Source organism: Empidonax traillii, unplaced genomic scaffold (assembly GCF_003031625.1).
Source record: "Empidonax traillii isolate 1590-97213 ecotype Southwest subspecies unplaced genomic scaffold, ASM303162v1 scaffold1391:size172105, whole genome shotgun sequence".
Lineage (NCBI taxonomy): Eukaryota > Metazoa > Chordata > Aves > Passeriformes > Tyrannidae > Empidonax > Empidonax traillii.
The window spans coordinates 52,568-119,222 of NW_020956584.1; the positions used below are offsets into that span (position 1 = coordinate 52,568).

Genomic DNA, 66,655 nt, shown 5'->3' on the forward strand with positions numbered 1-66,655 from the left:
TTGTGATCTGTCTTGTAGGTGCAGTAAGACTGCCCACTGGCCTACATTTGGGAGTTTCTTGGTTTGCATTCCTTCACCTGCATTCCCAGCTCTGATAAATGGGCAGGTTATCTGTTGATCTGCTGTATTGCTTGGCAGGGGAGAGCTCATTCCCTTTTTCCACAAAAGCATGCCACATAGAGAGTGCTCACTCAAACTACATACACAGCAAGAGTTTACCCATAAAACTTCATCACTAATAAAACAAATATAGTTCTTATATTTTCCTTTTTCTTTTTTTCTGTACATTACATCAGACTTTGTGGGCTAAATGGCCTGGCTGCTGAGGGAAAATTACAGAATCTTATCACATGGGACTTGAAGATTACAAAACATTTGCTATCTGTTAAAGTAACAGAAATAAACAGATGGGGAAGAGGTTAAAACCCTGTCTCAATATCAGCTTTAGATTTGTTTTTAAGCTCTTGAAATGTCAAACAGAAATTACTCACTCATGAGACTACTATCATATTAAAAAAACCCCAAAACCAAAAACCCCACAAAAAATAAAAACAAAAAACCAAACCAAACCAAAAAAACAATAACAAAACAAAACAACAACAAACCAACCAAGCACTATTTCTAGCCGACATGCTTCATGCAGTCTACATCTTGTAACAAAACCCTTAATTTATGAATAATTACAAAGCTACATAAGACCAGATATTAAAAAATGCAAGAGCAGGTGTTTGGAATCTAGCCAGGTATCAAGAAAGATCTCAAACTATGAAAGATCCTGACAGAAATTTCCTATCTCCTGTATTACAGACACAAGGTTCTTCATTACTCAGTACCATCCTATTGTCTAGGACACACTTCCTTCTATCTAGATAACAAGGTATTGGATTTGTGAGAGAAAATTGTGTGCATCGACAGCTGGATTTTGCCTTGATGGATCCCTCCTCTAGTGCACTGCAACTATGTGACCTATCCCACCATGTCTCCTATCCCACCGTGTCTTCATTACCCCAATGAGGTGACAGCCCTGTAACTACTTTAGGACATTTAACTTCTGCTTGTTCCCCACGCTGCATTCATCAGAGCCCAGGCCTTTCAGCCCAAGCATGCTCATTCCTCAGAAGAGACAAGACAGCTTTTACCCTGCAAATGCTCTGCAGGCACCTTCTTCTTCACAAGTGTAAGCTCAAGATTCCACAGCAGCTCTCTTTTGTTGATTGTTTTGCCACTTCAATTCCTACCACTTGGGTTCTTGCCTTGCCTACTCTCTCCCTGACTTCCTTAGCTGATTTCAGAGAAAGAAATCCCCCCCCCCCCCCCCCCCCCCCCCCCATAGTTTCTAGTTTTAATTTCTGCCTAACAACTTGGCCAGCTTGTTGTCAAAGATGTTTTTCCCCATTCAGTCAGCTGGGCCCTGCTGCCAACACGAGCTATTCAACTAGTTGTAAACCTGCAGGATCCGAGTCATCCTCAGACCCTTCCCCTCAGTGGCAGAATCAAGAACACCACCACCATCCCCAAACACTTGATCACTGCCCCACTGCCCTTCAGTCGTGCCTGAAGGTCACCGCTGCCCTGGCAGTATTTTTGGCACATGTGGAAGAGTGGCAGTGCATAGTAGGTAGGGTATGAGGTGAGCCTTGGTAGCTTCTCCACAGCATCACAGATTTGGGCACTCAGCAAGCAACAAACCTCCCTAAAAGACAAATGAGGTCAGCAGATAGAGATATTTGTCTCCTGTACTAGGGAGTCTCCAACCATGATCACTGGACACTTCCTTCTAGTTGTCCCAGGTGGTTCAGGGTCAGCCATTGGAGATGCACCATTTGATGACACTCCCAGGTCCTCATCAGATATAAGGTCACTGAACCTATTCTGCAGCTGCAAGTGATAAGGCAGAGCTGGAGCCATTCTCCCAGTGTGAGAAGTCACCATTTCCCAGCCTTTGCCATGATGGGAAATATCCACCTTCCAAATTCAAAGGCATAAGCTCTTCCCACCAACCCACTACAATTGAAGGTTGAGGTTTGTGAAGCTGCAGGGTCTCAGAGAAGCACCATTTAATTGCTTCCTCATTCCTTCAGATCCTCCTCTCCCAGCTCTTTCACTTGGAGGCACAGCTCATCAGCAATTTCACAGCTCTGGGTAGACCAGAGGACCAAATTCCCCAGGCCCAGGCACTACAGGCTGCCTCAGACTTGGGAATCTGCAGCCTCCTTTTAAAGCTCTGTCTGGGTCCAGAAGTCCAACAGCGAAGAGACAGTGACTCCAAACCTTGAATTTGGATGTAAACCAGGCCTTGATTCCTTGCTCTTAAGTTTTCTTTTAAAAATGTCAGATAAAGAGGCATGAGGACATTTGCTAGAATCATAGATAATAAATGACAATAAATATGTTAAATCATAAAAACCAGGGAAAAATAACTTTCACTGAAATTGTACATCTGATTTTCTTAAAAATAATTAAAGCAAAAAGAAAAAAAATAATTTACTTCTTCCTCCCCCCCAACTAGACTATTTGTTTTCTTTTATCACATGATTAACAATGGATAATTTCAAATTAAATGAGGTAAATTCGCTACAGGCAAATTCAATTACATGATGTTGAGACTTCTGCAAATAACTTCCTGGCTCATGTAGAAGGCATTCAGAAAAATCCAAGCACCTATCACTAGGCACACCTGCTCCTGCCAATAGGGTACACAGTAACCTCTTGCTTACTACTTATCAGGACCGTACCAGTCATGTTTGTTCGGTTCTTACATCAGCAAATATAAATATCAACACGAATAAATATATATTTACAAGCAGATAAATGTTACTGTGCTACACCTGTGTAAATCCAGGTAATGACTCCTATAAAGCAGTAGCTCTTGCCTATGTATGTCAGGTCCAATTTTTTCCTGTTATATGTAAAGGCCAAAGGGAAAACTTGTGAACCTTTTTTCTAAATAATTAATTTGTATGTGGTTTGAAGAAGAATTTTTCGGCTTTCAAGCTCAGAAATGCCCAAATCACTTTGCACAATTGCATATAAAATATGGTTAGCGCTGTTACTGTGCTGTCAAATTTGACAGCCATTCTGTGCTCAGCAATATATCAAGCACCATCCAAATGCAACTATACAAATGTCACCTCTGCCTGTGGAACTTTATAAATGAAGCAATATTAATCAATTAAGGGACAGTGGAGTGGATGCAGAAGCAGCCAAGTCTACCTGAGGATTACAATAGGGAGTTCTGGGTGGGTAATCAAGTTTAAACTGCAGAACTGCCAAGGCACACGGATTCTCTGTATGATAAAGCGGATTTCCGGTCACACACTGAGGGAAATGGAGAAACTTTTGCTCCTGGACAGACAAGAGAAAATTTTGCTCTTACACCATTTATCTATTAGATGCTACTGTACCCTCTACCAAATCTTTTTACTTCTGCTCACACATATTTCTGTGACTAGGTATGTGGCAGATCATCTACACCTTCCCACTGTGAATTTCTGAAGATTGCATTTTCACATGAAATATCATGACATGGAAGGATACCCCTCTCCTAGGCTGTTTGGTAAGGGACAGTCCTGTCCAAGCCTTTCAAGCAGAAATTAAGACCCTCCAAACACGTGTGAATATAAAGGCTCACTAAGTACCATTCTAATTACCTATTTATCCAGTACCCAATAGACCAGAAGAGTAAAAATACATCTTGCCCCATTACATTTTATGTACCCGCTATGCTTAACGAAAGGATTTTCTTTCCAAATTACTTCTCTTGTCATACTACTCCTGCAGTATTAGGGGTTTCCTTTCACAGAGAAGAAGCAAGTACGTAGTATAATATTCTCCTTAGAGGGGATGCTTTTCAGAGGGGGCAGCGCATACCAAATTAGTTTCTTTCCACCCTTGCCTTCACACAGCGTACAGGATTATAAATTGTGTACTGCTCTAAAGGTGTCAGTGTTTTGTCATAAACTAGCCCCAAGGAAACAAGATAACAGGCCACCACTTATAACTGTTATTATTCAGAATGGCTGCCATCCTCCTTATCCTTGAAGGGGCCAAACCTCAACGTGGTCAGTATTTCCTCAAAGTTGTTGTCACATATAGATGCGTAGATTATCTTTGGCAGCATAAGCTGCTCTCAGGAGAAATGGCTGCAGCTCTGTGGTACCCACTCAATCTACACAAGGCTCTACACTGTAAAGATTGCAAAACTACATGTAGAAGGTGACAGAAACAGAGCACTAAAGAAGGTAGCTGCTTAATCAAGGTTTGCCTTTGGCATTGATAAAGCAGCCAGTCACTCAGACTGAGAGATTTTAAATGTGAATAAAACAACTATAGACACATATCTAGTTTTCTGTAGCACAGGCTGGTACAGAGGATGTGTCTGTTTGTGCTGGTGAATGGTTATTAGGGGTACCCTGAGAGACACAAGTCCTGTCATTAGCTCTTGTCAGCCAAATAATCAGTAAAGCCAGATCCAGTTCCAGTGCTCTCCCTTCCTCTCCTAGTGTCCTCATCTTTGGACTGGCACAAATAATTTTCTTCCTGCCTGGCAGACCAGTGCTTACCACTCCTGTTTAGGAAGTATAAAGGACCAGTGCTGGGAGTAGTAGGAAATAATAATGGAAGTGGAGAATAGTAGAGATTGAACAATAGCTCCCTACCCTAAAATAGAAGTCACTTTGTTGTGCAACTCAAGGAAAGGCAGAAAACCAGATCTTGCAAATCAGTCGTACCGCTTTAGGCCCTGCAGGAAAAACTCATCTTAAAACAGAAACAGCCGCTGCATCCCATGATTTCAGTCATGGAATCCAGCCTAAGGTCTGTAGGAGATCTCTAGGTCTGAACCTTCTACAGAATGCTCTTTACCATTTCTGAGTGCTTTGAAAGATTCTCTGCCTTGGGCTAGAAACATCAATGTTTTTCCTAATCTCTAGCCTCTTAGTGATAACTGATGTTTACTAACTAAGAGTAACGATTCTGTTTCAGGAACTGCTTTTGTTATACTTAAAGGAGAATACAGAGATAATTGCTTGGAGGCATGCAACAAATCACAGCAACTTCATATAATTCCTAAAATGTTTTGAGTTTTGGAGATGCTGGTATTTTAAGCAATATTTAAGGAATCAAAATACTCTGCTAAGCCACAGAAAGAGATTCTTTTAGGGATTAGACTTTCCCAGTAATAGACTGAAGGCCAGCAACACTTCTTTAAAAGTAACTGCTTCAAAATAGTTGGAGCAATTGATAGACAAGGAGAGATCTTGGTACTTCCTCTAAGGGAAAGTCACACCGAACTAGAGGCCAGTCAGCTTCACCTCAACACCTGGGAGAGTGACAAAGCAACTAATCTGGAAGCCATCTTAAGGCACATGAAGGACAAGGAAATCATCAGGAGTAGTCAGCATTGATTTACCGGGGGTAAATCCTGGGTGACAAAGCCAAGTGCAGTCTGTTTTGCCTGTGATAATAACTGGTGAGTGATCTCTCCTTGTTCTTATGTCTATCCATGAGCCTTTCACTCTATTTTCTCTCCCCTGTCCAGTTGAGGAGGGGAGTGATAGAGAGGCTTTGGTGGGCACCTGGCATCCAGCCAGGGTCAACCTACCACAAGTTCTTATTTCAGATAGACACCAGTTTGCTCTGAAAGCTCTCCTGTAAGTTCAGCAATTACCCCAAGGAAATACTGCCATAAGATGTCATTTTTCCCACATCTGCTCTGCTTCAGAGGATTCAATTTTTGTCCTTTAAGCAAAATCTACAAAAATATCCTATAAATTTCTCTAGATATTGTAGGTAGAAGATGAGATAAACTTGGCTGTTAGACCATCTGAGGAAAAAACCCCATATGAAACTTGCATGAATATCACAATCTGGTATTAACATCATCACCAAATGCAGATGCTAAATAGTGACTCACTGACTCCTAGCAATATGTAAACATACTCTATCTACCTATTGCGTAGTTAAAGTCCTGGAACTCAGTTAAGAGTAAACATTTTAAATTTGATTCAATTCCTTCATATAAAAGTGATCCTTAAGATTATTAATCTACTCACAATCCTGGTTTCCAGAGATACTAAAGTGCCTGTTGACTCTCTTAGATTTAAAACAATAATACTTAAAGCACATGGAAAAAAAATATATATAAAAAAACCCACCAAACCAAAACGAAAATAAACAAAACAGAACAAAACATAAATACTCACCCCCCCAAAATGTTTTTTTGAATAAAACACTTTCCCAAAAAATCCTATTATTTAGTTTCCTCCTCATGGCCTAGAATTTATCAATTAAACTTCTTAGCATGCTAGATTTAAATTGAACCAGAAAGATTATGGGGTTTAGACCTTGCTGTTAACGTGCTTCTAAAGCAGAGCATATATACTTCTGAATAAATTAAAGCAAAAAATATAAAAATTAAGGAAAATAGATACTAAAGTTTCAATAATCAAAATAGACTAAATCAATCCCATAGCTGAAGTCAGTTTGGTACACTGCATCTACATAAATGACCTTTGCATTTTATTAGTACTGAGACAGAAAACAGTCCCAGATCTGAAACAAATTCCATCAGATCTCCACGGCCAGCATCACGTTTATACTTTGGTATAAAAAAAAACACTGGCATCGCCCAAAGCTTACCTGTCATTCCCAGTTTGCTGCATGACACAACCAGCCACTCAGGGTGCACCCACTCCCACCAAACACTCCTTGAATCACTTTCAGCAAATGCCCCCTGACAGTATGGGGTTCAGGGAGCTTTGGCAGATTGAGCACAGACACTGTGGATCACAGAGTGATCACTGACTGCAAAAGAGGCATCTGGGGGACACACAGAAGGCTGCGGCTGCAGAGAGGTTTCAGAGCATGGATTCCTTGACCTCCTGACAGAGAGCCCCACTCATCCTTCAGTAATCAGGAACTTCTTCCAGTGACTGCAGAAGGAAACTCAGGTATAGAAATCTGTCTTCTGACAAAATATAAATCCTCCTGATGTAGCAGGAGGTAGATTTTAACACTTACAGTATCCCAGCTCATCAGGCTCTCTCAGGTACTTGCAATAAGTGACATGTCACAAAACATAGTACCTAACAAGCCATGTCAGCCTATCTCCATACTTAATTTTTTTCAAAGTACAAGAGACAGTACACATTTTGTCGATTTGCCTGCAATTTAACGTGTACTTTATATTATTTTGCCTTTAAAGAGGGCAAATGAGCAGTGGAGGAGAAAAATACCCCCTCCTTCCTTTTGTCAAGTGCCTCTTGCATAAGGCGCAAGGAGAGGCGCCATTTCCCCGAGAACAGCTGGGCATGCGTAGGGAAGAGAAGGGTTTTTTTTGGAAGGAGGTGGGAAGAGGAGCTCAGCTGCGCTCAATAGAAAGTGGGGCAGCCTGTAGGGTACCGTGAATGGTGCAGTAGGGAAGGGAGAGGAGCAGGAGTCCCCTCCTAGACGTTAGAGTCCTGAGAACTCACAGGGAACTATGTGCAGGGGGCTGAGGCCACGGAGGGTTCCTGAGGGGAAATGTGCCCAAAGTTGAAAGGCTGTGCTATAAGGATGCTGTGGATGGAGAGTTGTGTTTACAGTCTTCTCCCTTTTCTTTTTGCTTTTAATTAAAAGCATTCTGATTCTTAGCGTTGTAAATGGTAATTTTTCTAGTCTGTTTTTCAGGAAAACTTAACTTAATTGAGAAAGTTGCTTTAAGACCTTCACATAGTCTGGCTCACCACAGTGCGATTTTGAAGGGTCAGGTGCAGCTCTTTTTGGTTCAATTCTTGAGTCCGAGAGGAGAAAACAGTCTAATTGCTAAATACACCACTTTGTTGAGGAGTACATGTAGTGCAGGGAGCTCGATGTGAGCTGCTGTGCAGGCTCAGGGTTGAGCTCTGGGTGGCAGAAACACCAGGCAAGGGGCCGTGAACTGCTGACCCTTTACATGACAAAAGGCACGGGGACCTGTGGCCCAGCCAGGGGACCGCACACTCAGAGACACAGCGGGAGTTGATGACTCTGCCGAAAGACCCCGAGCTTTGGCGCACAGACTGTGAGGGTATAAAAGCCCGGAGATCCCTTTGTTCGCGGTCCCTCCTCGGAAACACGAGCTCCAGCTGCTTTTGTGTTGCTGCACCACGATTAACTTATTTTAAGGATCCAGACGTCTGGGACTCTGCTGTGGGAAACTCAGTGCTGAGGCGGTAAGGAAACCTTGTCTGACTGTGAGTGTGGGGTGTGCAGGGAGTGAAAGCGGGACACCCATCGGGTCGCTGGAGCCGCCCGATGTGAGGGGCCCCGGTCACAGCTCACGTGGTGGGACTGAGACTGTCAGAGTGGGTCCTGGATGGCTGAACGGGAGAGTTTCCATAACAACCCTATGAGTCTCAAAAAATTGCTATAGGATGGGGAATTTTACAGGCAGTGTTTGCAATGACACTAATTTCAAACGTCGTTTCAAGTAAGGCTACACTACCAGGAAGTTGAGGCGCTTTTTTCCCCTAAAAGAAGCCTACGAATTGGCTAGAATGGGCAGAGATCTTGGGCCATGGTGTTTGGCTTGTTTTCTAGAAAAGTACCGAAAAATTCTGTGAATCACTATATCCCAAGAACTGATTCTGTTTTTTATCACTTTAGGTGTTTGGCGTAGTTCTGAGTTGCTAGACGTGACTTTTGGCTAACAGTTTCAATTTGCATGGTAGCTGGGTGTGTTGCTTTCAACACAGCTGAACCGATCAGCTAATCACTTTCAGGAGAGCCTGCCCTGAAGGCATTTCATCTTGCGTTTATGGGTTAAAATAGCTTGAGCTCGCCAGATGGTTTCTTAATCAGGCATCCCCTTCACGCCTACACGAACCTACATTGCTGTTGAAACTTTGAGAGTCATCTTCAAGACTTGAGTCTGTCTGAATATTCCAGAACAGCCAGAACAGCACATTCAGGATAGGTTTTCATGGCTTGTAAGTAAGCCTGTAACAAGTGATCTATGTTTAGTATAATATTCAGTAGCATGGGAGGTTCAAATGGGAGAGTTAGCTAGCCACTGGAGAGAGAGAGAGACCCTTTAGCTATGTATTTCACTCCATACCAAACACAAACAAGCTACTACCGCTATAATTACAGGATTGGGTTTGGGGTTTTTTTTGTGTGTGTGTGTTTGGTTTTTTTATTCTAACGAATTTTTTTTTTTATTCCACTGTTCTGTGTTTGTATATGCATGTGTTTTTGAGCTACGAACAATGTTATTGCATGGTAGGCTTTAGTACTTCAGGCCAATCTAAGTCGGTCAGTGTCACACATGAAAAAGTCACAGATGTGACCAAACAAAAGTCCTGGTTTGTCACATTAGAAAGGATAGAATCACATCTCAGCAGCTTACTATTTTTGAATGCTTCTGCCTGTTTATGGATGGATGTCCATAGAATTTCAGTGTCAGAGAGACAGGGAAGAATTTCAGCATTTTTTCAACTTTTTAAGTAGAAACCTGTTAAAAATTGAGGAATCGAAAGAGTGTAGAGGCCTATGTTTAGATTTTGACTCCAGGGCACTGTGAATTGAGTTTATCTGATCTCCTCTCAGGTGGATGTCATATAGCTTAAAAGCTGCTCAGAAGTTTCTTTCTTTCTCCAAGGTAAGGATATCAATTAAGCATGGTACCATATATAAGATCACAAGTCCCAGATGCTTATGCTGTCATTCTGCTTTTGTATTGCTACATGAGATACAGTGAGAACAGAACAGTGGGTGATCATACAAACGTTGCCTGGTTCAATGAGGTATTCCACTCATCAGTCTTTAGCCATGAGTCTCAAGGTGTGTTACTGGTCCTTATGTGGATCATCGCTGCTGTAAGATCCAGAACGAGTTACCTTGATGATCTTTTGTGTCTCCCAGGTCTACAGAAGACAGCTGGGGAAACCGTTATGTTTGTTTGTTTGTTTTAATCCATAATATGGATATTTTAGATGCTGATACTTAACAGTACATACTTTAGTAATAATGAGAGTTTCTTGTCCTTCACTCCTTGTCAGTAGCCATGAGTGAACATTTCCTATGGCAGAACCAATAGCCTGACTGCTCTAAATCCAGATGCTTCAAAATGGGCTGAATACTTGAAAAGACAGTATGAAAACAGATTAGTTGCATCATCACTAAAAATAATCAATCAGAAACCCAGAGTCAACTTTCATCTGTGTATTCTTATATTGGATTCCATTAAAGAATATTGTTGTAAATATTTCAAAGCCTCAAATGCTCAAGATGATGTGGTGATGTGCTCATCCTGATGTGGTGAATCATGTTTATATCATTGTTGAGCTTGAGGTTTGCTGACAAGAATTTTGATCAAGGTCATTTAACTGCCTTCTGCAGGTCTTTTAGGATTTAATTTAGCAAGTAGACAGTATTAAAGTGCTAAATCTTGAACAACACATGCAATATTATTTTAACATCTTGCTAAAAAACAATGGTGAGAATTATAACCTTAGTGATGCAACTCAGTGTAGCAATACAGACAGCAGTCGTGTCCTAAGAGTTGTGCTACTTTTTATCTGTGAAATTGGAAAGAACTTTCATTTAGGGAATGGCATTACAGGCAATAAATGTGGTTATTGGTAATTATCAGCAATCCAGTGGTTTCCCTGTCTGACTTACCCTTAGGAAAGCAATTGCAGATGAATGATCATATAAATTATTGATGTCCTCGGCCCAGATTGTGAAGAGAATGGCCAAGATTATTATCTTGTTTGATCCAAGATAAAAGTTCTTTGAAAGTGAGAATCCATTGTGGTGGCTTATCTCAGGCTGGTAACTAAGTACCACAAAGCTGCTTGCTCACTCCCTCGTGGTTGAGGTAACAATAGTTTAATAATTGAAACAAAGTAAAACATAATGATATTAATTATAACCCCCTTAATGTTACATTATAATAATATTATAATTAATAATAAAACCCAAGGGGAAAACCCAGACAAACAAGTGATGCACAATACAATTCTCACCATCCAGTGACCAATGCTCACCCCATCCTCAAACAGTGGTTGGACCCATCCATCTAACTCCCCTCAGTTTATACCCTGAGCATGATGTTCTGTGGGGTGGAACATCCCTTTGGCCAGTTCAGGTCAGCTGTCCTCCCAGCTTCTTGTGCACCTCCTCATTTGCAGAGCGTGAGAAACTGAAAAGTCCTTGATGGAGGGTAAGCAGTACTTAGTGACATCCAAAACACTGGTTTGTTATCAACATTGTTCTCATACTAAATCCAAAACACTGTACTGTACCAGCTGCTAAGAAGAAAACGGACTCTATCTCAGCCAAAACCAGGTCACCCATGATACAGGTTGCCTCAGCTGAGTTCCTTGGTGTATCACGGAATTGCCACAGGAAGTTGTAGAAAACAGTAGAAAGCCTCTCTCCCATGAAACCAGTCACTCCACTGTTCTTGGATGTGAGGAGAAATTCGGAAGATACAGTTAGTGTGGCAAAACCAGCGTGTTTTCCCAGTCACTAATGTCCTTTAGCTGAGTAGTATTTTAGTGTAACAATTTGTGGCTTGCAGCCTTCTGCAGAAAATCTGCCTCTGTTTGTCAGTATAGGCTGTAATACGTAAGTCTTCTCAGGTAGCACCTAGTGGCTACAAACAGTTCTTTCTGTTGTCTCTCATTGCTTATAAGGATATAAGGCTACTAAATAACTTACAAAAAAGTCACGACCTTTTTATTGCTTGACAGAAATAGACTATAACAAACTGCACACAGAGTTTTTGTTATAAGGGAAATGGCTGTCAAAGGACAATGCTGCAGAGCAGCTTCTCAGCAGTCCATTACAAGTATATCAAATATGTCCTTTGTTGCCTATGCTTCCTTTCCATACAGTTTCAAATCCAGAACCAGCCCTTCAGCAGACTCTCTTGTCTGAATTCAGTAATCTTAAAAGTCTATTGAAAGCTCTGGAAAGAGGCTGTAGTCCTCAGCAATGCTCTTCTAGCAAACTGGCAGGCTTTTCCATAAGCTAACGTTATATTTCAGTAAGCTTACCTGAGAGCCATAATGCTCCTTGCTTGGCACACAGTGTGTGCAAGGCATTGACCTCAACCTTCCTTTTACATTTAATGGTGTTTAATAAACACCAGCTCTTTAAACAAGAGCTCCTCTGCGTGCATCTTCCTCACCCTGGTGAAGAATAAGAGATTGAACCAGTAGCTGGCAGATATGTAGTCTTGTTTTGCGATGCATTACTGGAAGAAAGCAAAATCAGAGGTGTGATACAGAAGAAGATAGGTGTAGCAGTGGTAATTAGTAGGAATGCAATATGATATTTGAAAGTCGATTTGTCTTGATCCTCAAAAGAATGGTGTGTGGAAAGCCCCCCTTTCTATATGCAGCCTGGCAGAAGCCTCTGAGAATTAAACTTCTTTGCACCTGTATTTGCAATTCTTGCAGGAGAAGAATGGATAACATAAAGAAGGTCCTTCCATTCTTTTCTGACTCTATATGAAACATCTGACATTGCAATGTCTGCATCTTATTGAAAAATCCAGAGGCTGACAAACCTAGAGTAACCAGAAACATTCACTTCCTCAGTGAAGGCAAGGAATACATGACATTTCCTGCACATTTATGTAGGCACCACTCATAGTTGTAGCAATTGGTCGGGGGGTTGTAGCAATTGGTGAGAGTGCATGTAGGCATCATGAACTCTAGCTTTTTGGGTAAGATCAATGAAACACTGTTAAATTGAATCTTACCTGGAAATATGTGGAAGATAGATAAAGATGAAAATAGCTAGCACTCCACTTTGCTTTTTTTTTTTTTTTTTTTTTTTTTTTTTTTTTTTTTTTTTTTTTTTTTTTTTTTTTTTTTTTTTTTTTTTTTTTTTTTTTTTTTTTTTTTTTTTTTTTTAATTGTCTTTACATTCTGGTACTTCATGAATATTCCACTGCTTTTGAGACTTGGAAAATAATGCCTTTAAAGGAAATGCAAGTTTTATCACAGACTTCAGCTACAGCCAGAATTCATGGGTGCATTAGTTTTATTTGATTAAAAATATGTAAACACAGGAGTAATTCAGCCTGCCAGATTCCCCACAGGCAATTTCAGCTTCTCATATCCTCAACAAGCAAGTATTCTGCTGGTACTCGGCTGAGAAATTAAGATAAGCACATGATATACAGCCCAGCAGTCACAGGCCTTGGAACAACTGTAACGTTAACTCAAGTGGAATTACTGACATCATACCAGAAATACAGCAGGGAGACGAAACCTGCCCCTGCCGTTTTTAACCCGTGCTTTGGGCCTCTTTAAGCATTTTGTTTGGTCAAACCTTTCAGTTCTGTTGAGAGCTGTCAGCCCTACAGCAGCTCAGTTCTTTGGACTTACTAGAAAACATCAAAAGAACATCAAAGTGTGTAAAGGTATATGCATATGTATGAACATATGTGTGTCTATATATACATCTGTATGTGTGTGCATACTGTATGTATATACACTTATACATAGTAAGTATCAGCAGGTGGAAATACTGTAGAGTCTTGTTATAGTGTTTAAGTCAACCAAGTTATTTGGATAAGGTCTTGGATGCATTTAGCAATATGTAATCTAATTTCTTAGAAAGTATCAGCATTTGGCACCTCAGAAAATACATTTGTCAAATGTCTTGCTTATATTGCATTGTAATATGTGACATATATGCATATTTTCTTATTACTCCATCCAAGTGTTCATAACTGAACAATGAGAAACTAGAGATTTCAAGTCATCATTAATGAAATGGAACATGTACCTGAAAGGAAAGAAAGTCTAGAATAAAAAAAGGTGGGGAACAACAGTACTAATTGAGCTATTACTTTGATGAAGAGCACAAGGGATTAGCAGTACTCACAAGTGTAAGGACTAAAATTAAGCCTGAATCCTACCTAAGCTCTCTAAAGTATTTCTTTATATTTGTCATGTACATTTGCATATGAGACACCTACCATCTGACCCAAGGGGAGAAAATCCATGCTTGATAGTAAAGATACAACTACATGGCACAATGCAGCAAGTCAGTGCTATACTGTGCTCAGTTTAAAAACTGAGAAGTGCAACTGCCAAACTGAAACTCCCAAATAAAGGCAATTTAACATTTAGTTATCATTTTCCAACTGACTCTTCATACTTTTTATGTTTAATCTTCCTTAGGAACATCACAGTATTAAAATTACGTGGGCACTTAATTACACAGAACTTTCAAAGAGTGGCTGGGGGTTTTTTCTCATGCGAAAAACTGTTTTTACTGTAACAGTTATAACTGTAACTGATAACAGCATATAGATTTGGTTACATTTAAGCAAAGAGCTGTCAGGACAGAATCTGTAGCGTGTAAAATTGAGGACAAAAAATTCAAGTCTCTGGGAGAAAATATAGTGCTGACATCTTTACATTAAAATAAACACAAAATGGTTGCCAGACTCTCCATACAGTGAGTCCTTAATGTATTAAATAATCCGGTGATGGAGAGAGACATGACAGAAGCACAGCTGCCTGGCCTAGGAAATTAAGCAGCTGTAAATAATTGTTGCAAGCTGCAGCTGCCATTCATGTATTTGTAACAGTCAAAAGTAAAGATACACAAAAGCGATGCAAGTTGTTTGTTCTTGCTGCAAGGGAATGCTTGATTTCTAGCTGTGCATTCTTCTGATGATTCTCCATACATAGAGCTCTATGCCCGTGGGAAAAACAGCCATACTGTCCTTTGCTCTTGAAACTGTATACATAGAAACCACCTTCATTAATCCCTCCACACTTTTTACACCCTTAACTATGTTTCATTCTACCAATAACTTAATATCCTTAGAACTGGAAAGATGTTTCCAAATTTCAGAACAAGATATAAGTCATGCTTTTCAAATATGTTCTATCACGATTCAGAAGTCCAAGAGTTTGGAACTTTGGCAAAGTGGCTATAGTGACTATTTCTTCTTTTCTTTCTTTCTTTTTTCTTTTTTTTTTTTTTTTTTAATTAAAGTCCAAGTCAACCAAAATGCATGAAAAAGGATCAGAATGTATCAAGTAAAGGGTAAACAAAACTATGTGCTTGACCATATTATCTTAGCAGATATGTTGTATCAGCATCAATTGGAGACTATCTCTTCTAAAATACATACGTATTAAAGGACAAGTTAAACATAGACTGCAACTAACTTCCTGTTCCCAGCTCTTAATATTTGTGTAAATACAGGTCCTGTTTTACTTCCTTACCAGTAAAGGTCAAAGCTTGTACTTAATGAATTCCTGGTTCACACAAGGTATTTGCTTTTCATTCTATATCTGGTAACAAAATCTATCTGATTATTCAATTAACAGAGCTGTGCTGTAACAAGTAGCAAATAATTTTATTTTTTCTAAATCCGGTTTGAACGTTAATTACAAACTACAGATTTAGCTCTGCTGTGTGGCAATTATGGGTATAGCAATTAGGAGAACTTAGGCTGTTTCCTGTTCATATGACTTAATGAACTGAGTTGTAACTAAGCTAGAAACACTTGAACCACAGCTGCTTTCATGTGTAATGCTTTCCATTCCTTTTCTGTATGGTATGGAGTCAAAGTGCATGTTACCCGGGAGAACTGCTGATGTATAATTCAGGATATTTCTAAATTTCCCTTAGAAAAGGAATAGTGTTTAGCCTAAAAGCTGGAAAAAAAAAAATCTGACCTGCACTTTCACAAATTTTGGCTCATCGTATAGATGTTCTTCATGTTAATGTAACCCTGAGGAAGAAAATACGTTAGGAATTAAATTAAAAGCAAATTTGTATCAACATTTTCTATTTCAGTAAAAAAAAAAAAAAAAAAAGGAGTACTCAAAATTTGGATTTAGTTCAGCATAAAGTCTAATCTGTCTCTAGACTCTATATGAGGTCATCATGAATAGTTAAGAAATAGCAAGAAGGAATAATTTTTTTCTCTCTACTAGAAGCAAATGAAAATGACAGAATCAATGTCTTCCTCTACAGATTACTTAATCACTAGAAGATAAATTCGGTCTTCAAAGTTACTGCACAGATTTTGTTCACGATTATTCTGTTTGATGGAAATTTTACTTTAAAAATCACACACAAGTATCAGGGGAGTCAGACGTGAATAAAGGAAACATTCCTTTTATGTTCTCTCTTTCCATAATTATATTATTCTGTTCTTTTCTGTCAGCACTGTAGCTAAAATGACCAGAATTCAGGATTTTATCCGAGTTTATCTTCAGGGCAGCAGATATGCTTAAGAGAACTGTGGGAGTGGCAGGCTTTCTCAACCTCTCATGTTGGCAGGATATAAAGAGTGAACTACACCAGCTGAGGTCCCCAGAGCTATAGTGTCTGAGATATTCATCAAAGTGAGTACCAGAGGCATAAAGCCAACACAGGGAGGTCTCAGGCCATTGTCCCCAACAAATTATAATTACAAGTTAAATACCAATCAGTGAAGTCTTTACCGCTTTTAGAGACGTGAGTTTTAAATTATTTTCTACATTTTTTTTTTTAACAGCTATCTGGGAAAGATTTTACTTTACAGCCATTTAAGTACAAAAGTACTTTTGGAACAGTGTAAGAGTGCAACTTCTGGAACAGTAAAAGAGTGCTGTTAGTTAATTCTTAGTTTGTATTCACTTTCATCTATACACACTGTAAAACAAGAAATTAAATATTCCATAACACCCATAGGCACTGTATCTGCACGTTGCAACCAAGCATAATTTACAATGTTAAATGAAATTTTACATTTAAATATCTGTAGCCAGATGCCCAAGGACAGCAGAGCTGTCTCCAAGTGAATGGCAGCCCTAACAGTCTACTCAATAGCAGTTTTTTTTCTGGTTGTGTGTGAGGTGTGTCATGTATTTCAAAGGTACCAAGAAAGAAAGTTTTCTTGATTTTGGTGACCAAAAGGAAAGTAGAAAATGTGGATTTCTACTAAAAACATAAGGTGGGTTATTTAATGTCTGATGGAACAATCACACTGGGCTTCTTTTAGGTCCTGTTTGGGGAAGGAGTTTTAAATGAACAAAAAGCATGAAGGCAGGCAGGTAGAAAGGCACACAGAATGAACAAAAATATCAGGGCATTCTAAGAGTGGGACATAGGCTGATGAGGATAAGGGCATAAGCTAGTTATGATTTTTTTGTGAATACTTCTCAGCCAAAAGTTTCTTGTTTACCACATTTGGAATATTTTCTGAATACGTGTTTATTTTATCATCAGTTTCTTTGGAAAGCATTTTGGCAGCAGGGGCAGCCAGCTGGCTGTGTGCTGCCTGCCCCTTTGCCTGCCAGCTACTCACACAACTACACAGGAGCCCCTGGTGTGTGCCGTAAGCTTAGCCTAGGGATGCACCAGTGTATATGATCCTTTGCTCCCTGGCTACGTTACCTGAAAGATAAAGATGACAAACAGGAAGAAAAAATGGACTCTTGTTTTCTTGTGTTTAGCATATTAATTCCAGTTACGTTGTTCTTTTGGTTTATTTTCAAATAGTGGAATGGTAATGGAATTACCTCGTGCACCAGTGTTTCCCCAATGATTTGACCAGTCGTTAAATCCCTCTTTTCCTTCTGGGCATACATTCATAATACTGAATTTTGGGGGCTTTATTTAAGTAGCTTTATATAGAATACCTAATACTGACTACTTGCCTCTCTTTCTTTAGTTTTTCCACTTTAAACTATTTGTTGTGACAACAGAAGACTAGGACATAAAGTATTCAGTATGTGAAGGAATATTGCCTTTTAACTCTTTTCCACTATAGTGGCAAAATCATAAATAATCCACTTTTGTTTTTCCACAGTAGCACAGAGAAAAGGTTACTCAGTTCTTTTTGTGGTTTACCATGTCCAGAAAAAATTTTAATCATTCATTGTTTAAAGCTGTATTCAGTCTGTAGCTAAACTGTGTTTATATTAATAATTTGCAAATTTTGTATGAAATGCAATCAGCTTATATTCAGTTGTCCATATAGGAATTTAGTGTTTCTGCATTACACAGCAGAAGTATCATTGTTCAGTCAAAATCTTGAGTGATATGCATCTGCTTCCAGTCTGGTCAAACACAAATCTATTTAGGGAAAAGGAAATATTTCCGAGTATCTTCCCCATTTGTGACTACTGTACAATCTTTCATTTTCCACTATGTGGTCTTACCAAGATTTAAAAATGAATTAGATACTGGACAAAAAATTGTTGTAATTAATGCAAAATTTTTAAGGGGTGTTTTCGGACAGTTTACTGGATAAAAATTGGCCTGAAACCTACTTAATGTGGAAATCCTATTTTCCAATTTAATGTTTGAAGGATTTTAAGCCTCATTCCAAGTCTGTGTTCATACCAGATAAGTTCTAATATGCATATAGTTAAGGTATGCTAATAGAAAATAGTGTTATCTTGAGACAGTCTAGACCAAAAAAAAAACCCTACAAGTTTCCCTGGAATGTCAAACTCTTCTACTGAAATTTTACAGCTCGTTGGATTGCAGACAGAAAGTGAGATTGCCCTGCCAGTCACAGTGAATATCTCTGTCATAAAGAATAAAAATAACCCAGTTGTTTTCAAGAGCCTTATTTTATGTAATTCTGATACAACATTTCTAAGACATTAAATGTTCTATTCATTATACTTAAATGATTCTATAATGAATGTTCTAAAATGTTTGTTTGAAGACCAGGCATCTAAAATAATTTGAAAGTTAAAGTACATGTGATTTCAATGGTATCATGTTAAACCAATACATCTTACAATTATTTAAAATTTGAATGAGACAGAAAATCAGATTTCAGAGGTCAAAGAAAAAAAAACCCCACCAGAACAGCTGCTGTGTCAGATTGCTATCGTGCTGTAGCCTCTATATTTGCATTCCAGAAAGAGCAATGGAAGCTTCCAGGCACAAGCTTCAAAAGTTGGCAATTGCCAGTACACCCACAGGACTTATGGCTAATCAAATGCTGTATTTTAGTGTGACTCTTTAGTAAGATATGTAGCTATTTATCCAAAAAGTATGCAAGACTGCTAAAATAATACACAATGAGTATATTACTGGAAATGGAACATTTTCATAACAATCTTCATAAAAGTACCAAAATATTTTATAATTAATATACCTAAAATTTCCAAGGTTAATTAAACTGTGCAAGGTAGTCTGTTACTTAGTTTAAGTGTTATGACTCTCCCAATTTGTATAATTTCTGGCTTTACATAAATTCCTTTGACGTTTCAAAATTTTTCAGAAGTATATGTAATGCTGGAAAGTAAATTATACATTAAATTTCAGTAAGTTTACTGGAAAGTAACGTATCCTTCATATACTGTGACTGCAATACTGTATATGGCCACAATAATCCCTGCTCTCCTGTACAGCTGATGATGTTACTAAACCAGTTACAATTCTTAAATGGGAAAACAAACCCATATTAACTAGAGGCATAATTTTCTCACTGCAGTTGGACAGACAATTTTTCAAAAAGCTCTTCCACATAAAATAGTTATCTGTGTACTGAGAGTTCAGTCACTTCTCATAGTCCTGCAGCAAATGCTTTTTTCTTTCTCACTTAAACAGAGTTACAGATGGATGCTTTTGATTAACTGTGTTCACATCATCATATTATAGCAAGATACTTGCTGAATCATAAGTATGTAAGCTGATTCAGTGAAATTCCTTCTACGATAGTTGAAGGTAATACCTTTATCTTGACTTCTCAGACAGAACGAGTGTCAGCTAAGAATGTTGCTACAGACATGGGGAACTGAAAACAACAACAGTTTCCATAAGTATTTGTAATAACTTTTGCCAGTACTTGCATTTCGTGAGATTTTTGTAAGCTTTATAAAATGAAGACATAGAAGTTTCTGGTAAACATAAAGGCTATGAAGGCATGGTAATGGGAGAGGAAAATTAACTATTAGGTGGTATATAAAGGCTTTGGTGCCTTCTCATGTGTTCCTGATGATCTCAGTTCTGTGGTGTCTCAGTTTGGTAATGATGCTCACAAGTGCCCAGCTCTTAAATGAGCAAGCCATGAAATGCTCTTGATGTCAACTGCTCTAATTAATTACTGCTTCACAGAAAGATTATGTAAATATGTAAAAAAAAAAATCATATTTCACAACAGTGATGAATTTTTTTCATCTTTTGCGTTAGAGAAGGGTGAATTTCTGTATGACACCATCAAGTTTGAGTTGTTAAGGGAGCACCATAATCCCTTATCTTCACAAAGAAGATATTTCCTAGAAGCATAAAAAATGAAATTCTATTTTGGATTAATAAGAACTGAGAGCTAATTTGCTAGAAATTAATGTGGTATGTACAGTTGTGAAATTCTAATAACTATATATTTATTAGAGTATCTGTTTTGTTGTTGAGGCTGTTTTGAGAACCTAATATTTTTTTTTACTTTGATCGAGATTTTCAGAAGTGATTTTGTGTCATTTGGTTTGACTTTTTCATATGGCAGATGCAGATAATTTTCAACAAATTTTGGAATTTAACATTACAGTTCTATTATCAACAGCCATGTACTTTATCCTTCAGTTGCTGGGCAGAGGAGTAAGGAATAGAGAAGGAAAAAAACCAACCACACACACACACATACACACACAAGCAAAACAAAAAACAAAACAAAATCCCAAACCAAAAAAGTCAAACCAAAACAAAAAAAACCCAAGCAAACCAAAAAGGCAGAGCTTCATGTCAATTACAATTTAATGTTTTCATTTTAATTACAGCCAAGTTGAGCTGGGGCTGAAATTATGTTAAATGATATTCACTGTGTGTCCTGTGTTGCTTCCCACCACTCAGAAGGGGTAACTCTGAGAACTTCCCTTCCCTGGAGGGAAGGTGATGGGCTATCCGAGTTTAACAGAACTGGAATTGATCTTCTGGGATGTTGGTGGGAAGGCGGAGATTACCTTGTGAAGATTGCCAAAGTACCACAACTCAATAGCCATTCCCATTTTGGAGCACAGATTGCCCTCTGCCCTTGGCAGTGCTAAGGTGGCAAGGCAACAGCTTACTTAGCTCCCTTGTAAACTCAGGAAATGAGCTGTACCATGGACAGACCTTCTTACCGAGGCAAACTTTATCATTTGGTTTATAAAGTCACACAAGGGTGAGATGAACACAATCACTCCGGAGTGTGAATAAAAGCTAATGAAAGAAGAGGTCATAAAAAAATCTGAGATCTGTATCTCTGTTCATTAATTTCTTACCATCTTTTATGCACACAGTCTTTTCAGCAGTTCCACAGCTCCTGCACTTCATTCTTCCACTTTGTGTACTGGTCCAATATTATTCCTTAACTTATCAGCTGGTGATCATAATTTGTGTATTATTTGTCTTTTCGCTTTTGGGTATAATACCAAATTTGTTCAGTAAATACAGTTAAAAGTGTTTGAGCTCTTACAAATAGAAGCCACTATAAAAACCTTGTAAGAATGATAATGAACTGGAGGAGTTTGTGTTTTCTTTTTTTCTTCTTCTTTTTCTGAGTGGCTTTTAGGTGTGTTGAACTTGATCAAAAGGAGATCCTGTTTGGCGGGTACTCTGCTGTTGCAGTTTCTGAGAGCTATGGGAATGAGGGAGGGCATTGCAATTCTATATATAAAGCATCCAAGCTTGAAGAGGGCAGCCTAGAAAGTGGTAGCAGTGACACTACCTGTTTGGAACGGAGGGGAGCTCTTGAAAAAACCTCTCCAGTCCTGCCATGCAACATGTTCCCAACAGTAATACTGCTCATCTTCTGCAGTTTTCTGCAGTCTGCTGGTAAGTCCAGGTGCCTGCCTTCCTCTTGGTGTATGGTTTGAAGGAGAGTACACATGTATTGAAGTGAAGGGGGTGAGTGACTCCACTGCAGTATTACAGTACATAAGCTTCAGGTTTTGCTCTCCTTTCCCATGACCAGCTGAACTCAGTTTACACCTTTTCTTCTCCTTCACTTCACCTTAAAACACAACTGGTTGTTTAATAAATACATCACTGAAATAGAGCTATTTGTTCTTAACTTTTTTCCTTTTTTTTTTTTTTTTTTTTTTTTTTTTTTTTTTTTTTTTTTTTTTTTTTTTAGAAACGTGGTTACTAATTTGTTGTATCTGTCCCTAAAACTCATTCTCTAGATACAGGGAATAATTTTTTAATGGGCATTCATTGTGTTTCCAAGTTGCCAAATGTCTTCATCTTTCAGATGCTCGGTGTCCTAGCGATGTCACTGTGGAAACTGTGTATCTTCGGTGTCGAGTGATGATCAAAACAACTTTGCTTTATTATGCCAGCTTCAAAAAGTATTAAGTGTGAGCTATGTGATGTCATTACTTTTTTTGAGGAACAGTGTGGCAAAAAGAATCCTGTGCTGGGAATCAAGCAAATGGTTCTAGTCTAAAAATTTTACGTGACTCTTTAATGTATTCCTCTCTGTATTGCTTAATATAATTCCTTAGTCTTTTAAAGGACTCTGTCTTGCTTTTTTGATCCAACCCATCTGAATAGCAGATGAATGTGTAATTTCTAAAAAAGATTTGACAAGTATGTTCATTGACTCTCTAGCTACTCTGCTTTCTTGCTCATTCTTCTTCCTGTGTTGGTTTTGGGTTTTTTAAATGAACTTTTTGAGAGTGTACCTTTTTTACTATGGTTTGGCATCACTTAAGATGGTTAATTTTTTTTCTCTTTTGTATATTCTTTTTAATTATCAATTATTAGTTATAATTTCAGGAACAGGTCTCAGACTGCTAAAAGGCATACTTCATTTGCTTTAATTTGAACAAAGTTAAATTTATTTCTTCTGTATTGTGTTTACTACGGTTAATGAACCATATAGTTCAAATTGCATGGGGACATTCATTACTCTTAAATCAGTGACTAAACTGTAGCACTAAAATAATTAAAATATAAGCAACTCAACCCTATTGTAGACTCTCAGAGCCAATTTCTAACCTCAGCTGTATTGTTATAAATCAGGTGTAACCCCATTCACTATATTAACACCATTGTAACCAATATCAAGTTAAGTACCTGAACATGGGTCCTAACCCCAAATGTCGATGCCTGCAAGATCTTAATCTACGTTATTTCCTATGTTAGATGAGTAGATGCATTAATATAAATACTAATATTTGCAATCAAATAGAAAATTACTGTAGACACACAGCCACAAGATTTATGTATAAACCTGGCAATTACCAATAGGGCCTTGTCTACAAAGGACTAAGTTGAATTTACACATAAACCCCTAGAAGTAGGATCCAGAAAATTCTTACAGAGCAGTCTTCTCCTTTGGGATATATCAGTATTTCAGGGCCTTGAGATGCCAAGCAAGGTTGGAGACTATGAGAACAAATGGAGATCATTCTGTCAAGTAAGATTTTGAAATCAGACCATTTTTGGGTGGTGATCTCTATGTTCTAAAACTAGACAACATGCAGGATGCTCATTTTTTGAACTCTAGATCCAAATCTTGTCTCCTCAGAATGAATCAAATCAAAGCCAATACTTCAGTTCTTCTTTTCATGTGTCTGCATCCAAATTCTGTACCTCAAACCTGTCTCTAGCTAGAAATGTAAATATTCATTTTAAGACCATATATTTGATTATTTGATGTGAAGTCTGATGGAAATTGGAAGATCCACTTCCTCTTTTTCTTGATAACTCAAGAAAAATCAGTAAACAAACATTAGCCTGAGTTAAAAAAAAAAAAATCTAAGGAAGCCTAAAGCCCAATTAAAACTGTTAGTTCTAGCCATCTAGAGATTCACTGATTAAATTGAGGATTCATACCTTTAGTTTTTTCAGTAGACAAAAACTGTGCATTGGTCCTTATGAGATATTTATGCACAGTCATGATAATTTTTCTTAATTAGATACCTTGATTTATGTTGTTCAGACATCTAAGTTTGCAAGAGACAAAGGGAGATAATAATTTCATATAGAAATCATCATGAACATGTGCAACTGATTACTAGTATTACAGCTCTGGCTCTAGCAGTACCCTCACTGTTAAATTTAATTTTAGGCTTATATGATTTATTTTAAAGCTCTTGTCCTTTCCAGAACATCTGGCATTTTGACATTTGTATTTGTCCCAAATTAGAAGATAAAACTGAACCCTTTTCAAAACAGGAATCCTAAATTATTTCTGTTTGGAAGTACAAAAAAATATTTCATTTCAGTGTTTTTTTTCATTCATTTAGCTGATGTGAAAAACTTTGTTTGAAGTTATTACAACATAAAATTGTATTTTCACATAGGCATGTCTCATAGAAACTGTAGTATAGAAACAACATTATTTATTTCTTTATAGTAAGTCATGTTCCCTGACTGGATTGTATTGCTGACCTGAGCTAGCCACGCTGACCACACAGAAATTGCACTTAGAAAGATACAATTCTCATGGAAGCTGGCCAGCTGGATTAGAGTAGGAATTGAAAGTAAACCCTTCCTTTATCCAAGAAAAGTGGAACTGATTAAATTCTATTGAGCTAATTCAAAATTAAGTATTTCATGTTAAAGCAAAGTCATCCCATTTCTCAAAGGAAAACAGAATACTTGCAGTAATAATAAAATGTCAATAAGATTGCAGTACTTTAGAAATCTCATTTAATACTAGGACAGCCTTTTAAATGAAAAATTCGTAAAGGATTGAGGGATACAACTACTGCATGGGGCCATAGCGCTTGCTGCATCTGTACCATCTGCTATTTTGTGTACTTGTGAATGGCTAATAACATTGCCAGGAAGATTTTACTGATCTCAGTTAGGCGTGAGAAAGAGAATGCAAATGCTGGGAATAATTACTGTACTGTAATTAGTGTAATACTTTGATCTGGCAGGATACAGACTGATTGGCAGATAGTCAGCAAATGGCTCTGTGTTTGTTTTATTAGTTGTTCTTTGAGAAAAACCTGAAAGTGGATTTCATATCCTTAGTTATTTTCCTTAGTTATTTTCAATACAACTCTTTCACACCTCCATGTTAACCTAGGATGATCTTATGTTCAAATTTAATCTAAATACCAAACCTGAAGTATATCTTATATTTTGTTTGCTATGTTTAGGTACTTGAATTTGAAGAGCTAGCAAATAAGCTTTGTAAACCACCCAACCTGTCCTGATCTAAAATATTTGTCCATTAATTATCAGACATTTCGTTTTACATCAAGCTCTCCAGGTAGATCTGACTCTAAGTAATATTTTAGGCATTTATTCAATTCCTGCAAATCAAATATCCTTGGAAGGCAGCACTCTCTTAAATCCCATAAATGTAGTATTTGAAGTTTAGGATTAAACTGTAGCTATTGGAGAACAGTTAAACCAACAGCAATAGACTATTGAACAAAGGAAGGTATCAAAAACCAGGGGTTCGAAAATGGCAGCAGTAACTGTAGGCATGGAGAGTGTTAACCTGATAGCCACAAACTGACTCTGTTACCTTTTGTGGTGTACTCGCTGTGATGCATGGCTCTCCAGGAACCTGGAAGAAACATGTTGTGTTCTGGAAATGCCTGGTGAGTTGCAGGCCAACCGTGGAGGTTGTGATAAAGTGCTGGCAAAATTTCAAACAATTATTGGCCAGTGCTGACCAGTTCTAGAGGAAAAGGCAGTGTGAGTAGGATCTACTTCTGATGAGTGGTGTCAGCTTTGGAAATTGAAGGGCTGATCATGCAGTGAGTACAGCAGCTTGCAACTCAGCAGCTAATGAGGTTGTTTTGTGCCCTTTTCTTTCTTTCTTGTGGAAACGTTCTTGTTTATTTTATCAAGAAGTTATTCTATTATCTTTATTATGATTATAACTTCAATTTAGAAAAGATATGTTGAGTTTTATTTTTTGTTGGTAGAGCACTGTCCCATTGGAATTAACACAATCTCTAGGGAGAAGGGTAGAGGAAATGCAGAAGGATAGAAGGAATACATCTCTCTAAATGCCTTGGCATTTGCACTGCAGATAGTCACCTAAGGTTTCTTTTACATCAATGGAGAGAAATAGAAGTTTTGTGTATAATTCATTTGTTCCATACTAGCCACGTTTTGCAAGTCAAATTGTACTCAGTAAATTTGCACTTACTTTTACAGCCTGTGAAAGGAGCCCAGACAGCTGAGTGAAATTAATGCCATTTAAAGCTATTAGAACATTTAGGGTGAGAGCACTTCTGTCACTGAACTTACATTCTTGATTTATTTCCCTTCTGTTTATTCTTTGTATACTATTCCACCAGTGTAGTATTTTAGCTCTTAAAACCTCAGATTAGTTTAACCAGATAGCATCTTTTTACCATAAGTATTGTTTCAGACAAGAATTGAGGTGTAGACTGATGGGGAAGTTGGAGATATCTGGATCTCAGATCCAAAGCAAAGGCATATGCTGAAATTCTTAATTCCCAAATTCCTTTCAGTGCCTTAATTTAGCCTCACATAAAAAACAGAACCTCACCTGTTTTCTTTCAGTCCTTGAGATACCACATAATAAATATTACCTCCCATTCAGCAGCACAGCATGGAACTGGCTTAGAGAGGCTGTTACAGCTGGTGAGCTCCCTGGAGGCTTTCAGTCACTGCAGTGTCTAAGGAAGCAGCAGAACCCTGCAGAGCTAGAGTGTATATATAGATATGTATTGAGCCTTGTCCTGGTTTCTGTGATTAAAAAAACCTTCTGCCACAGCATTTCCTGTGTTGCAAAAGATCCTAAACATATAATAGCGAATTATATGGTTTCTATGGGATATTTTCTGCTGCTATCTAAGAAATACCAGACATTACAAACCGTAAAAATGAGTATCACATTCCTGAAGCACCCCAGGTCCTTATTCTTGCATCTTGCTTTGGTTGTTACCATGCAGCTCTGGACTCTCTGAAAGCCCACTCCATGCACAGGCAGTGCATACAGGGGTCCCTGCTTGTAGATTGGCTGCAGTGGCCCTTTTCCATGTCTCTTATTCCATTTGCACTTTGGTGGGAAGCAAGGTAGAAAGGTGAAAGAGCCTTTGGGTATGTGTGAAAACGCGGTGCAGCTGTGCACATGCAGTAGGTCTGTGTTTGAGATGGAAGAGGGACTGTACAGCACTCCTCACTTGCTAAACGTTCCTTGGCTTGTCCTAACCAAAGCAGGTTTTGCAAGGAGATGTCCAGAAGAGAGCACGTAACAGCTTTCATCCTTCTGCCTTAACATGAGGAGCAAAAGCAGCAATTAGGCCTGGGGATTTCCCACTCTTCAACTCCAGATCCCAAGATTCTTGTGAAGAACACATGGGGCAATACTTTTCCCACACTGTCCCAGTTTTGGCTGTACCCTCCACTACTTCTACCCAGATGGTGGAACAAGAATTCAAACAAATGAGCAAAGATTTATCCCTCTTTTTTTTTTTTTTTTTTTTTTTTTTTTTTTTTTTTTTTTTTTTTTTTTTTTTTTTTTTTTTTTTTTTTTTTTTTTTTTTTAATCAAAAACAGTAACAGAGGATTTTATTATGAAGTACAGGAATTCATACATTGCATAGGATTTTTGGCAGATTTTCCACTATAATTTCCATTCAGTTTTGTGTGGCAGCACACAATTTGTATATGCTCACCCTGCTTTGACTTTAGCGTGCTTAAAAATAAATTTTTAAATATTCAAGCAAATATTCAACTTCACTTTACTCAGAGGATAACTTCATTGTGTTGCCTTGTTCCTTTCACAGCTTTTGAAGGAAATTACTGGCCAAACATTTTTCTCCAAAAACAGAAAGAATCTCTGCAAAGAAGTAAGTGCCTGACTTGGTATTTAATGTTCACATTCAACTATGAGTGACAACTCATATCAACATCAATTCTATATTGCAGAAGACACTGTAAAAAACACATAATAAAAATCAGTCTTGGCCTCAAGGAGCATTAGTTTTAGAAATTCTGAATGAAGATTTTGCATGTAAAGAGATGGTAAAATGTGTTGTCTCATTCGTAAGTTTAAAGTAAATGGAAAGGGCTTTAGTGTGCCATGCTGAGGTTTTGATGCCTAAGGATGGAAACTGTGAGCAATTTAGTAGCCTTCCACATTTAAAAGTTTGCTATTGGGGTCATTTGTGTGATAAGTTTGATTTTCATTCCTACGTATTACTGCATAGTACTACCTAAAAATTTAGGATATGGATTCTTTTGATATTGCAAAATCCAGGAAGTGAAATAAAGCTCATTCTCCATATGAATTAGACCTATGAAAATGATATTTAAAGATTTCAGGTTAAAGCAAATTTATATGCAAATGAACAATCAGAGTATGGAATACTTCTTTGTCACCTTTACAGCCAGCAGCCAGTGGGGGGTGAGGGTATGGACAGATCTCTGCTTCAACATGGAGCTGTAGCTACTACTGCCACAATTTTGGTAGTTTACCCGTGGTTTTCCCTTAACTCCAAAGAATGGCTTGTGTGCATGCATCCGAATCTGTACACAAAATTAACTCCAGCCACCTACTTACTGTGAATTTGTGCTAGTCCTTCTGAATCTGAGAAATACAAATAGTAAGATACTACTACTAACTTAATCTGTGTAAAAATGTCTTCAGTGCTAAAACACAGGATAATTGGTACATTATAGTTTTAAAGTACTAAAGATGTTAGCTGTCAGAAGTGCCGTTAAAAAGGCAGATACCATTAAAATGCTAACTCATGGTGAATGTTGACAGCAGTGATTGTGGCATTTTCTGCTACAAAGAAATTTTGGTTCTGTCCAAAAGGAGGCTGGAACACGTACTTGGAAACCAGAGCTCAAGGGAGGGATAAAGAAGAAAAATCCCAACAGCCTCACAAAATTCTCTGAACTGAAAATAATTGGAGACTGAGACAGTATCTGTGGAAATATGTATGCTTGACTTAATGGTAGTCTTCCCTTGGGCAATCTGCTAATGATCACTGCTGGTAATCAAACACAGAGCTGCATCAGCCCTTGGTCAGAACCAATACAACTTTTTACACGTCCTTTTCTGAAGAAATGTGAGACACTGACTTCTAAATTTAAGCTTCATTCAACAAATATTTAGTTTTCTATGTCCACGAGCAGAAATAATAAATGTCATCATGCTGTCATGATATACTATATTTTGCATGATATGATGTTCCTCTGCTAAGAAGGGACACAGAGAGCATAAACATCACATTTTCACAAGATGCTTTTTAAATAAGGATGGATATCAGTCCTAGTATTCTGAACATTGTTTCTATCATATTCTATTTACAGAAAATCTTACTAGTAATCTTTAATGTTTGGCATTAAAATACCATGCTTTACTTCTGCATACCCTTAAAAAACAACTCTTGTGTACTCCAAAACTTGTTGCATATCAGTGGTTGGCAACGAAATTCTTCTAGTTAGTCTGGGGAAAATGCAGAGGTGTAAAACAAAACCAATTATATTAGATGCAAATTTATTATAATGAAAAACATGTCTTTACACAGAATAGGCTGAGAGTGGCTTGAGTTAGGTGAATTCTCAATCAGCATAAGCATGGAAATCTACATGAAATTCACCCTAAAAGTAAAAATAGTTGAAGGCTTGTGATCAGACAAAAATTCCCAAATATTCAGCAACTTATCTCTGTCAGCTGTCTGTTCTTACAGCAAAAGGAACAACAGAGCATGGATATGACAGATTAAAAGAAAATTCCATTATATGAATTAATAAGAGAAGTGAACACAAAAGACAAACATATAATCTAGTTTTAAACTTCCTTGAGTTATTGACACTCCCATTTGTTATTTTTCTTTGATAAGATTTAAATAAAAACAAATACACTGAACACACTCCTGTATTTAAAGAAAGGGGCACCTATTGCACTCTGACTGTTGTGCAACCCCAGATAATCTATCCTTGGCACACTCTGGGGTTTGGTGGCCAGTATCACTTAAACATAGAATAAACCAGCTGGACTTGGGCATGAAGGACCAATGGTAACAATTAGATGATTCCTATTTTCCAGTCAGACCTTCAGAACAGAACAGAAGTTTGGAAGAGGAATACTTTTTGCCAACAGGTAACAGCTCATTGGGAAACAGTATTTTCTACATGACCTGGATGAAACCAGTAGCATTCTGTAATAATTTGATCACTCCTTTGGAGTTAAAAAAAAAAATCTTTTGGCTTTAAAACAATGAATATAAATTGTAGGTAAACCTTGCTAAATTTAGCTGATACTTTGTGGCTCTGAGTTATATTCTAAGATACCTGACACCATAAGCAAAAATATGACATAGGACACCATAAGCAAAAATAAAAAATGAAAATTAACAATCTGAGTCTGGAAATATAAAACCAAGGACGTGATTTTAGTTACTTCAGTAGAACTATCAGCTTCAAAGGGACTGTTCAAATGCTGTAAGTAGGTACAGAACTTTTTACAACAAGCGCTGGAGTTGTGTCTCTTTTTTTTAGGGTTCATTTCCACCTCCAAAAATCTGTCTATTCCAATGAAAAGTTCAGATTACTTCTTAAAAATGAAAACTGATTAAAATGTTCCTTGTATTTATAAAGCTGGTAGAAAGTTTGTCATACAAATACAGAGCCAAAAAAGTGGGGATTGACAATTTGGACATCTAATGATTGACTGTGCAATTACTTATGATACAGTAATGCCATAGGTAGTTTGGTAAATGCTGTGTCTGAGATGTTAAAAGTATCTCCAATAGCAAGTTGTCACCTTTGCAAACAAATCAAACAGACTGAAATAAGAAAGTAAATCTTTATATTACTCATGAAGGAGTTGGGATAGATAAAATTCTGAGATTCCAAAAAAAAAAAAAAAAAAACCAAAAAACCAAAACAAACAAACAAACACCACCAAAAATAGAAGACTAGAATGTTGTTTACAGAATTAATCTGAGTGGAAACTTAATAGCTTCTGCTACTATGTTTATTTGAAATGCCAGTCAGAATGAGCAAATATGCTTTTAGGAGACCTAAATCTGTTTTTCTCTCTCTTTTATAGTTTTGAGCAAGGATTCCTGTTCTACGTGGGGTGGAGGGCATTTTTCAACCTTTGATAAATACCAGTATGACTTCACTGGGACTTGCAACTATATCTTTGCAACTGTATGTGATGAAACCAGCCCGGACTTCAACATTCAGTTCCGCCGTGGGATGGACAAAAAAATCGCAAGGATCATTATTGAGCTTGGACCTTCTGTTGTCGTTGTTGAGAAAGGCAGCATTTCTGTCAGGAGCGTTGGGTAAGATTCTGGGATGAATAGGAAAAAAGTGTTTAGAGAAGGCAAGGAATTATATAGCAGTTACAGTAGATGACTATTTTGCTTTAAAAATTAATTAACAAATCACTGAAGTTAACACACCTAAGTGGGCTCTGTTCCTGTTGCTTCCCATCAAGCATTCGCACTCTCTAGATGAGTATTGCATTTGCACTTATTTGAATCAAGCTTAGAGTACATTTGTGTAGGCAAAGGGATAAACTAATCTCCTCAGACCAAAACAGTTCTCAAACTGTAACTACAGTTTCCTAGATACTACCAATCTGCTTAGCCTTATCTCTACTACAAGCCCAGATGAAACAGCTTATACCCCTTAGTAGATACGAGTTGAAATCCCTGTGTTTAGAGTTCATTTGACTGAAATAACTCTGAACACTCTGTGCTAAAGGTAACACATATGTGGGATATAAGAGAAACTTTGAACTCTGCAACCCACAGAGAAATACTGGGTATGTTCATTCCTCTAGACAAATTGCTCCCATACAAGGAAATTTCTCCAGGGAAGTTTTCAGCATTCTTATCAGATAGGCAATGTTGAATTTTTATCTCTGAGTAGGTGCAGATACAGGAAATAATTGACTGTGGATTTTCTGTATCTTATTATACTTACCTGGGCACAGTAACTATCACAACAAAAGTACGATTTGCACTATACCTTAATTTAGCAGACTGTATTTAGAAAAGCTTCCTTTTTTTAGATTGTTTTCCAGAAAAACTAAATCTATGGGCCTATTTCAGTGATCTGCATTTTAAATTTTTGACCTACAGTCACAAGAACCAAATGCCATGAGCTGGTCTAATGTTGCACATAGCCATGCTTCAGGTGGAAGGCTGCTTTGGTCTTTCAGCCCCTTCTCGTGATTGTACCAGTGAGCACTTAGCAAAATGTATTTCTTCTTTAATGTTGTTAGTTTGTAGCATTAAAATTACTCTGCAAGGATGAAAACCTAATTCTGCTACAACATTTACATAAAATGTGTTTCTTTAATCTTGTCAGTTTTCAGTCACAGCAGTAATTCCTTTGTTAATGGGCTGTAGTACGTGGAGTCTGTTCAGGATAATCAACAATAGTTGTACCACAAAACTTTACTGTTAGAAGTTCTTGAGAAATACAACTATACCCTGATAAAAACAAACCAAGTGAAGAAGCTAAGTCCTGTGTAGACATTTTCACTAGTATAATCCCTATGCAACCATCTTCTGATGATTCTTCTATGAAACTGCTGGTAGATATTTTCAATCAACAGAAATTTTAACATATCTTAAAATGTCACAGCTACAAAGGAAAAATGTTCTGTTTCAAATTGCCACAAGTACTCAGACTGTACGTGTTTCATATAAAAAAACTCAAAAAACAAACAACTGATTCCTGCATATTATTGATATGAGAGGGTCAGTTTGTCTTCTTGCCTTATTACAGAATTATTCAGTTGCCTTACACCAGCAATGGAATTCAAATAGCGCCTTATGGGCACAACATCCGCCTGGTCGCCAAGCTGATGGAGATGGAACTAGTTGTCATGTGGAACAATGATGACTATCTCATGGTTAGTAAAATGTTCTCATAAAGCAGAAAAGTAATACTACCACTTTAGTCTCCAGAGCAATAGAAAATGGAGTAATTTTTTCTGAAAACAGATTTTCTTCCTGTAACCTTCAGTTTCTTAAGAGAAGAAACCTGAAATTCATGCTCTGTCAACAAAGATATGAGCAAGGATACAGCATCATTTCCTTTTTTTACTTTCTTTTCTGATTCCTTAAAATATTATACCCCCCTCCTTAGTTCTCTGGAAGCATCTTCAAATCTTATTCTTTTATTAAATAAATAAATAAATAGATAAATCAATCAACCAATCACTATTTGCCTATTGGGAAAAGACATTGCTACTTGCAGAACTTTTCCTCCAAACAAGTCATTGAAATTAATGAGCAGAATCACCTTAAGCTGTATCCTTGAACTGAATTTGTTTGAGTAAGTTAATGCTGTATAGATAATTTCACTCAGGGTGATCCTTTTAAATGTTTCATTCCATTTTAATTTAGGTTTTGGCTGAAAAAAAGTACATGGGCAAAGTCTGTGGAATGTGTGGAAATTATGATGGTTATGAATTGAACGAATTTGTGCGTGAAGGTAAGATACAAGGACATTTCACGTGGAAGGAAAACTGGTTAAAGTGAGTCAAGGTGAAAGATTAATACTGAAATAGTGTTGCTCTGACCGCTTACTCAGTTTCAGAACTGAGTAAAGCAGTTCCAGAGGTTACCAACATACCTGTTTTATGATTATGATACACACTATTGTCTGCTATGAGCATAATAGTGTGGGTTCCTCAGACAAGTGATAAGAACTCTCTTATATTTTAGAAACAGGTGGTAACGGTCACACTCTCCCAAATTTCACAAAGACTAAGCTCATAGCAAGGCACAGTGAGGGAAATAATTACTATAAGCAGAAGCAATAATGAGGCAATGATGAGAAGAATATAGTGAACAAGAACATTAATGAGCAGTGTGTCTCAATGATTGTAGATCTTTATAACAAAATGGTGCTGAGGAATTGACAACTGTACTCTGTCTGGTTTAGGGGGTTCACTTTTGAATCACTCTAAATCTGGTCTGTTGATCTATTGCCCATTAGTAGTTGTAGCTTGTTACTCAAGCTCTTGGAATGTATCTTCCATCTTGGTTTAATCTTAAAGGCACTCCATATAACAAGACCACTCCACAACAGGAAGAAAACAAAAGGGGATGTTTGAAATATTTGCTTTAGAAGCACACTGCTAATCTGAACTGTAGTGCTAGTGTGGAGACATTGAATTGCACAGTAAACTAACCTTAGATCAACACAGACAGATGCAGTTTTCCATACACTTCACAGAAATGAGTTCTAAAAATTATATAATAATTTTTGGGTTGTGGTGAGTTTAACCCCATATATAGGGGAAGATATAAGAATGGGGGATAAGGAGAGGAGGTGTGAATTAACAGCTGGCAAAAGATAACACAGCTGGCAGAAAACCTGTAGCAGCATGTAAGGTAGCAGATGTGATAGATTGGGAAATAACTTGAAGAAATGGTCACAATAATAAAGAATGCTCTATTTAATAGACTCCAGGTAAAGGGCAAAAGAGGCAGTTGTTGTCATTGGGAAAATTCATTTGTAGAACATTCCACAGTCAAAGAGTAGACTTTGAGTTTTGCTACATCACAGTAACAAGTAAACAAATCAATGTGGGCTGTTTCCTGACAAATTATAACCCTTCAATTTACAGGTAAATTGCTGGACACATACAAATTTGCTGCATTACAAAAAATGGATGATCCATCAGAGATCTGCCTGTCTGAGGAGATACCAATTTCCACCATTCCTCACAAAAAATATGTAAGAAAGATCTTCTGGGCTTCTCTGTAGTGTGATTCTTAACAGAGGGGGAAAGATAGGTAGAAATCAACAACAGAGAGGCAATGATTTCATAAAACTGACTTCCATGAAAAAAAAACATAAAGTCAACATTTGCGTAGCCTGAAACGAGAAAGACAATGAGTTCTTTCCTTTAAAATACATTTTAATAAAAGCCCATGGGCATTTTTGAGGCTGGATTTATATCACTCGTAAAAACCAACCAGCATTTTTCTCACACCTTTCTGAATTTTCGTCCAGGTCATCGCAGGAAATTCAGGGAAATCAGTGAAGCTTTAATAACTTTTTAGAGACTTGACATTATAAGATGTACAGACTTGAAGACATTCACTATGCCTAAAACATGTTGTCAGATAACAGCACTGATAACAGGGAAAACCACTTTGAACTGCTATCACTTACAGTTCTAGATGAAAAGAAAGTCAGCGTGCCTGAGAGTCTTTAAGACCTTATGCTGCAGTAGCCAATGTGACAAGGAACAACTTTCCTTCTCTTTTTATTTAGGCCCTGATCTGCTCTCAGCTGCTTAATTTGGTGTCCCCAACCTGCAGCGTGCCAAAGGATGGGTTTGTCACTCGTTGCCAGCTGGATATGCAGGACTGCAGTGAGCCAGGACAAAACACCTGTGCTTGCTCTACACTGTCAGAATATTCAAGGCAATGTGCTATGTCCCACCAAATGGTGTTCAACTGGAGAACTGAAAACTTCTGTTGTAAGTTCAAGTGGTTTATTCGTGAGAGGCTGTGCTCAGCTTTTCTGTGTCTTAAATACAGGGATAATGATAAATAACTGGAATATAAAACAACTGATAAAAAAAGTCTCTACTGTCTTGAATCGAATGTATTTTCTTAAGAGAACAACAGTAGTCTTTGATAAAATAGTAATAAGGAGTGCAAGGAAACCTCAAAGGAGAAGAGGGCAGCTTGAAACATAGCTCTTATGTCTAAATCAGTGACAATAAAACAGAGGAACACCCACCAATTGAACACTGTTTAATTTTTCAAACTTGCAACAGGAGGTTGTTCTCTTTAAAAATTTTAACACTTCCTCTGTTTGTTGCAGCTGTGGGAAAATGTTCTGCGAACCAAATCTATGAGGAATGTGGTTCTCCATGTATTAAAACCTGTTCCAACCCAGAGTACAGCTGTTCCAGTCACTGTACCTACGGTTGCTTTTGTCCAGAAGGTATCATTTCATCATATTCTAAATGAATGACACAAATATTTTTTTTTTGCATATATCCACTCAAGTGGAATGGACTGCTTAATAATGAACTAGCCATGCATTTCGGGGCATTGTGCTGCTAGAACTGCTACTTCTCATGTAACATAATATAACTGGAGTCTTGATTAATTACAATCCTTAAAGATGCTTGGTCACTATGTGCAAGAACAGAGGTATGAAATCGTTTTCCTCACAAAACCATGATTTGTTATGGGATAATGATGTGCTGCCTGCTCAAAGTTCTCTACTATATTATACATTGAGTAAGCTTAATTAATTTCTTATCCCAAATGGGTATCTAGCCCTTAAGGGCATCAGCAAGAGGTAGGACACCTCAGATGATTTCTGCAATATTATGAGCATTCCGTAAGTTCCCTTTGAAATAGATCAAGATGAACTTCCTTCAAATATTGTAATTATTACTGTCATGTGCATTGTTTCTTGAAATTTCAGAACTGAAATATCCTCCAGTGGGGGCATTTACATCAGTATCATCACCACTTTATAGCAGTCAAAAGTAATGTGTTGTGAGTTACACATTTAAAACTAGACGTAGTACTCTAGGAAATATAATGTTTTTGTTCTTCAAAATTCCCAAGTTAATTTAGAGTGTCATAGGAAAAAAAAAAAAAAAAAAGGAAAACATAAAAATAATATTATAGCTTACAGTTTTTTCAAATTAGGTTCAAATTTCAAAATAAGACAATTGTCTGCACTTTCATACTAGAAAGCAGTCAGACACTGTGAAGAGTCAATTTTATTTTAATTAGGAGAAATGTTCCTGTATATTGTATATTTAAGTATGGGCACTCACTGTGGAAGAGTAGCACACTCAAGCTAATCTCAGAAAGTGCTCAAGCTTTAGTGCTAAGTAAGGATGTGGGAAAGTATTTTGTTTCTCCTTGGCAGGAACTGTTCTGGATGATATCTCCAAGAACCGAACGTGTGTTCACATTAGCCAGTGTCCATGTACACTGAATGGGAAAACATACGCTCCTGGGGAGACAATGAAAGCAACATGTAGGACCTGGTGAGTAGCAACGGGTATTTTTATGAGAGATCACCAAGTTATTGGAAAATTTAGCCTAACTTTTCAGAGGGCAGCTGCAAATGTGTCATACCATCTCTGAGGCCACCTTCTTTCAGTACCACATATCCTACATTTGTGATTGAAGTCAGACATGTCTCGTTTCATGATTGATCCGTACAAACAAAAATACTCCTTCAGACCACACAAAACAGTAGTATTTATATCTCCTCTTTGAAAGTCCAGGTAAACTTAGTACAAAACAAATATCCAGTGTTTACGATTTCTCTTTGGAAATCTCAGTGTTTCTGATCACCAGATCAGTGCTGAAAACTAAATTTCTGTTTTGCAACAGAAAATAATACGAGAATATTTTTTAAAATTCGAATCATTTTTTTCGGTGTCATGTGTCTTGTTATCATAATTCTAATACAGAATTTAAAGGAAAAATAATGGGATTTGATCCTCAGAAATGCAACAATGAACACACTTTTCATGATTCAGCAACATTTACTGACAATCCATACAAGAGTTCAACAACTCTGAATTGAGATGAACATCCTCAACTGATACACATAGATAAAGAAAATCAAAACATAGAAAGTATAAGGGAAAAAGTGGTACAAATGACATATTCCATTACTAGGAAGTAGCTGAGTTTTTAGGTCTAAAGAAAATTCCAAAGTACTGAAAATGAAAGTTCAGAATGTAAATGTATGTTACTCTCTGTTCACTAACCAATTTTGCATGTTGATCAGCTACAGAGAAACCTCCAGACAGGAGGATATCAAATCCTCAGCTGGTAAACAGGGCCTTAGTACGAGAATAACCTTACACAGAATTTCTTGTTTTCCACAGTAAATGTATGATGGGCCAATGGAACTGCAAAGATTTGCCCTGTCCTGGAAGGTGTTCACTGGAAGGAGGCTCCTTTGTTACCACGTTTGATTCTAGGTCATATAGATTCCATGGGGTTTGCACTTACATTCTCATGAAGGTAACTTCCTGCAGTTTAAAACCACCAAATATCAAATGGTATCTTAGTCTGTCTTGTTTCCTATTGAAACACAAACTGAGGTCTTCCTAAGATATACATTGATTCTACAAATCAGCATTATTCTGACACAGACTTCTCTTTTCACTGTTTCCCTCCAGAGTTCCAGCCTGCCACACAATGGAACCCTAATGGCTGTGTATGAAAAGACTGGTTATTCTCATTCTGAGACGTCACTTAGTGCTATAATTTACCTGTCCTCAAAGGTAGGTATTCCCTCCACAGGTTCCATCCAGCATTTCAGTAACCAGATAAGCAAAACAGGTTCCTAAAGTCATTGCTAGTAGCCTGAGGTGGAAAATTATGGGGAAATAGATACTCAAGATATGTTCCTGCTCATGCACACACAGTAAAGATCTCAGTTACTACATCAACTCAGGAAGTTAGAGTATTTTCAAAGTTAAAAGTAAAAGCAGTACATATTAATATGTGACAAAATGCTTGAATCAGTTTTTTCCTATTAATTGACAATATAGTTGTTTATGTTAGCATATAAATACCATCAGTACAGATAATTACACCTGCTTCCATGTCCTCTTCTTACAGGACAAAATTGTGATTTCTCAGAATGATCCCCTCACAGATGATGATGAACTTAAGCGGCTGCCTTACAGATCAGGTAAAAAAAGGGGAATGTAAGTTATTCCCAAATTCCATTAAATGTCTGGTTTATACAACCTAGCATCCTTTGCAATTTTCAGTTGCTGATACCAGAGGTTTTAGAGGAAGGTTAAAGTCTTTCCTATTGGATCTGTTCCTCTGTGGAGAGTTGTGTGTGAGAGAAGAGTTGTAGACAGAATTCTAGAACACTTATATATGCATTAAAATCATCACCAAAATATTTATTTCTAAATGTCCTTGTTCTTTTAGGAGACATCACTGTTTTCAGACAGTCCTCAATGTACATTCAAATGCATACAACCTTCGGGCTGGAACTTTTAGTTCAAACATCACCTGTGTTCCAGGCCTATGTGAAAGCTGGATCACAATTCAAAGGCAGAACTTTAGGTAAGTAATCGAGACACTGTGTGAAGGAGAAAATGTAGGAAGTATAATTTTGAAAACTTAGTACTTGTCCTTTAAGAAATACGTTGTCTTCTCTGGATTTGAAATAAAAACACCTGCATTGGAAATCAAATGTGCCAAGAAAATCTTTTTTTTTTTTTTTTTGCTAATAACTTTAAAAAAATTAAAGAAATTAAATGGGCCACATTTTTCATGCGTAATACGAGATACTGTTCTTTACATGTTTTATGTGTGCCTTTTTCAATATGTGTTTTGCTCCAGAGTGAAGGAGCAACAAATAAGTCTGTGTGATCTCTACATCTTGGAGCACATGGTTCTTTGAATGTAGTGCACTATCACTGTAAACACAATGAGCCTAAGACTCTAAAAGCTTCTCAGCAGATAAGCACCAGATGGAGAAGTTTATGTTTATTGCACAGTGACATTAGCCACACAGGCATATTTTGCATTCTGATTATGGGGAATTACAGAGAGGCTTTAGCTTTTACAGAAGTCTAAATGCATATTCTTTGTCATTACGGATTTTACATGCATAAGAAAACATGCAGTTGCAAAAGTGTTTCATGGCCTTTCTCTTTTATATCATTTCAAACTGCTTGTTGCTAAAAACAAGACAAAAACTTCTTTGTGAATTTGTCATTGAATAGAAGTCAACACTCTTAAGTTGAGGAGGCAAAAGACCAGTGACTAAATGTGTACAGAATCAAGATTCTCTGGGTACTTGACCTATAGTATTCACTGACACTCTGCATAGAGCTTTTGAATCAATTGTATCACTATTACAGAATTAAATATAGGCCTCTGTGTACACTTTCTTTAATCATAATCCATCTTTTGCATTTCTAATATTATTAGGTTTATGTGGCAATTACAATGGAGACACTACAGATGACTTCATGACTAGCATGGATATCACTGAAGGGACAGCCTCCCTGTTTGTAGATTCCTGGAGGGCAGGAAACTGCCATCCTGCTTTAGAGAGAGATACCGATCCTTGTGCTTTGAGTCAACTAAACAGTAAGTAGATGATCCTGTTGTAACTGATCTTTCCAGCTGTCTTTGTCTGACACTTTCATAAACTCATGCCAGGGAAATGAGAGAGTTTGATAGAAACAGAAACTGAGACAATTGATTGTCACAAATTTTGTCACCAACGAGACATTTCTAATTTCTAGAGATCTGGGATTGAGATGATGAATAAGAATGAGAGGGTTTTGGTGATCTATACAGTAAAATTGCAATGTCCATGGACGTCTTAGGCTCACGTTAAAGTACTGTGATTGAAATCCAGACTTTGCCTTCCCAAGTTTCTATTGTTATTGGTCATTAAAAAAAAAAAAAAAATAATTAAAAAAGCCCTACTGAGCTGTTAGTACAAAAACAGAGTATGGAAGCTAACAAGTTAAGACGTCCTGTTGTTCAATCTGTCATTGCCAAAAATTCACCTGGACTAATGCATAATTTTTTTTCTTTTTTTTTTTCCTGTTTTTCCCCCTAACTTTCTATTTTTAATGTTCATGATTTATTCTCATCAGAAATATCTGCTGAGACTCATTGCTCCATTCTTACCAAGAAGGGTACGGTGTTCGAGAAATGCCATGCTGTGGTCAACCCTATTCCTTTCTACAAGGTAGGAATTTATGACAGACATTGTACAGAGGGAGTCCAAATATAAACCAGATTGTGCTCGTAGACAGTATCCCATACATTGAATCTGCAATGCGTAGGAGCCAAGGAGCAGGTGTGGTTTTGAAAATTATGTCTCCTCCACACTGAAAGTCTGTTTGTTCAAAGGCACCAGTCCCATCCCTGTGACTCAGAAGGTATTTTTGCTCATATGGCAGTTGTCCATGGCAACTTTAGCTATTCAAAGTATTGATTTTACCGTGGGCATAATTTAGTTCATTTTATTTGCCAATCTACACAAAAGATTTTGAAAATTAAAAATGAGAATAAACGAAGCGAGTGAACAAAGGCATTTTTTAGATATTAAGTATATTTTATTTACATCAGCAAAGCAATTACTCAGATATTTTCCATTGGTTTTAGTTATTCAATTCTGTGTATTTTATCTGAGTTAACTCTGCAATTCAGCATAGAATCACAGAGGTTGGAAAAGATCTTTGAGATCATAACACTGCCAAATCCATCACTAAACCATGTCCCTAAGTGCCACATCCACACATCTTTTAAGTACCTCCAGGGTTTAGCACTTCCAGATGTCTGCTCCCCAGTAACAAAGTATTCTCCATGTATTGGGTTTCAGAGATGTGTCTACCAGGCCTGTAACTATGAAGAGACCTTTCCTTACATTTGTTCTGCTCTGGGATCATATGCACGAGCGTGCAGTTCCATGGGTTTAATCCTTGAGAACTGGAGAAGCAGCATGGACAATTGTAGTAAGTAACTGAACCAGCTCTTAAAGAGTCTGCCATCAGATGAATGCATGCATACAGATCTGCCTGTTTCTGTTTAGAGTATTCCTGTGTTTGATCCACCTGAGACAGAATTGAGTAAGAACAAGAATGTATTTTAAAACAAATTGTCAGTGTTCAGAAAAAAGAACTACGTATTGCTCAAGGAGGTCAACAGCCTATGGTATAAAATGGTATAAAAAAACGTTTTCCCGGGAGCTGCTGGCATCACAGATGTGTCAAAACATAACAAAAAAATCCCCCAAAGTGGCAATGCAATATTTGAAACAGTGTCCAAATCATCTTAAGAGTAATGAGGAAAATAGTGAACAGAAAGAAGAGAAAAGCAGAAATGGGATAAGAGATACCCAACTTTTGAATATCCTTCTAGTCTCTTTCAGAGAAGGATTGTGATTTTAGAGTATATGAAGAAGATTATTCATATGCTTTAAGGTGAGCATGTGGATGCTTCCAGGATTTGATAATTAAGTGATGGAACAGACAGATAAATAAAGTTATACTGTACTGTAAAATGAGAAGGAACTAGGAAAAACTCTTGAGTGCAGATTTGATTTTGTTTTTATGCAACTTAGGTACAGGTTTCACAGTTATTGATATTTCTGCAAAGCTTCTCTTTGCATTATTTTATTCCAAGATACACGAAGAGGCAGATACATAGTTAACCTTCCTGAAAGTTCCAAACAACTCAACCTTCATGAAACTGCCAAACAGCCACATGGTTGGTGTTAAGCACTGGTCTGCAACACCTTTTGCTAGAGCTCCATATCTGTAGGAAGAGAACCTGCTGGAAGCATTAAGCATTGAAACTGTTGACACAAAATAAGCAGCACGTGATGAGCACAGTTACCTTTCACAAGGAAGCGGATCAGTAAATGAAGTTTAACATACACTCTTGTTTTACAGCCATTACTTGCACTGGCAATCAAACATTCAGCTACAACACTCAGGCATGTGACAGGACATGCTTGTCACTCTCCAACCGAGCCCTGGAATGCCACCCAACTGATATTCCTATTGAAGGCTGCCAGTGTCCTGAAGGACTGTACTTGAACCACAAGAACGAGTGTGTTCGTAAATCTCATTGTCCCTGCTATTTAGAAGACAGAAAATACATCCTGCCTGACCAGTCAACAATAACTGGTGGGATCACCTGGTAAGTGTGTCAAGTTTAAAGCTTAACAACCTGGAAATGGAGTTGAGGGGTCTTCATGTGTCTCTGCTGGGGGTTAAGGTCAGTAAGCAGCTAAGCACCACACAGGCTGCTCACTCCACTGCAGCCAGATATGGAAAAAAATCAGAAAGGAAAAATCAAGGAAGTTTATGGGTTGAGATATAGACAGTTTAATAAATTTCTTTATTATTAAAACGCAAAAAAGCTTTTTTAATAAGTGAAGACAATGTGCAATCAAAGCCAAGTAAGAAGTTAGTTCAGGACTTCCCCTCAGCAGGCAGCTGCTTAAGACATTTCCAGGAAAGCATGAATTTGTCATCCATAATGCTTTCTTGGGAAGACAAGTGCTGGATCTCCAAAAATCCTTTCTTCCTCCTTCTTTACCTGAGCTTTTATTGCTGAGTTTGATGTAGTATAGTATGGAATATCTCTTTGGTCAGTTTGGGTCAACTGTCCTGGCTGTTCAGCTGTAGCTAGAACAGCATTGTGTTATCAACACTGTTTTGGTCACAAATCCAAAATATAGCAGTGTTGATCTGCTACAAAGAAAATTAACTCCATTCCAGCCCAAACCAGTTTAGACTGCTTTATTTTTAATAGGAAAAATTTATTTTTCAAGATGTCTCTTTCGCTTTTTCCTAAACCACAAATATCCTTAAATGAACAAAAAGCATTTTACTTATTTTAAGCTTGAAAATGTTACAGAGAAAAATAGAAAATATTAGGTTAGGTCTGATTATTCCTAGTAGAAGAATTTGTCAACAGCACTTGGACAGCTATATACAAACTTCAAGAATGACTTGATGGACCATCATAATAGTGATGATTGCCTACTAGTGATAATAGTGAGAATAGCCTACCATACACTTCCAAAACTAATGTTACTGTAATAAAAAAAGTAAAGAGAAAAGTTGACTCATGTTCCATTTCAAAGGATGGGAAGGAGCTAGTAACATAAATATTTATAATAAAGTTATTTTGCAAAAAAATAAAAATTTCTTTCTTGGGAGAGATTTGCATTGAATTGTTTTTCTTTCTCCCTAGCTACTGTGTTAATGGAAGGCTAAGTTGCACAGGCAAACCTCAAAATCCTGCAGGTATGGGTCTAATATGGTTTACTTAGAAGCATGTTTTTTTCCCCTATGTTGTAAAATTACTACTTCACGATCTTTTCAATGTTTGTTTTTGTTCCTTCTCCCTAGAAAGCTGCAAAGCTCCTAAGAAATACATATCGTGTTCCGACAGTTTAGAAAACAAGTATGGAGCTGCATGTGCCCCTACGTGTCAGATGCTGGCTACTGGCATTGAATGTGTGAGTTTCACAGAGCTGGCATGTTTATCCTCTTGCGAGAGGTAGAATGTTCTAGTTGTTGCTTGGAACTTTATTACATTCCCTCTAATGAGATAAGAGGAGATATTTCATCGAGCATGAGACAGTTAAACATCAGGCTTCTTTCCCCAGACTGCGAACACAAAAAAATGTACATACATTTAAGAAGTGATTAAAGGAATTATATTGCATGAATTAATGAATCAAACTATATTAAATGAATAGAATAAAAGTCCATTAAGGATTCTTAACTACATGGCTGTCACCTTTGACTCAGGTACTCCATAAGCTGCATGTTATGCTTCTTTTTCTGTTTTTGCTCAACTCTCTGCTGCTGCCAGTCACAGAATGCAGGAGACCTGGGCCAGCGGAACATCTGGGCTGTTCTGATGGGGTTTTCTTATAATTTTATGTTAAGCAAACAGACTAATTGGAAGAATTGTAATAAGCTTCCTTGATATAAAGAAACTTCTCTTTGTACACTTTCTGAAAAAAGACCAGTAGTAAAGGAAGATCAATTTTTAGATCTTCAGGTTTAATATCCCACACCACAACTATATCTTACAACTTCAGTGAAACTGCTTCATTTGACTAGCACATTAGTACAAGGAACATCACAAAACTAAGATCAAGTCAAAACAGATTTTAGCACAGGTTCACTCTCGACACCATTCACATCCAGGGTAAAAATACATTTCACGGTTCTTTTCATTTTGCAATCTCTTGACCTTTACCAGATACCGACTAAATGTGAATCAGGCTGTGTCTGTGCTGATGGCTTGTATGAAAATCTCGATGGCAAATGTGTCCCAGCTGAGGAGTGTCCATGTGAATATGGTGGCCTTTCGTATGGAAGAGGTGAACAAATCCAAACTGAATGTGAGATCTGGTAAGAATCACGTACTTTTTCATCGCAGAACCTCTGTCTCACTAAACTGTACAACCACATAAAAAAAAGAGTTTAGTTGACAGGAGAGTAGGAAATGGCAACAGCTGAATGGAAGAAACACCGTGGCAAAGTACAGGGATTAAACAGAGAAAATCTTAATATTTGTATAACATATGTATAGATAAAAGAGTCATGGTACCAGCTTCAGGGATAATTTCTGCCTTATGCATATTCAGGAATAAGGGCATCCAGTAGGGCCTGTAACTGTAAACTACATAAAGTCAATGATTATTCACAACTCCACATAAATAAATATGAGGGCATAGTTTTTCTTCTTTTCTGTAGATAAAAGCAAATTCCCCCTCAAATATTGTTTCCATCTTCTCAGCAGCATTCTCAAAGTACTTTATTCCATTTTCAGTTACTAATCTAGTATTAAAAAAACACCACCACTCCCCAAACTACACAGAACAGTGACTTCTGTTCTCATTAGGAGCAAAAATAAATGGGTTTTATATACTATTACCTTCAGGAAAATAAAAAGGCAAAAATAATTTACGGTTTCTTCTTTATCATGAATTCATTTTCTAGGCAGTCCATTTTAATTAGGGTCCTTTATATTAACTGTAACTTGGTCTCAGTGTACATAAATCAATTAAATTAACATCTTCTTTATAAAAGTGGATGTATATAAAAAGAAGCAGATTAAGGTGGCATTTCTTTGAAGTCTGAGTATGGTTTCTCTTCTCACTCCCAGCACTTGCACAAAAGGCAAATGGAAGTGTGTTCAGAAATCAAGGTGTTCCTCAACGTGTAACCTGTACGGAGAAGGCCACATCACCACTTTTGATGGACAGCGCTTTGTGTTTGATGGCAACTGTGAATACATATTAGCTACGGTAACCTGCTTCCTACTGGTGATTTTGGCAGTATCTTAGCATCAAGAAATAGCTTGATTTAAATGACTAATGAAAATGGGATGTATCAATAACCAGTAGACCACTTTGGATCTTTATAGCCACTTAATGATTTTTTTTTATAATCTGTTTATTTCAGTGCTTAAGATGAAAATACTTTACTTCTCAAACAGCTTTTTAATGCAATTATAACCAATTTTAGATTTAATAACATGTTTAAATAGTCATTGATATGTATGTATTCTGTACCAGACAACTGTATGCTTTAGGGAAGTGATGTCTGACAACCAAAGCAGAGGTCATCACTCCCAGAACAGGCAGAATCAGTCAGGACATTTTAAGCTTTCTTTATTTTCTTATGCTTTTATATTTTAAGTTGGAATACTCCAGACACAGAATCTATTGGGGTTTTATGCTTTTTGTGGTTTGTTTTGGTTTTTCAGGATGGCTGCAGTATTAACAGACCTGTTTCCTCTTTCAAAATTGTTACTGAGAATGTCATCTGTGGGAAATCAGGAGTTACATGCTCCAGATCCATCAGCATTTACCTTGGGGTAAGCTCTTTCTTCAGCCACTATCCAGCTAAATATTTACTTTAAGACCACATCGGATGTGTGAACTGCACCCTCAGCTTGGCGTGATCTGAAAATTTGCTGAGAGTGCATTTGATCCCACAGTCTGTGTCACTGATGAAAATATTAAACTGTACTGATCCCAGGTGCCTGAGGGACACCACTCCTTACAGAGCTCCATCTGGACTTGTAGCTATTGATCACTCCCCCCTAGATGCAGTCATCTGTCCAATCCCTTACCCACCAAACAGTGCACCCATTAAATATAAATATACCTCTCCAATTTAGAGAGGAGGCTGTTCTGGAGGGCCCAGTCAAAGGCCTTACTGAAGTCCAGATAAACGACATCTGTAGCTGTTCTCTTGTCCACTTATGTAGTCACTCTACCACAGAAGGCCACTCAGTTGGTCAGGCAAGATCTACCCTTGGTGAAGTTGTACTGATTCTCTCAAATCACCTCCTGTCCTCTGTGTGCCTTAACACAGCTTCTAACAGGATCTGCTCCATGATCTTTCCAGACACAGTGGTGATGCTGTCAGGTTAGTTGCTCCCAGGGTCCTCCTTTCTACCTTTTTAAAAAAATGGGTGCAATGTGTTTCCCTTTTTTCTGACTGCCAGGACTTTTGAAAAATGAGTGGAAATATCAAGATAGTCTGTAATAGTATCACAGGTTCTGATCTTCAGCAATGTGACACAGAGTAAGGAAAATACTGAAACTTGGTAAGTTATAATTTCTAGATAAATTTTCTTGCAGAATTTGACAATCATACTGAGAGATGAAACCTTCACTATTTCTGGGGAAAATCCTAGTGTGCGATATCACGTGAAAAAGAACGCCCTCCACCTGATGTTTGATATCATTATCCCAGGAAAATACAACATGACCCTTATTTGGAATAAGCACATGAACTTCTTCATCAAGATCTCCAGAGGAACACAGGTATGGCAGAATAACTTCCTCAGCCAAGTGTCCTTCAACTCAGATTGAACTGCCCATTTGATCGCAGTTGCCTTGACTCTTTATGATAGCAAAGGTTCTTCAAAAGTGCTACTAGCAATTAATTTCATCTTTATCTCCAAAACAGCAGAGATTTTCACTAGAGGCTGATTTTCAAGTGATTTCTGTACTGCACTCAGGAAATTTTTGAGCTAAATGTTTGTATTCTATAGAACTGCATGGTTGAATTTGATCTCTAAATGATGACAGTTTGCAGTTCAGAAAACATGTTCCTCCAGTGACAAACAAAACCTCATTCACAAGAAGCTAAGAATGTATGACAGAGTATTTGTAGATGACATTCACTCCTAAAGCACGGGAAACCATCAGTAATCGAAAGGGAAGGTGAGTAATTGTAACTTGCTGAACTGACACTGCTGCTTTCATTTGTTTTAGGAAACTATATGTGGTTTGTGTGGGAACTATAATGGCAACATGAAGGATGATTTTGAAACTCGAAGCAAGTACGTGGCATCAAACGAATTGGAATTTGTCAATTCTTGGAAAGAGAATCCTCTCTGTGGGGATGTGTACTTTGTAGTGGACCCCTGTAGCAAGAACCCTTATCGTAAAGCATGGGCAGAAAAGACATGTTCTGTCATCAACAGCCAGGTTTTTTCTGCCTGTCACAATAAGGTAAGAATTTATTTGCTCCTCCTTTTACTTACAGGCATAATCTACGTTCTTCCAAAATGCTCACACTCCAACAGGCAATTTTTGTTTCCCAAAGTGTTTCAATGAAACACATGTAAAATCTTTTATGCATCACATTTATGTTTATTTTCATCCTTTCTTATTAACACTTCACCAGCGTTTCTTTAAGCACAAAAGCTAAGTGTGGTATTAACTGATTACTAGAACTATGAGAGTGAAAAAAGTCTTAAGAATCAAAAATTAGTCTGTTGGTGATACCTGATCAATGCACTTACTCTTTTGAAACCATTTAGTCTTTGTTATAAAATCAAACTAAAGAATGTCCTGAAAACCCGTGTTCTCATCAGTAAGTCAACAGCACTACTTAGAGATGATCCATCCTAAAGCAAGATACCTATTTGTTTAAAGTTGTCCACTTTGTGGAAATAAAAATATCACAAGGGTCATCAGGAACAGGCCTTCTGAAGTGAAATCCCTCATTTTCAGGTGAATTCCTCATTTTCAGGAGGTGAAAACAAGTGAGAAATGGGGATAATGCTGCAGTGTTTATGTATGTACACAGAGGCTGTACAGCTGATGAACTTAGATATTTGTGCCTAAATGGATGTGGGGATTTGAGGAGGTTTTTTATCTAACTATAAATAATAGGTTCAATACCAGTATAAATTAAGAAATACATATCAGGCAAAACATCACCAGTTTCTGTTGTTGATGTGGAGACACCTGATTCTGGCTAAAAAGATCTGTATGATGTGGGGTTGTAATTGCTTTAATAAGTGTTCAGATGAAATGCTAGTTATTCCCACTTAGCGGAGATTAAAAAAAAAAAAAATCTTCTTAACAAATTGGCACAAAATAATCTTAAAAAATTCATCCCCTTATTTTCCAATGCAGGTGAATCGGATGCCCTATTATGAGGCCTGCGTTCGAGACTCTTGTGGGTGTGACATTGGAGGGGACTGTGAGTGCATGTGTGATGCCATTGCAGTGTATGCCATGGCATGTTTAGACAAAGGTATCTGCATTGACTGGAGGACCCCTGAGTTCTGTCGTAAGTTCCCTTGAGTTCTCCTTAAACAGCGTAAGAGATTATTATTGTTGCTGTGAGTATATTCATATGACAATGTAAGAAAATTATTAATAAATACCTCAAAGGTTGCATTTTCTCCGTGGGCAAATAGTTGACTTCAGTCACCTGGATTTTGAAATCTTTTCATTTGTGCTAAATTAACCAAAATATTATAACCCTTTTTACCATGAGGAGAAAATAATGTGGTCACAGAAAGCAGACTCTTACTTCTGCTGCCACTGTGTAGTGCAATGTCAATTTGTCAGCAGAGAAAGCATGAAATAGTAAAAAAATATATTTCATTTTAGCTACAATGAATCTACAATCCATCTGTGTGGATGTCAAGGAAATGAAGACAGTTGTGTTGGCTGGAACACTGTAAAACAGGAAAAAGATATCAAGGTGTTCCAGAACACTCTATATAGAGGGGAAAAAAGTGTGAGCTTCTTATGAGTCAATACTAGAGTTGTCATCTTTGATGGTTTCTTTTCCACATTTCACTATATTGTGTATTAAAAATTGTGGAAATGCTTGCATACTGCACTTGCAAAAAATAAACTGTCATCACTGAGTTAAAATATAAATTTACATCAGAAGCTGATAACTTCAGTGAATTTTTTATTATTTTATTAATTTTGTCCTCCCTTTAGTACTTCAAAAATACTATACCATTAAGTTGAAGAAAAAATCTGATTTCTGTCTTGCTTTTACCTTTTTTAGCTGTCTATTGTGAGTACTACAATTCTCATAAAAGAAAAGGAGTTGACAATGCTTATTCCTCTGGCTACAATGATGACAAGTGCACCTGGCATTACAGGCCTTGTAATTGCCCAAATCAAAACTACAAATATGTCAACATTGAAGGTAATGAGCTATACTACTCTAAACCAGGGAACAGTAACATAATAACTATTTTCAATGTTGTTTTTTACATTAGTCATACCACAGTTAAATAGTGGTATTCTAATTGAGGGTATATTTGAAGCAGTTTTGCTGATCCTTCCCTTACTACTACAGTTTTAAAATACATAGTCAACTCAGGAGCTGTTCTACAACTAGCTTTATACTGAGCTCAGCCTATCTGGAAGAGAAATTCTGACTTGCATTAAATCAGAAGAATACACTGTACTTAGGGATGAAGACATGTGGAGAGAGCAGTTAGTATTTTTATTAAACAAATGCGTATAGCTGGAGAAACCAAAAAAAATCCTACATAGGCAGATGGTCTTTCTGAGAATGACAGTGGAAATACTTACCTGAATAGATGATGTTGCAACTGATACTACTTTCTAATAGCAGAGATGTAATATATTAGATGCTAAACAGCATCAATTAAATGCCTTTTTCTGAGAAATGTAAAACAATCTTCTCTTTCCCTTTCTTCAGGTTGTTACAACTGCTCTCATGATGAATACTTTGACCATGAAAAGAACTTGTGCATGCCATGTGGTAAGCAGCAGAGATATCTCAGAGATATTTAACTTTTTTCATCCAAAAAGAGAACATTTAGGAGAAGATCAGACTTAGCTAATGGACTCTACTTCGCAAATCTCTTTGGAGATTTTCTTTTAAAATTAACTTAAGATTTATTGCCATATTGTTTACTTCTGTGAAAACCTATCTTATCAAATAATGTTTTGGATAGACTCAAGTGCAGAGTTTGGATTTTCATGCAGATGTAAGAAAAACTTCAGGACAATTTTTTTCATATTACAAAATTCTAACGTGTGTATTCAGAATCTCAGCTAGTGATCTCATTTACATACAAAACCACGTTCCATTATCCCTGAAGGATGAGGTGCCCTTAAGCATAAAAGTCATAAGGACGATAGCAAAACTTACTAGTGTTCATTATTATTTTGAGATGTATTTATTTATTTGTAATTAAGTCCTTCGATATGGATTTTGCCACTGAAATACGTAATTTTAAACACTTCCAGGAATCCCTCACTAATTAACACAATCCTTTGAATCCACTCTGAAATTTGCCTTATTTGGAATATTTTAATATGCTTTTATTCACAAACTTAACCTGTTCTACCTTTACACAACAGGAGAAGAAAGCACTAGTACCACGCCTGAAACATCTTCGCCAGGTTAGTTGACCAAACTAATATTTACATACTGATATCATGTCCTGATAAGTGTTTACAAAGTCAATGATACCCTTGTTCACGTTTTATAGTAGCATCACCAGTTTCACGGGCAGAAGATGCAATGATGAAAAATGACCTGGTACCATAATATGCTGGGCTGCATCAAAAGCAGCGTGGCTAGCAGGTGAAGGGAGGTGATTTTGCCCCTCTGCTTTAATGAAAGCCCTCCTGAAGTGCTGTGCAGTCCTCAGTTCCAGGCAGTGGAGGGTCAGAAGGATGATCAGAGGGCTGTAACACCTCTCCTGTGAGGAAAGGCTGAGAGACCTGGTGTTGTTCAGCCTGGAGAACAGAAGGCTCCAGAGAGGCCTCATTGTAGCCTTTCAATACTTGAACGGGGCTTGTAAGAAAGATGGGGACAGACTTAGTTGGGTCTGTTGTGATGGGACAAGGGGTAATGGTTTTAAACTGGAAGGGAGTAGATTCAGAGTAGAAATAAGGAAGAAATTGTTTATTATGGGGGTGGTAAAACACTGGAAGAGGTTGCCCAGAGAGGATGTAGATGCCCCCATCCCTGGAAGCATTTGAGAGCAGGTTGGACTGGGCTTTGAGCAACCTAATCTAGCTGAAGATGTCCCTGCTCATTGCAGTGACTGACCATATAGCACTTCAAAAACTTAAGTCTTCATGGAAATATATGACTGACTATACCAAATCCCTATAGGCTGATACAGGAAAGGGACCTATATACAATAATCTTAAATTTGTTAGAAATTCATTAGTTTCCCTGAAGATAGATGGTATTGGAAAACATTACACTGTGGGTTCTGCGGATAATAAAATACTATTCCATTTCTGCTGCTATGCACAAGTATTTATGCCAAATTCACTGTAAAGTGAAGAAAAAGGTATAAAGCTTCTGCATGAATACCTGTTTAATGTATTCACTGCACATGATAGGAAAGGAAGCAATGGATAACTGCTCTCAAAGGCTTCATCTAAAAGGCTTTATCTGAAAGATGTTAATAGTAGTTACTGCTGATAGTTATAAAAGTGGTGTTTTTACTTAAAAAAAAATTCAGTTCATATAGGTGCATTATAAATAGGTCATAGAGGACTATTTCTTATCCTTTGATTTTTTTTCTCTTAGTAACAACAGTGCAGCCTGAAGTAACAAGAAGCTCTGCCACAAGCACCCTACCAACAGTACCTAGTACTTCTTCTGCAACTGCTATATCAACTGAGATTACAAATCCAACAATAACTGCAAAAATTACAGTTCCCAGAACTTCACCCATACAACCTCTTGTCACAATAAAGTCAACAACTGGTAGGTTTTTAGTGTTACTGTCTAAAATAAATTACAGTAAGCTCACTCTATACATAATTGAGATACCACTTCCTAGAAAAGCATTGCAAACTCATAAAACATCCAAGCATTAGACTCCAAGCTGTGAGGTAGGCAAAACAGGCTTCCAGAAAGGAGTTTATAAACCAGAGATGTTCAGAAGTGTAGATCAAAAGTGCATGGAAAGATAAAGGATATAGACACTAGGTTAAAAACATAACCAAAAGTCACTTGTGTGACTCATCTGAGAAGCACATTAGAAGTTCTGTAAGCAGTGAGCCAGCCCAGATCCAGTTAGATTTATTAGCTCAGCTTCAGCCTCTTTTGCACAGCTGGTTCAGTTATGCAGTCATACTCAAGGAACAACCAATCTGTTAACTCTGAATAATGTAAGCAAGCCCAAAGCAGATTCACACAGCTATTGGTGTAGCAGCTTTGTCTAGGCTTCTAGAGTCCTGCTCTCAGGAGGATGACCCTGCCAACATAAATTACTTTCTGATTCTATTGCTTGTGGAGACTCGTTTAGTCTCACACCAACATGCACTTCAGCTAATTAACCATCTTGCACCCTGGCTATCAGGGAAAGCAGAGTTAAAAATAGGTCCCAAAGGATTCAAAACACAGCTTCAAAAGCTGACATTATGACAGATAATTTGGGCACTGGGACAAGAAAGTCCTATAGTATAATGTTATTTAACTTTTTAGTATGAATTACAGAAAGCTAAAACTGTGGCTGATTTGGAACATAATAGTAGCCAATGAAACTGTGATTTGGGCAAAGCGCCCACACAGACTGTAGCCAATAAGTGACAATAAATCTAACTTCTTATAAAAATTACATTAAAAAAGTCTAGTACAGAAAAAATACAGAAAATGAGAACAAGGACAGGCACGAGACAGTAGAAAACAAATGTAAGTACAGAAATATTTGACAAGCTTTTGAGAACACGAGTGCAACAATGACGCTGAAAATGTTCAAAAGATCAAGGTGAAAAAGGGTCTCTAAAATATGGGTATTTTCTTCATAATTTATCTATTTTTAATTATTCTATGAATTGATTACTCACATTGTACTATTTACCTTTACTCCAAAAGAACACACAACATCAATTTCTACCACACTGAACATGACTACAACCATCACTACTCCTTCCATAACTACCACACCAAAGAGAACCATGACCACTATACCAAAGTCTACGCCTGCTGCCTCATCAACTGCTGCATCAACAGAGACAGAGCCAGTAAGGGTCACCTCACCACCCTTCAAGACCACTATCAAAGAGGAAATGACAACCTCCTCACTATCTACTCAAACCCTGTCTCAGAGCATAACTTTCAGCAAGCCTAAACTACCACCAGCAGGTAAATACCACTTTTTGATATCTGTCAGGCCAAGCCATCACTCACAGGACATATGTCAATGTACTGCTTAATAAAAAAACCCCAAGCATTCTTACTAGTGGTCTTAACATTGCAGATAGATAGGAAAGGACATGGATAACTGAAGAAGCGTGATTAAAATGGAAATTTGTCTTGCCGATGGAGCAAGCATTTGACATCCAAATATAATCTTAAACCTAACATTTCTCTTCCAACACTTCCCTCAAATTTAGACAGAATCTCTCCATGTCTCAAGGCAAGTTCTTGAAAACCCACAGACCACAGAATACATATTCCCCCTAGCCAGTGTAACAAATACTCCCACCAATAAATATTAAATAAAAGGATTTTTTTTTTCTTTTTTTGTCTGGCACTCAGTGTACCAACAAGGACAGTCTCCTCAGAGGCTCTATGGCAACATGAATTACTAGGTTAGCAGCTGACACCAGAGGCTGTGACAGGGTGTGGTGGGAATTCTGCTCTAGAGGGAGGGCAGGTGTACATTCTTCCAATCCATGTGTCTCCCACAAAGTACTGTTGGGGTGCATACATCTGGGGCTTCTTGTGTCAGCAATCACAGCTTCCTCTAGGAACCTTTCCAGACATTACTAATATTTATTCTTACTTACCTTACAGTGAGTGAGGGAATCCCAACAACCACTCTGCACCAACCAGAAGGTAAGAGGGAATAGACAGATGCCCTTGGCCTAAGACTCTGCTTCACTTACTCCAGCCTTTTCAGGTGATATTCTTGCCCAGTCTGGAATGCCTGGGAGCCTCTTTTCTGAGGAGCTTCAGAATAAGGCAGGGGGTGCTGAATTGTCAGAAGGCACACTTCAGGCCCAGTTTTGCCCCATATTTTTTGAGGGGAAAGCCATTGACCTGTTTTTCCCTCTTGCCCAGTAAGACTCAGTGGGGTCTAGTTCTGTCTTTCTTACCTCTACCCCATTACCTGGGGGTTCTGCCTGGGAATTTTCTACCTCCTTTGCCTTCTGTTCTTGCCCTGCCACCTCCAATCAACTTGTGCTTTTCTCTCGGTAGTTGTCACCCACATAAGAACATGGACACAGCCTGCGCAGCATCTCGTCACGCAGACACAGACCAACCCTGCCACATCCACCAGCAGCACATCTCCAAGCCCGAGCTCTTTGCCTGCCACCTCAGCCTCATCTGCTTCTTCCCTTTCCTCAACTGTGTCCTCGACACGGCTGGGAACATCACATCCTGGTAAGGCTCCCTCCTGCCCTTCCTGCTGCTCTGTCTGCTTCTTCCAGCTCCCACCATTTTCTCCTAGGCAGCATGTCCCGCACAGGAATCAGTTTTGGTATTTGTTCTCAATTCCCACTGTTATTCCCATGGAACACCAGCAGGTCATGCGACTGACCCACACATGACCCTGACTACATCCTCCTCCCTTTCTGATTCAGGGGTTTGGCTCTGAGGCACAGGCCTTTATCAGAGTACAGACATCCATGAGTTCCTGCCCTAAAACTGCCAATCACATGCAAGCTAACACACACCTCTCTCTTCTTACAGTGGTGCCCTGAGCGCACAGTGGGGCACTGGGGGGAAAAAAAGCAGTGAAGCTGGAAATGCATCTGCAGTTTACAACTCAGGACAGTTTTGGGTGAGAGACATAACCCAAGCCATCATCTCCAGCCAAAGGATGCCCAGGCCCTGGCACACCCATGAAAAGGGTGGTTCAACAAATACCATCTCACTGACCAATGCTGACCCTGAGTACTAAAGAGTCGTAAGTGGAGGGTGATGAAAAAAGTGTACGCTCAACTCCACACTAAAGTTCTCTTAGACACATTCACATACCTGAGTTGTCTTACTGTTGATCCTCTTTTGAGGAGATACCACAACAGGTTTTGTCCACAATCCTTCCCAAGACTCAACTGATCTTTTCTCTCATCCAGTTCTTTGTAGCAGGGAAGCCAATCAGAGATAATACACCAGCTAGTGAAGTAGTAACAGATGAGTACTCTGGTCATGAGAGAGAGAGGAGTCATTCATGGCCAGTGCATCCATGTCCCAGTAGCCACAGCTTCCAATGGATCCTTACCAGCACAGTCTACACCACGTAAATTTTAAACTAACAGTAAACAAGTAAATACTGCACATGAAAGTAGAGATAACTCTTCCCAACTCAGTAGTTCCAGGAAGAAGAAGATAACAAACAAATTGCTAGAGGTCGATCTTCAAAATGGTCTGCAGCAAACAAATATCAAATGACGCAGGGCATGATGGGACATATTAAAGATAATAAATACTTTTGTTCAATTCCAAAAAAAAAAAACCACCACCAACAAAAAAAACCCCAAACAAACAAAAATTAATTACTGGGGCCACAGTCTCCCATCCTGACCCATAACCTAGCACAAAGCCTCCAAACTAGAACTGTAGACATCACCCAACTTCTCATCAAATCAGCAACGTAAAACTGACCTGTGCTTTCCTCCCAACAGCCATCACCCATAAAAAGTCAACTGAGCCACACATTGAGCCACCTCTGACCACACACAAGACCACGGCCTCCACCTCCATCAGCAGCACCTCCAAGACCTCTGTCTCCACAGAGACACCAAGCAGCACAGAACTCCCTCTGGCAACATCATCTCCAAATCCCAGCTCTTCACCTGCCCCCAGCAGCCCACTCAGCACCCGGCTGCCATCTGCTCCCACTTCCACACTCTATTCCACAGCAGCTCCAAGCACCAGCCCCAGGCCTACACCCACAACCCTGAGGCCCAAGCCCTCTTCCCCCATGACAAGTGCTCCACAAGAGTCTCCTACAACAGAGACCTCTGCACCCACCACAGCCAAAACCAGCACAGTGCCATCGCCTGCTCCTTCTGCTTCTTCCACTGTGTCCTCAACACAGATGAGCTCCTCACAGCCTGGTAAGACCCACTCCTCTGTGTCCCACTGCTTCTGCCTGCTCTCCCTTTTCCCTTCTTCTTTTCTAGGAGTGCAGACCAGTTGCACATTTTTTCTGAATTGCTCTCCATTCCCAGTATTTTTTCACATCCTCAATGTGCTATGCCTGTCCTTTGCTATGGCCCTGTGGCACTGGTCTAGCCCCTGTAGTCTGGCCTCATAGGCTCAGAGTCAGCAGTCCTTAGAGCCTACCTATTCCTTGAAGGGAGACATGCACATCTGGATAGACACGTTTCCAGGAAGCGGCAGAGCGAACTTGTCTGTTGGAAGGCACCCTGTCCTTTTCCAATTTTTTTAGAGGGGAAAATGAACACAGCTTTTAGGGAGAAGCCACAACCCCAATTCTCCCCCTTTACCAAGAATATTTTTGCAGCCCAGAGCTACTATTTTTACTCATGCTTCTAGTTCAAAACTTATACCCATCTCCTTTCCCTTCCCCTCCTTCCCTCATCCCCAACTGACCTGTGCTTTCCTCCCAACAGCCTTCACCCATAAAAAGTCAACTGAGCCACACATTGAGCCACCTCTGACCACACACAAGACCACGGCCTCCACCTCCATCAGCAGCACCTCCAAGACCTCTGTCTCCACAGAGACCAGCCCACCAAGCAGCACAGAACTCCCTCTGGCAACAACATCTCCAAATCCCAGCTCTCCGCCTGCCCCCAGCAGCCCACTCAGCACCCGGCTGCCATCTGCTCCCACTTCCACACTCTATTCCACAGCAGCTCCAAGCACCAGCCCCAGGCCTACACCCACAACCCTGAGGCCCAAGCCCTCTTCCCCCATGACAAGTGCTCCACAAGAGTCTCCTACAACAGAGTCCTCTGCACCCACCACAGCCAAAACCAGCACAGTGCCATCGCCTGCTCCTTCTGCTTCTTCCACTGTGTCCTCAACATGGCTGAGCTCCTCACAGCCCGGTAAGACCCACTCCTCTGTGTCCCACTGCTCTCAGAATCCCAGAATTCTTAGGGTTTGAAGGGACCTCTGGACATTATCTAGTCCAACATCCCTGCTAAAAAAGGGGTCTCTTAGTGTAGGTTACGCTAAGACAATACGTCTAGATGCGTTTTGAATGTCTCCACAGAGGGATACTCCACAATCTCCCTGGGGAGACTGTTCCACTGCTCTGCCATCCAAAATGTGAAGAAGTTGTTCCTTGGGTTAATTAAACCCGAGGAATTTTGTGTTTTAGTTTATTTTAGTTTATTTTAGTGCCTTGTCCTGTTGCTGGGTGCCAACACAAAAGTGTCAACATCCTCTTGGCATCCGCCTTTGAGATACTAGTATACAATGATGAGATCCCCTCTCAGTCTTCTCTACTCTAGACTCAACAGGCCTATCAACAGTCTGTCCAAATATGAAAGATGCTAGAATCCATTGATCATTTTCGTGTGCCTCCTCTACATCTCTCGTGTCTGCTCCTCCCAGCTCCCTGCATCCCTTTTCCACCCTCTCCCTGCTGCTTTCCCTTCCTTCTACTCTCCTTCCCTCCCTGCCTCCCTCCTTTCCTTCCCTTTATTCATCCATCTAAGAACGACATCTCATTTGTGCATTTGTTTGGGTGTTGGGCCCTCCATTCCCACTGCCTTTGGCCAGCCTCCTTCCAGATGAATTTCTGGGCCTGAGCAATGACTCTGCTTTGGGTGAAATCAATTTCTGTTCCTAGCAGGGTTCCTGGTGCTGTGTTTTAGCTGCGGGTCTGAGCCAGTGTTGATGGCACACAAATGCTTTAGTGATTGCTGAGGAGTGCTAGCAGAGCATCCAGGCCACCTGTGTTTCTCCTCCTGTTCTCTTGCCAGACAGGGAGTGGGCAAGGAGGGGACAGGGCAGTTTTTCAAAAGTAGCCATTGCTTGGAGACTGGCTGGGCATTGGCCAGCAGAGTGAGGCAGTGAGTGACTGCCTTTGCACCTCATGGGTGGGTCTGAGTTCATTTTTCCTTTAGTTTCTTCACTTCTGAAAATTGCTTCTATCCAGAAAAGTGTGGGTATTTCTGCTTTGGCCTCTTCATTTCTCTCCCCATGTCTGATGAGTGGCAGTGAGCGAGTGGCTGGGTAGGAACTTTGCATCCAGCCAGGTCACCCCACCATCACCTGGCACACACTTTGGCCATGACAGGATCTAAGCAGGACGTGGAGGCTCCAGGAAGGAGCCAAAAGCCTAATCTTCCATCTTGACCAAAGAGACTCAGTGTGATATGGACCTGCTTTTCTTACCCAATGCATTAGCCAAGGTTTCTGCCCACCTCCTCTGCCTTCCACTCTTTCCCTCATCCCCAACTGACCTGTGCTTTCCTCCCAACAGCCATCACCCATAAAAAGTCGACTGAGCCACACATTGAGCCACCTCTGACCACACACAAGACCACGGCCTCCGCCTCCATCAGCAGCACCTCCAAGACCTCTGTCTCCACAGAGACCAGCCCACCAAGCAGCACAGAACTCCCTCTGGCAACATCATCTCCAAATCCCAGCTCTCCACCTGCCCCCAGCAGCCCACTCAGCACCCGGCTGCCATCTGCTCCCACTTCCACACTCTATTCCACAGCAGCTCCAAGCACCAGCCCCAGGCCTACACCCACAACCCTGAGGCCCAAGCCCTCTTCCCCCATGACAAGTGTTCCACAGGAGTCTCCTACAACAGAGACCTCTGCACCCACCACAGCCAAAACCAGCACAGTGCCATCCCCTGCTCCTTCTGCCTCCTCGACCATGTCCTCAACACAGATGAGCTCCTCACAGCCTGGTAAGACCCACTCCATTTTGTCCCACTGCTTCTGCCTGCTCTCCCTTTTCCCTTCTTCTTTTCTAGGAGTGCAGACCAGTTGCACATTTTTTCTGAATTGCTCTCCATTCCCAATATTTTTTCACATCCTCAATGTGCTATGCCTGTCCTTTGCTATGGCCCTGTGGCACTGGTCTAGCCCCTGTAGTCTGGCCTCATAGGCTCAGAGTCAGCAGTCCTTAGAGCCTACCTATTCCTTGAAGGGAGACATGCACATCTGGATAGACACGTTTCCAGGAAGTGGCAGAGCGAATTTGTCTGTTGGAAGGCACCCTGTCCTTTTCCACTTTTTTTGGACGGGAAAATGAACACAGCTTTTAGGGAGAAGCCACAACCCCAGTTCCCCCCCTTTACCAAGAATATTTTTGCAGCCCAGAGCTACTATTTTTACTCATGCTTCTAGTTCAAAACTTACACCCTATCTCCTTTCCCTTCCACTCTTTCCCTCATCCCCAATTGACCTGTGCTTTCCTCCCAACAGCCTTCACCCATAAGAAGTCAACTGAGCCACACATTGAGCCACCTCTGACCACACACAAGACCACGGTCACCACCTCCATCAGCAGCACCTCCAAGACCTCTGTCTCCACAGAGACCAGCCCACCAAGCAGCACAGAACTCCCTCTGGCAACAACATCTCCAAATCCCAGCTCTCCGCCTGCCCCCAGCAGCCCACTCAGCACCCGGCTGCCATCTGCTCCCACTTCCACACTCTATTCCACAGCAGCTCCAAGCACCAGCCCCAGGCCTACACCCACAACCCTAATAACCAAGCCCTCTTCCCTCATGACAAGTGCTCCACAAGAGTCTCCAACAACAGAGACCTCTGCACCCACCACAGCCAAAACCAGTACAGTGCCATCCCCTGCTCCTTCTGCTTCTTCCACTGTGTTTTCAACATGGCTGAGCTCCTCACAGCCTGGTAAGCCTTCCTGCTACATGTCCTGCTGCTCAAAGAATCCCAAACTTGTTAGGATTGGAAGGGACCTCTGAATATCATTACCTGCCTGCCAAGAAGGGGTCTCTAAATGCAGGTAACACTGGAATGTTTCCAGATAGGTTTTGAATTTTTCCAGAGAAGGAGATTCCACAGTCTCTATGGGGAGAGAGCCTCTTCCACGGCTCTGCCCTTCTCAACATAAAGAAGTTGTTCCTCATGTTGAGTAGTGGAATTTCTTGTGCTTTATTCCATGGCCATTGCTCCTTGTTCTGTCACTGGGCACCAACAAAAAAAGTCTGCCTCCATGCTCTTGGCACCTGCCTTTGAGATATTTGTGTACAATCATGAGATTCCCTCTCAGCCTTCTCTTCTCAGGATTCAACAGGCCCAGCTCGCCAAGTCTCTCCACTGATCATGTTTATGTCTCTCCTTTGGTCCACTGATGATCTTTGTATCTCTCCTCTGGACCTCATCTGCCTGCTTTTCCCAGCTCCCTCCATTGCTCCCTTCCTTTGTTGCTCGCTCCAGCCCTCCATCCCTCCCTTCTTTCTCTTCTTCCTTGTATCCTTCCATCTAAGAACCACATTTCACTTCTGCATTTGTTTGGGTGTTGGGCCCCCCATTCCCACTGCCTTTGGCCAGCCGCCTTCCAGATGAAGTCCTGGGCAATGACTCTGCTTTGGGTGGAATCAATTTCTGTTCCTAGCAGGGTTCCTGGTGCTGTGTTTTAGCTGCAGGTCTGAGCCAGTGTTGATGACTCACAAGTGCTTTAGTGATTGCTGAGGAGTGCTAGCACAGCATCCAGGCCTTCCATGTTTCTCATCGTGCCAGCCTGGGAGTGGGCAAGGAGTGGCCATGAGGTCCTTCAGGGACACAGCAGCATAATGCAAAGCCAGTGGCCAAGGAGACACTCATGTCATGCTGAGCAGTGCAATGGAGGGGCAGGGCAGTTTTTCAAAAGTAGCCATTGCTTGGAGACTGGCTGGGCATTGGCCAGCAGTGTGAGATAGTGAGTGACTGCCTTTGCACCTCATGGGTTGGTCTGGGCTTTCCTTTAGTTTCTTCACTTCTAAAAACTATCTGTTTCCAGACACACTTGTCTATCTTTGCATTGGCCTTTTCACTTCTCTCCCCATGTCTGGTGAGTGGCAGTGAGCAAGTGGCTGGATAGGAACTTTGCATCCAGCCAGGTCACTACACCATCACCTGGCACACACTTTGGCCATGACAGGATCTCAGCAGGATGTGGAAGCTCCAGGAAGGAGCCAGAAGCCATAATCTTGACCAAAGAGACTCAGTGTGATACAGGGCTCCTTTTCTTGCCCAACACTTTAGTCCAAGACTTCTGCTCACCTCGTTTGCCCTTGCCTTCTGCCCTCATCTTCAACTGACCTGTGCTTTCCTCCCAACAGCCATCACCCATAAGAAGTCAACTGAGCCACACATTGAGCCACCTCTGACCACACACAAGACCACGGTCTCCACCTCCATCAGCAGCACCTCCAAGACCTCTGTCTCCACAGAGACCAGCCCACCAAGCAGCACAGAACTCCCTCTGGCAACATCATCTCCAAATCCCAGCTCTCCACCTGCCCCCAGCAGCCCACTCAGCACCCGGCTGCCATCTGCTCCCACTTCCACACTCTATTCCACAGCAGCTCCAAGCACCAGCCCCAGGCCTACACCCACAACCCTGAGGTCCAAGCCCTCTTCCCCCATGACAAGTGCTCCACAAGAGTCTCCAACAACAGAGTTCTCTGCACCCACCACAGCCAAAACCAGCACAGTGCCATCCCCTGCTTCTTCTGCTTCTTCCACTGTATCTTCAACATGGCTGAGCTCCTCACAGCCCGGTAAGACCCACTCCTCTGTGTCCCACTGCTCTCAGAATCCCAGAATTCTTAGGATTGGAAGGGACCTCTAGACATCATCTAGTCCACTCCCCCTGCCAAGAAGGGGTTTCTTAGTGCAGGTTACACTGGAATGTGTCCAGATGGGTTTTGAATGTCTCCAGACAGGGAGACTTCACAATGTCCCTGAGGCACCTCTACAGCTGCTCTGCCACCCTCAGTGTAAAGAAGTTGTTCCTCAGGTTGAGTGAAACTTCTTGTGTTTTATTCCATGGCCATTGCTCCTTGTTCTGTCACTGGGCACCAACAAAAAAAGTCTGCCTCCATGCTCTTGGCACCTGCATTTGAGATATTTGTGTACAATGAAGAGATCCCATCTCAGCCATCTCTTCTCAGGATTCAACAGGCCCAGCTCGCCAAGTCTCTCCAAATATGAGAGATGCTCCAGTCCACTAATAATCTTTGAATCTCTCCTCTGGACCTCATCTGCCTGCTTTTCCAAGCTTCCTCCATTTCTCCATCCTTCCCTCCCTCCCTTCCTTGTATCCTTCCATCTAAGAACCACATTTCACTTCTGCATTTGTTTGGGTGTTGGGTCCCCCATTCCCACTGCCTTTGGCCAGCCGCCTTCCAGATGAAGTCCTGGGCAATGACTCTGCTTTGGGTGGAATCAATTTCTGTTCCTAGCAGGGTTCCTGGTGCTGTGTTTTAGCTGCAGGTCTGAGCCAGTGTTGATGACTCACAAGTGCTTTAGAGATTGCTGAGGAGTGCTAGCACAGCATCCAGGCCTTCCATGTTTCTCATCGTGCCAGCCAGGGAGTGGGCAAGGAGTGGCCATGAGGTCCTTCAGGGACACAGCAGCATAATGCAAAGCCAGTGGGCAAGGAGACACTCCATGTCACAGAAAGTCATGCTGAGCAGTGCAATGGAGGGGCAGGGCAGTTTTTCAAAAGTAGCCATTGCTTGGAGACTGGCTGGGCATTGGCCAGCAGAGTGAGGCAGTGAGTGACTGCCTTTGTACCTCATGGGGGTGTCTGAGTTCATTTTTCCTTTAGTTTCTTCACTTCTGAAAATTGCTTCTATCTAGAAAAGTGTGGGTATTTCTGCTTTGGCCTCTTCATTTCTATTCCCATGTCTGGTGATTGGCAGTGAGCGAGTGGCTGGGTAGGAACTTTGCATCCAGTCAGGTCACTACACCATCACCTGGCACACACTTTGGCCATGACAGGATCTAAGTAGGACGTGGAGGCTCCAGGAAGGAGCCAGAAGCCCAATCTTCCATCTTGCCCAAAGAGACTCAGTGTGATATGGAGCTGCTTTTCTTACCCAATGCATTAGCCAAGGCTTCTGCCCACCTCCTTTCCCTTCCCCTCCTTCCCTCATCCCCAACTGACCTGTGCTTTCCTCCCAACAGCCTTCACCCATAAAAAGTCGACTGAGCCACACATTGAGCCACCTCTGACCACACACAAGACCATGGCCTCCACCTCCATCAGCAGCACCTCCAAGACCTCTGTCTCCACAGGGACCAGCCCACCAAGCAGCACAGAACTCCCTCTGGCAACATCATCTCCAAATCCCAGCTCTTCACCTGCCCCCAGCAGCCCACTCAGCACCCGGCTGCCATCTGCTCCCACTTCCACACTCTATTCCACAGCAGCTCCAAGCACCAGCCCTAGGCCTACACCCACAACCCTGAGGCCCAAGCCCTCTTCCCCCATGACAAGTGCTCCACAGGAGTCTCCAACAACAGAGTCCTCTGCACCCACCACAGCCAAAACCAGCACAGTGCCATTCCCTGCTCCTTCTGCCTCCTCGACCGTGTCCTCAACACAGATGAGCTCCTCACAGTCTGGTAAGACCCACTCTGTTTTGTCCCACTGCTTCTGCCTGCTCTCCCTTTTCTTCATTTCTAGGAGTGCAGACCACTTGCACATCTCTTTTGAATTTGCTCTCCATTCCCACTCTTTTAGCATCCTCAATGTGCTATGCCTGTCCTTTGCTATGGCCCTGTGGCACTGGTCTAGCCCCTGTAGTCTGGCCTCATAGGCTCGGAGTCAGCAGTCCTTAGAGCCTACCTATTCCTTGAAGGGAGACATGCACATCTGGATAGACACGTTTCCAGGAAGCGGCAGAGTGATCTTTCCAGGTGTAAGGCACCCTGTCCTTTTCCAATTTTTTTTAGAGGGGAAAATAAATACAGCTTTTAGGGAGAATCCACAACCCCAATTCTCCCCCTTTACCAAGAATATTTTTGCAGCCCAGAGCTACTATTTTTACTCATGCTTCCAGTTCAAAACTTACACCCATCTCCTTTCCCTTCCNTTGCTTGCTCCAGCCCTCCATCCCTCCCTTCTTTCTCTCCTTCCTTGTATCCTTCCATCTAAGAACCACATCTCACTTGTGCATTTGTTTGGGTGTTGGGCCCCCCATTCCCACTGCCTTTGGCCAGCCGCCTTCCAGATGAAGTCCTGGGCAATGACTCTGCTTTGGGTGGAATCAATTTCTGTTCCTAGCAGGGTTCCTGGTGCTGTGTTTTAGCTGCAGGTCTGAGCCAGTGTTGATGATTCACAAGTGCTTTAGAAATTGCTGAGGAGTGCTAGCACATCATCCAGGCCTTCCATGTTTCTCATCGTGCCAGCCAGGGAGTGGGCAAGGAGTGGCCATGAGGTCCTTCAGGGACACAGCAGCATAACGCAAAGCCAGTGGGCAAGGAGACACTCCATGTCACAGAAAGTCATGCTGAGCAGTGCAATGGAGGGGCAGGGCAGTTTTTCAAAAGTAGCCATTGCTTGGAGACTGGCTGGGCATTGGCCAGCAGAGTGAGGCAGTGAGTGACTGCCTTTGGACCTCATGGGTTGGTCTGGGTTTTCCTTTAGTTTCTTCACTTCTAAAAACTATCTGTTTCCAGACACACTTGTCTATCTTTGCATTGGCCTTTTCACTTCTCTCCCCATGTCTGGTGAGTGGCAGTGAGCAAGTGGCTGGATAGGAACTTTGCATCCAGCCAGGTCACTACACCATCACCTGGCACACACTTTGGCCATGACAGGATCTCAGCAGGATGTGGAAGCTCCAGGAAGGAGCCAAAAGCCATAATCTTGACCAAAGAGACTCAGTGTGATACAGGGTTCCTTTTCTTGCCCAACACTTTAGTCCAAGACTTCTGCTCACCTCGTTTGCCCTTGCCTTCTGCCCTCATCTTCAACTGACCTGTGCTTTCCTCCCAACAGCCTTCACCCACAAAAAGTCAACGGAGCCACACATTGAGCCACCTCTGACCACACACAAGACCACGGTCACCACCTCCATCAGCAGCACCTCCAAGACCTCTGTCTCCACAGGGACCAGCCCACCAAGCAGCACAGAACTCCCTCTGGCAACAACATCTCCAAATCCCAGCTCTTCACCTGCCCCCAGCAGCCCACTCAGCACCCGGCTGCCATCTGCTCCCACTTCCACACTCTATTCCACAGCAGCTCCAAGCACCAGCCCCAGGCCTACACCCACAACCCTGAGGCCCAAGCCCTCTTCCCCCATGACAAGTGCTCCACAGGAGTCTCCTACAACAGAGTCCTCTGCACCCACCACAGCCAAAACCAGCACAGTGCCATCCCCTGCTCCTTCTGCCTCCTCGACCATGTCCTCAACACAGATGAGCTCCTCACAGCCCGGTAAGACCCACTCTGTTTTGTCCCACTGCTTCTGCCTGCTCTCCCTTTTCCCTTCTTCATTTCTAGGAGTACAGACCAGTTGCACATTTTTTCTGAATTGCTCTCCATTCCCAATATTTTTTCACATCCTCAGTGTGCTATGCCTGTCCTTTGCTATGGCCCTGTGGCACTGGTCTAGCCCCTGTAGTCTGGCCTCATAGGCTCGGAGTCAGCAGTCCTTAGAGCCTACCTATTCCTTGAAGGGAGACATGCACATCTGGATAGACATGTTTCCAGGAAGAGGCAGAGTGATCTTTCCAGGTGTAAGGCACCCTGTCCTTTTCCAATTTTTTTTGGATGGGAAAATAAACAGAGCTTTTAGGGAAAATCCACAACCCCAATTCTCCCCCTTTACCAAGAATATTTTTGCAGCCCAGAGCTACTATTTTTACTCATGCTTCTAGTTCAAAACTTACACCCATCTCCTTTCCCTTCCCCTCCTTCCCTCATCCCCAACTGACCTGTGCTTTCCTCCCAACAGCCTTCACCCATAAAAAGTCGACTGAGCCACACATTGAGCCACCTCTGACCACACACAAGACCACGGTCACCACCTCCATCAGCAGCACCTCCAAGACCTCTGTCTCCACA

General features: G+C 40.0%; 1 protein-coding gene across 1 annotated transcript; it reads left to right on the top strand.

Annotated features, from left to right (window-relative positions):
• The first annotated feature begins 8,001 nt into the window (after window positions 1-8,001).
• LOC114069896 (mucin-6) lies at window positions 8,002-59,722 on the top strand. Its single transcript, XM_027907006.1, has 36 exons — window positions 8,002-8,192; window positions 21,503-21,765; window positions 30,944-31,184; window positions 32,641-32,767; window positions 33,264-33,351; window positions 34,493-34,602; window positions 35,146-35,353; window positions 35,704-35,826; window positions 36,775-36,895; window positions 37,751-37,889; window positions 38,048-38,152; window positions 38,493-38,565; window positions 38,817-38,954; window positions 39,828-39,989; window positions 40,508-40,602; window positions 41,239-41,371; window positions 42,311-42,560; window positions 43,623-43,675; window positions 43,781-43,890; window positions 44,646-44,797; window positions 45,555-45,696; window positions 46,158-46,268; window positions 47,041-47,226; window positions 47,680-47,919; window positions 48,832-48,988; window positions 49,727-49,870; window positions 50,393-50,455; window positions 51,061-51,102; window positions 52,250-52,429; window positions 53,543-53,812; window positions 54,467-54,508; window positions 54,872-55,154; window positions 56,267-56,736; window positions 57,256-57,696; window positions 59,082-59,522; window positions 59,589-59,722. Exons 1-36 carry the CDS (start codon window positions 8,002-8,004, stop codon window positions 59,720-59,722), a joined length of 6,228 nt encoding a protein of 2,075 aa, XP_027762807.1.
• Window positions 59,723-66,655: the final 6,933 nt, after the last annotated feature.

What these genes read in the sequence shown, in the direction of transcription:
- LOC114069896 (XM_027907006.1), top strand. Translation starts at nt 8,002, where the DNA reads ATGACTCTGCCGAAAGACCCCGAGCTTTGGCGCACAGACTGTGAGGGT. An exon ending in CCATCAGCATTTACCTTGGG is followed by an intron (nt 46,269 to 47,040) that starts GTAAGCTCTTTC and finishes ATTTTCTTGCAG; the next exon opens with AATTTGACAATCATACTGAG. An exon ending in GCTGAGCTCCTCACAGCCCG is followed by an intron (nt 57,697 to 59,081) that starts GTAAGACCCACT and finishes TCCTCCCAACAG; the next exon opens with CCATCACCCATAAAAAGTCG.